General features: G+C 48.1%; 4 protein-coding genes and 2 pseudogenes across 4 annotated transcripts in view; 4 read left to right on the top strand and 2 right to left on the bottom strand.

Moving 5' to 3' along the window:
* The window catches only part of LOC149327603 (uncharacterized), a 1,601-nt gene extending 1,497 nt beyond the window's left edge, over positions 1 to 104 (top strand). The window contains exons 2-3 of the mRNA XM_089564925.1: positions 1 to 26; positions 68 to 104. The exon at positions 1 to 26 is cut by the window's left edge and continues 627 nt beyond it. Coding sequence (XP_089421051.1) covers positions 1 to 26; positions 68 to 104 — 63 coding nt within the window. The remainder of the gene's footprint in view (positions 27 to 67) is intronic.
* A 229-nt stretch (positions 105 to 333) lies between these two features.
* Positions 334 to 888, top strand: LOC149327602 (uncharacterized). Its single transcript, XM_089564924.1, has one exon. The coding sequence runs from the start codon at positions 334 to 336 to the stop codon at positions 886 to 888; it is 555 nt and encodes a 184-aa protein (XP_089421050.1).
* A 1,944-nt stretch (positions 889 to 2,832) lies between these two features.
* LOC149327601 (uncharacterized) lies at positions 2,833 to 6,424 on the bottom strand (annotated as a pseudogene).
* A 13,978-nt stretch (positions 6,425 to 20,402) lies between these two features.
* On the top strand, positions 20,403 to 23,951 carry LOC149327600 (uncharacterized; annotated as a pseudogene).
* A 21,222-nt stretch (positions 23,952 to 45,173) lies between these two features.
* Positions 45,174 to 48,435, top strand: LOC149327599 (uncharacterized). Its single transcript, XM_089564923.1, has 4 exons — positions 45,174 to 46,281; positions 46,968 to 47,028; positions 47,092 to 47,257; positions 48,228 to 48,435. Exons 1-4 carry the CDS (start codon positions 46,198 to 46,200, stop codon positions 48,433 to 48,435), a joined length of 519 nt encoding a protein of 172 aa, XP_089421049.1. The 5' UTR covers positions 45,174 to 46,197.
* Positions 48,436 to 65,296: 16,861 nt separating this feature from the next.
* Positions 65,297 to 66,136, bottom strand: LOC149327598 (uncharacterized; the record flags this gene model as incomplete). The annotated part of the gene is made up of 1 exon (XM_089563985.1): positions 65,297 to 66,136. A coding segment is annotated over one exon (780 nt), but the record flags the coding sequence as incomplete, so codon positions are not given.
* Positions 66,137 to 71,469: the final 5,333 nt, after the last annotated feature.

Here is a 71,469-nt window from a genome sequence, read left to right as displayed (position 1 = left end):
ATTATGTTTTATACTGGGTTACCAGGGTACGAGTGTTTCACAGGTCTTCTGCTTTTCCTGAATCCAGGAGAGAATGGCTGCAACATTTTGCGTGGAGACATTGAGGGAGAGGCAAAATGTTCCAAGGGTCGCAAGCGGAAGCTAACCGTAGAGAACGAACTGTTCTTGGTTCTTGTGCGACTGCGCCTTGGGTTGTTTGAAGCCGACCTGGCTCACAGATTTAATGTATCACAGCCTACAATCTCTAGGATATATACCGCCTGGTTAAACTTTATGTACGACAGGCTATGTCTAATACCTCTGTGGGCACCACGAGCTGTAGTGGATGCCACAATGCCGCCAGAATTTGCTCAAAAGTATGCATCCACTAGAATCATATTGGACGCAACTGAGATTGAGTGCGATGTGCCATCATCTCTGTCCCTCCAGTCCAGCACATATTCAGTGTACAAGTCCAGCAACACTTTTAAAGGACTAATAGGTGTGCAACCTAATGGGCTCGTGTCCTTTTTGTCAGGCTTGTTTACAGGATCTATTTCTGACCGAGAGCGTGTAATCAAGAGTGGGTTTCTTGACCTAGAGTTTCACGACGGTTATTCTGTAATGGCCGATAAAGGTTTCCGCATTGAAGACCTCTTAACTAAGCAAAATGTAAAGCTAAATATTCCGCCATTTCTAAAAGATCAGAAGTTTACAGAAAGTGAAGTCAAGGAAACGCGAGAAATCGCCTTACTCAGAATTCATGTCGAGCGCCGTATACAGAGCATCAAGGCATACCACATATTCGACAGAGCAATACCAGTCACCTTGGCTCCACTTATTAATCAAATATGGACTGTGACAGCTATCCTCACAAACTTTCAGTCACCCCTAATCCAACGCCTTTAGAAGTCCATATATCCTTTAACAATCACTTTTAACAAAGCTTGGTTTCCCTTGATAGTTAGTATTACGAACCATTTTCCCAAAGCCACGCCTAGCATCATCATCAGCCTGACTACACCCACTGCAGGGCAAAGGTATATCCCATGTCTCTCCAATTAACCCTGTCCTTTGCCAGCTGCGGCCACTGTATCCTTGCAGACTTCTTAATCTCATCCGCCCACCTTTCTGCCGTCCCCTGCTACGCTTGGCTTCTCTTGGAATCCACTCCGTTACCCTTAAGGACCAGTTATCTTGCTTTCGCATTACATGCCCTGCCCAAGCCCATTTCTTCCTCTTGATTTCAACTAGGATATCATTAATCCGCCTTTTTTCCCTCATCCACTCCGCCCGTTTCCGATCTCTTAATGTTACACCTATCATTTTTCTTTCCGTAGCTTGCCGCGTTGTCCTTAACTTAAGCTGAACCCTCTTTGTTAGCCTCCACGTTTCTGCCCCATAGGTGAGAACCGGTAAGATACAGCTTCAATTTTTAACACTCATGCAAGTGGCACACCTGACAATATTGCCTGCAGCAAGTTGAATGAAGGCGTCATGCATACTGTAAGGGTGCATGCAACGAGATGATCAGGGGACAACACAGAAAAAACCGGTACCCAGTGATTTTAATGCATTGCTACAGTGTGCCTTTCCTTCATAATGCGAGATCAACTAGACACCCTTGCAGCGTTTTGAACTGATTTCTTTTGTCGTGTGTGGTGGTGGCGCAAGCTAGGTCGCTCGCTATGGATGCATTGTTATGCCAACCTTTGTTCATGCATAGCAAGTTGCCTCTGTGGTATTATGTTTGTGGTTGAGGGAACACTGAGAACGACTTCATCCAAGTTTTGTTGTACGACTCTTTCTGGCTATATTGGTGTTTGTATTGGCAAGAAGCACAAACTTAATGCTGGGAAAGTTGCATTTAAAACTTTTCCAGCTACCCAATACTCATGACATCTATACAGACAGGCTCCATTGTTACCGTTCTGAAGTGTGCAGATGTTAGCCTAGCCTCTGGGATTGGCACTTAAAATCTGATGCTGCATCTCAATTTTTGCTCTTTCTAGCTTAGAAAGACTGTTTTCTGTGAAAGTAGAGTCTTTATTGTATTAAAATGCGGTAATCTGTCAATATAGGCAGCCTTCAATTTCTCCTCAGTGTCCCTTTAAGATTATCGATAATAAAATAGTCATGATTAAGTGCTCTTTGCCTCCCTCATAGTTATGCAACCAGACTATTTCTTTTGTGCAGGTTATCTGTGCATCATAGGAGCCCGATTACAACAAGGGTGCTAACAGCCTACTGCTGCACAAACTGACTGCGTGACGTGAAAATACTGAGTAACCAGGGTGAACGAAGTGAAAACAGGTAGCTGCAGATAACCTCTATATTAAGTCAACATTCTTGCTACTTGATGGTCTTTGTTCCATAATTCCATCTAATACTGACAATAAAATGTTTTGATGCTTCAGCCTGAGCTGCTAAGCCCACTGAATGTGTAACGATGGTAAGGGATGAAATCTGAATGTTCAGAAGTGAATTCTTGTTGATTAGCTGAATGAAGAGCCTTTTGTATTTATGATGTACTATCAGTGTATGCGAAAAGGAATACACCCGAAGCAATTATTCCAGGGGAGGCATCTTTATTTTCAACCCACCGCTGTGGCTCGGAGGTTGCCACGCTTGGCTGCTGATCCAAAACACACAAGTTTGATCCCGGTTTGGCGGCCAAATTTTGATGAAGGTGGAATTCTAGAGGCCCATGTGCTGCGCGATGTCAGTGCACGTTAAAGAACCCCAGGTGGTCGAAATTTCCAGAGCCCTTCACTACGGTGCCCCCCATAGCCTGAATTAGTTTGGGACGTTAAACCCAAATATACCAATGTTTATTTTCAAGGAAGCCCTTTGCGTGCCCCTTCACTTGACGAGAAAAAAAAATCTATAGGGACTGGCGCTTATTTTTCAAGTATGGCAATATGTGCCCAAAAAAGAAATCGTCCAGCTTCGAACGCATTTGAAGCTAGTCTTCTTTGTCAAACTGTATACGCTCTACTGCTATCCAGTTCTCAGAGCACACCACGAAGTCTGCTCACAAACAGCCGGTCACAGCCATCTGACCGAGCACCTGAGCGTAGTACTCATGTCTTCTGTCAAGCTCTGGCTCGCCATTTTCACTAAATCTCAGGCAAAATGGCCTTGCTATAGCTTGCTCCGGCTCGCTGTCCTTTAAAGAATATAAGCATTTGATCTCTAGAACTCCAAATGTTGACTCCTCAGGATCAAAAACAAACCTGTCAGGGCTAGCGCCTAGCCACGGAAATCCAGGATTAACGGCTATGCCACTCTGAAGAAGTGACACGCAGTGTCCATAGATCTGCATAACAGCACTGTAACGGCCAGCAGCAAGGCTTTCATTTCTTAGTCCGTATTGTACTGCACGAATGCGAGAGAGGTCTTTGCTTTCAATGACATTGGCAACACCTACATTGGTCCATTCCTCCCTCCTCTTAATGACACGCCCAAAGCGTGAGGCAGTTAATCGGTTCGCTCGTGCTTCCCGCCACCTTGCACTATGTGTCTGTTGCCTAGAGTTCAGCTCTAACTCTCTTGCTTCTTGTGGTGACAGCTGTAGTTCCTGCAAATACAGCAGAAGAAATGCAAGTACGTGATCACGCACCGTCCAGTGCCAACTCTTCTGTGATTCGACTTTTACAGAAAAACTCTCAGAGCAACAGTGATATCTTAATTTGATGAAGTTTTATGACACTGTAGCTTTGCATTTTTGTGTAGTTTGTGCACATAACATTACTGTTTGTAAAAAAAACAGTACCCACACTGGCACAGAAGTACAGTATCAAAAGTACAGGCATTAAAACTTAAGACAGGCAGTGCTTACCACCAGTATGCTCAGCTCTTCAGCACTTAAGGTGTCGGGCAACCTGCACTGTGCCACTTCATCAAAAAGATAAAAGTCTGTGACAGCAGTGATTCTTCCGGACCCTGCAGAGATGCTGGCTGACAGCCACGTCTTGAAGCCCGAAGGCAGCTTTGCTTGCTGGTAGGAGAGTGGTGAATCAGCAACTGCTGGCCCTCTCTTTGTGTCAACAAATGGCCCCTCGGCAGCCAGCAACACCATGGAAAAATCATGGCTTCCGAGGTCACCAAGAGTTCTGCCTAGTACATGCAAGGAGTCTAGTTGCTTCTGCTCCTCCTCTTTCTTTGCAGGTGTACTAAAGAGCCGCAATGGAGAAGGCACAGGCACGCCATTCTCCCGTGGGCTCCTCCAGTCGATGTCTTGTACATTCATTGCCCTAATTCCTTGTCGTCGAGGCCGCCTCCACTGTTGAGGGAGCTCAGTGCAAGTAAGCTCAGCTGGTGCCTCTTTGAAGCCCTGCTTCTTGAGCAAAATTATTACCCGCAGTGCTGCGAGAATGTGGCTGCACGACTGGCTCGCACCAGCTGGGCACTCGCAGGCTGAATCAGTGATGACACCAGTTGTCTGTTTAAAGGCACGAAGAACCATGTATGGTTTACCAGTCTTCTTCTGGCTTCGGAAACATGTTGCTCGTGCGTAGACAACGTCAAACCTGCCAGGAGAGTAAAATGACGACAATCAACACATTGAATCAGATGAGACACACAAAACAACAGTGGGAGGCAGCGTGATGGAGGTGATGAAGAAAAAAATAGACGATTGAGCGCTGGGGTAAATCGCACGTGCTGCATACTTTCACAAGGAAAGAGGAGAAGCCAGGAAAGACTTTCAACACGGTTAAGTGCACACTACCAACTCATAGTTCATTCTTGACATGAGAAAAAGAAAGCACAAAGGGTACCCAAAGAAGAATATTTTGATTATAAGTGGCAAGTCGAAGCATGACAAGTAGTTAACGAAAAAAACATCCTCTTGTCAATGCTGAGGCTGTCATGTGCAACATAGCAATCTCTACGAATGCACAGGTGGTTAACATATATGAACGGCAGCCTGATATCACTAGTAGACGCTACGCAGGATGGGCCATGTGCATCGCTTTAGTTAACATCAGCATCTCCCACCTGCTAAGTGCCACCGACGGAACACTGACACATGCTCCCTCCTGTCCTGTGTTGTACATGACGGCCTCAGCAGTGATACAAGGATGCCTTTTCCCGTTCACTACATGTACTGCTTTGACGTGCCACTTATTCTAATTAAAATAATCTTCTTCGTTATCCTTTGCACTTTCTTATCCTTCATGTCAAAAATAAGCCATCAGTTGGTAGTATGCACTTGATCGTGTTGAACACCTTTCCTGGCTCCTTTTATTTCCTTGCGGAACTATCCAGCGCCTGCAATTTATCTCAGCTGTAAACAATGTCGAACCCAAACTTTACTTAAGTTCGCGTGACTAAGCCAAATGCAAATTAGGTGTACTGGCATTGTACGGCCACTGTTTACTTATCTCATTAAACTGTGCGTATCTTATTCTTAAGTACTACGGTATATTGACACATGCCTTTGTGAAAGAGGAAGGAAAAGTTGATCACTATTCGTGCGTAAGTATAAGTCAAAGTCGGGTTTGCGTTCCACTCGCGCTCGGCTCAAGCAGCCTTTTCCGATCGGGTGGTCGGCTCAAGCAGGGGCCGGACAAACAGACACAGATCAGCAAAGTCAGCGACTGCGGCTTTTAGCGCTAGCACACTAATAGGTGGCTGAAATGTGTGCAACACCACAGCGCGCGAACAAATGAGGTCGCAAAACCAAGTGTTTGTTCCTGTATTAAACTGCAAGTCAACGTTTTCCTTATCACGTTTTCAAGTCTTGTTTACGTCATGTTTCGATTGTGCAGATAGATAACTGCTCGAAGCCTTGTTTTCTTTAAAAAAAAATGGGCTGACACGAGAGGGCCTAAAAGACATCGTACTGAGGTTCTGACGTCCCTCTGGACATACCGCTTAACAGCAAATTATCAACCGGCACGGCGAGCTCACGCAAGCACCACCAACATAGTATTTACGGACATCGTGCGTTAACCATCGCGGGACTTGCGCTGACTTACATTATAACGCAAATGTACCTGATTCGCTTCAGAACGCACGTAATAAGCGGCGCAGGCGGTACCACGATTACTGCAGTGAAGCAAGGCTTTATATTAGCACAAACTTATCTCGACGACATCTATCACAGCAAGGATAAATCCACAAACCTTGAATCGCAGATGTTGGTAACCAGCGACGACGGAAGTACGTATGCTTCGACAGCAAAGGCATAGGATTTGGTCTGCTGCCGCATCGATGGCGTTGACGACGTGCAGAAACGCGTCAGCGTGTTTTCAGTGACGAGTGGCAAATCGTCTAGATTATTCCGCCACATTTCGTGACCACTGGACGGAAAACGCTGTCCCTGTGCCATAGGGAGACAAAATGTGTGGCTCCGGCCGTCACTCGTACGGGTTTTGCGCTGCGAACGCTCCACAACACACAGTCAGACACAGATACACAGTCGGCGGCCGCAGGACGCTTGCCCAACACAAGATGGCGGCGTGTCCAGTGTTGCCAGATGAGCAACACTTGTTGTTGGGCTCCTGTCCGTCGTGTTCCGCCTTTTTCTTGTCCGTTGTGTTTTGTGCGCTGGTTCCTTCAGAAGTACAGATGAGCAAGTAATTTTGAATATCCCCTATTGAGACCAGGAAACTCCTCCCACCGGCAGCGACCGCCATATTGAATGGTCTCGTGACGTCACTAAGGCATACACGGAGCAAAGTCGTCTGCTATCTTTGATGCAATCAGGGCAGCGAGGTCTCTTGTCCCCTGTACTTTCGCGGGTGACCGCAGTAGCAGCCGTCCCTTATATATGAGTGACTAGTGCCGCAAAAGCGATAACAGAAACGTAGTTTTCCGGTAGAGTCCGGTTCCACTAGGCCAATGCAACGCCGATCGACAGTCGGTGGGCTGGTCGGTGTGCAGACGCCGTCGCTGACGCACCGGTATGTCACGCTGGAACCGACAGCGCCGCCAGCACGACCAACGACCGCGTATCGTAGTAGCGTAAAGAGTGAGCTTCGGTGAACTTTTGCCAGGTTCTTAAATTTCGGTTGACGGCAGACAGCCGGTCCCTTGCCCCGTTTATGATGAGGCCTAGCGAGTCCGCAGGATTCGTGTCTGCGGCGATTGCGGAGAGTGAATTCACAAGTTTTAGCGCATGCAAATAGCCGTCCAGCGTAGCTTTGGCTACAGTGACTTGAAAGTGACGACTGCCTGCATTGCAGGACGCCCGTAGACTAAGGCAGAAGCGCCGATGTGACCCGGTCTGCCCAGTATGTGTGTTGAAGGTCGGCAGCAGGCAGCAGTCGTCGGCGTCGACTGTGAACAACAAATTTGGCTGTTTTCCTTAATGCAAGTGGTGCCAAAAGTATTTTCAGGTAAAGCGATTGAAAATCAAGTATTGGAAACATCGGAGGAGGCAGATGTAATTAGCAAGAAGCACCGTACGTATGCGAAGCGTTTTCCAAGCAGGCGATAGCAGAATTTACTCTTAATACAGTGTTATGGTAGTGCGTAAATGAGTCAAACTACATTTTCTAAGCAAGAGTAGATAATATTTAAGGTATGGAGATCCCAAATTGCGTCATGCCAAGAAAACGATCAGTCCTGCTTGAGCAAAGCTATGTAAACAACCTCAGTGCGGGGCTGCAGCAATCGTAATCGTCGCATTCCCGGGGGGCTGAGCGCACGCAGAGTATATTCTAAAGGATGCACTATTATCTCGAAGCACTCATTTAGGAGGCGGCGACATTTCGTCACATGCAGCGGGGAGGCAGCAGCATTTGACACTGTTCTCTGCTCCTTTTGTGCCGCAAGCTTAGTCTAGTGCCACTTTATGATAACTTGAGTTTAATTATCGAGCCGACGAAAAGCGGGCAAGACCAGCCAGCGACAGATCGCTACGCCGTTTACGACCCACATCGGCGAATGCATTCATGGCATGTGCCACCCTATCGAAAAATCTCATATGAATTCATATGTGTCTCGTATCATTCCATATGTGTTACATACGAGCTATATGTGTCAGATATGTGTCTCGTATGAACTCGTATGCAGCCCATATGAGTTATATGTGTCAGTATATGTGCCTCATATGAACTCGTATGCAGCCCATATGAGTTATATGTGTCAGTATATGTGCCTCATATGAACTCGTATGCAGCCCACATGAGTTATATGTGTCAGTATATGTGCCTCATATGAACACATATAGGCTTCATACGAGTTCATATGTGCCACATATGTGCCTCGTATGGACTCATACGGGCATCATATGAGCCATATGTGTCGACAAATGCGCCTCGTATCAGCACATATGCTTCATACGAGTTCATATATGTGTCAGGTACGAGCTCATACGCGTCACAAATGTCACAGATGAACACATGTGCTGCATATTGTAACGGCATACGACCTTCGCAACCAAGAGCGCGCTGCGGTATACAAATAAAGAAGAGGCGCGGGGCGAGCGCGAGGGGAGAGCGCGCGGCGCTAGCGCGTGAGGTAGAGAATAAAGGAGAATCGCCGCGGCCGGTTATGTCTGGGTCTCCTGTGTCTGAGTCTCTGTGCCTTTCTCTGCGCGGGCCCGCCGTCCCGTAACATTTGGTGGCAGCGGTGGGATCATGCCGCTCACCCGCTCCCAGAATCAAGTCCCCGACGTGCCAGTCGACAGGACTCCGCCACCAGCCGACGGCGCCGACGACGCCGCGGCCGGCATCGCTACACCTGGGCGCTCGGAGGGGCTCGGTTCTCCGCAGCGGCTGGACGCCGGTATTGAGCACCTCCTCGATATTTTTACTCAGCGGATGGACGCATGGGAGGCCCGTCTGACTGTCCAGGCTGGGGAGATGGAGGCGATCCGGCGCGACCTCCGTCGCCTTCTGCCAGTCGAGCCGAACACGGGTCCGGTGCCTCTGGACGTCCCCGCCACTGCTGTACCCAGCTCTGCCGTCGCTGTACCTGCGGTCGTAGCCGCCAACAGCGTGCTCGGCGCGGGCGCATCATTGGATGTCGTGGAGTTGCCCACGTTCGACGGCACCATTTCGTGGGATGCTTACCGCATCCAGCTGGACAGTATTGCGGCGGCGAGCGGCTGGGACGAGCAGATGAAGGCACGGATGCTCGTCGCCAAACTGAGAGGCCGCGCGACTGAGCTGCTGCAGAACGTGCCGCCTGACCAGCTGGGCTCTTATACTGCCCTGGCGGGCCTCCTCGCCGACCACTACAGTGCCTCAGGTCACCCCCGTGTGCAGTACCACCGCCTGCGAGTCCGCCGTCAAGAGCCCGGGGAGACATACCAGGACCTCGCCGCCGCCATTGAACGCCTGGCTCTGCAGTCGTTACCGGGGGCGCCTCAGAACGCCGTGGCCTTGGTCGGCACCGAGGCATTCGTCGACGCCATCCGACTCCCTGAGGTGCAGCGCTTGGTCCGCTCTGGGCGTCCTCAGTCCGTCCGCGCCGCCATGGCGCTCGCCGTCGAGGCGGAATCGACTTTGCTGGCCACGCGGGGGTCGCCACCGTCTTCCGAGCACAGCGTCCCGGTGCAGGCTCCTCGGTTCTCCGTCCCCACAGCGGCCTCTACCCGACGCAGGCGTAATGACACCCGCACGACCTGCTTCCGCTGCGGCCTGAGGGGACACTACGCGAGGGACTGTGGTGGCCCTCCGACGTCGGAAAACGATTCGGTGGAACCGTGCCCCCGGATAAAGTCCGTCCCCGCACTCCTTAGTTCGCCGCGTCCCCTTCTTTCGTCGGCTTCGATGACAACTGAAGCTCCCTACGTGCTCGTTGACGTCGCCCTGCTTGATCGGCACGTAGCGGCCTTGGTCGACACCGGAGCGGCTGTTAATGTGCTCGACAAATCGCTTGTCGTCAACGCGCCCCACCTGCTTCTTCCAGCCGCCAAAACCCGGCTCGTAGCTTTTAACGGCGCCCCGGTGGAGCAAGTCGGACGTGTTACCGTCAACGTGACAGCACTCGGAAAGACCATCTCCACTGAGTTTGTTGTCGCGGACAGCCCTATTTGGCCAGTGGTCCTCGGGTGTGGGTGGTGCCAGCAAGCCGGAGTCGTTCTCAATTTTACCACCACAGAACCACGTGTGAGCCAAACTCTGTGTGGGCCGGGTTGGCTTAGCTGGATTTCCAGTGTCGGTGTCACCCTGTGGCAGTCCCTGGTGTCGGCGACCAAGCGTGCTTCAGGGTCTGTGCGCTACCTCGGAACGAAGTGGCCACGTCGAGTCAAGCCAGTCGACGTCACTACCGTGACTGTGGCGACCGCCGTGACTCTGCCACAGGGTGCGGCAACTTGGGTGCATGCCAAGTCTGACAATCCGATCACAGCGGATGTGATTTTCGAACCTACCCGGTGTTCGGCTCCAGCCCGAGAGATGACCTCCCCTCGAAGCCTTCTGTCGGTGCTCAATGGAGAGGCCCACGTGTTAATGCTTAATATCAGCCGCGCACCGCTCGTGCTGACTCCCGGCACGCAATTGGGTGCAGCGTCAGTCTTGGACTCAGCATCACCGGTTGCGTCTTTGCAGCATGAAAAACCATCTCACCACACTCCAGCGCCGGCGGTCCTATCATGGGACGCATTTAACTTTGGGCCCACCCTGACCTGCGCGGAGCTCGCCTCTCTGAAGGCCTTGCTGCTCGAGCATCGCAGTTGCCTTGCTCTAAGCGCCAGTGAACTCGGGTGCACTTCCTGGGCCCAACACCGGATAAACACCGAAAACCGTGGGCCTATTCATCACCAACCTCGCCGTGTCGCGCCAGCTGAACGGAGAGTCATCCATCAGCACGTATGCGACATGCTTGACCAGGGAATCATCGCCCCTTCTTGTAGACCTTGGTCCTCCCCTGTCGTCCTTGTGCGCAAGAAGGATGGAACACTCCGCTTCTGCGTAGATTACCGCAAGTTGAACGCTATCACTCGTCTCGACGTGTACCCGCTGCCCCGCCTCGACGATGCACTTGACCGCCTGAAGGGGGCCCGTTATTTTTCCACCCTAGATCTGCTCTCGGGCTACTGGCAGGTGCCTGTTCACCCCGATGATGTGGAAAAGACGGCATTCGTGACTCCCGACGGCCTCTACCAATTCAACCGTATGCCGTTCGGTCTCTCAAATGCTCCAGCCACCTTTCAGCGCCTCATGGACCGCGTCTTAGGCCATATGAAGTGGACTATGGCGCTGGTCTACCTGGATGACGTCATTGTCTATGCGGCCACGTTTGATGAACACCAAAGGCGACTCAAACTCGTCCTCGAAGCCCTTACCTCAGCTGGGCTTCGCTTAAAACCAAAGAAATGTTTCTTCGGTTTCGCAGAGGTCACGTACTTGGGTCACGTTGTGAGCCGGCATGGCATCCGTCCCGACCCGGAGAAGCTAAAAGCGCTTACGGCTTACGAAGCTCCCACCACTGCCAAGGAGCTCAAAAGTTTCCTCGGATTTGCTTCATACTTCCGTCGTTTTATACCCAACTTTGCCAAGCGAAGCGCTCCGTTGACCGCCCTACTGAAGAAGAATGCAGCGTGGAGTTGGACACTGGTCCAACAGCTCGCGTTCCTTGACGTCAAGCACGCGCTCCTCGAGCCTCCTACGTTGGCCCATTACAACGAATCGGCCCCCATCGTCCTCCACACGGATGCCAGCCAAGATGGGCTCGGCGCTGTCCTTCTGCAGGAAGACGAGTCTGGTGACCATAAAGTCCTAGGTTATGCCAGCCGCCAGCTTTCCGACGTTGAGCGCCGCCGCCACTCTTCAGAACTCGAGTGCCTCGCCGTTGTCTGGGCCGTCGAGAAGTTCCGTCCCTACTTGTACGGCCGTCACTTTACCATCGTCACGGACAATAGCGCTCTGACTTGGCTGCAGTCTGCCAAACACTTAAATGCCAAGATTGCACGCTGGTCCCTGCAACTTCAAGAGTATGATTTCACCATAGTGCATCGGCGCGGCTCTGCACATCAGGATGCCGATTTCCTTTCTCGCCACCCTTGTTCCGTGACAGCTTTGACGGACCTCAGGACTGCGCAAGCGCAAGATCCCGACGTTGCTGCCGTAGTCCACTCCCTTGGCACCGCCGTCGGCGCAGGTCTCCGCAAACTGCGCCGGGTCTATCAAATGAAGGATAACCTCTTGTGTCATGTGAAGTGGTTCCGTGGTCGACCACCCGTGTGGTTACCAGTTGTGCCGGCAACACTGCGGTCGCAAATCTTGCGCGGCCTACACGACGCTCCCACGGCTGGTCACCTTGGTCGCAGCAAAACCTACGCACGAGTGTCGGAGCGCTTTTGGTGGCCTAATATGTCCAGAGACGTCAAGGAACACGTGGCGTCCTGCCAGACGTGCCAGTTCAGGAAGTCGTCCACACGAGTAACCAAGCCACCCCCGCAGGCGTTTTCGCCGCCGAGTTCACCTTTCGAACTGGTTGGACTGGATCATTTGGGCCCGTTCCCGAAGACACGCGCCGGCAACCGGTATATTCTGGTTGCGGTCGACTACTTCTCCAAGTGGGTCGAAGCACTGCCCGTTCCCGATACGTCGTCCGCTCATGCCGTCTTGTTTGTGGAACAACATCTTGTTCTTCGGCATGGTGTGCCACAACGCCTCATCACGGACCGCGGGAGCTGCTTTATGTCCCAAGAATTTGAGCGTGCCCTCCGCTCCTTCGGCATTGCGCATTCCACTACATCCGTCAATCATCCCCAGTGCAATGGCCTCGTGGAGCGTGTCAACCGCACCCTTACGGATATACTCGCCTCCTACGTCGCTCCGTCCCACACAAACTGGGATCGTTTTGTTTCTACTGCAGCTTTTGCACTCAACACTGCGGCTCAAGAAACAACGCATGTCACGCCGTTCTCAGTCGTCTATGGCAGAACGCCCTCCATCCCTCTCGACGCGCAGTTGGGCCTTCGCCATCCTACTGCGTCACCGACTGACTGCGCCCAACGACTTCGTTCCGCCCGCCTCGACGCTCAGCGCAACCTTCTCACGGCCCATGCGCGTGCGCAAGTGGCCAATGCTGCAGCACCACCACCTCCCTCCTTTCGGTCCGGTGACTTGGTCCTCGTTCGCCGCACCATCCGCGCGACTGGCCGTGCCGCGAAGCTCTTGCCCCGATACCGCGGCCCTTACCGTGTAGTTGCACGGCTCGGCCCCGTTACGTACCGTCTAGAAGACCTCCCCGAGCTTCGACCACGCGGTGTACACCACATTTTTCCGGAACATGTCTCCAACATGAAGCGCTATGTCTCCGGCACCCACCGTGATCCCGACTTGGCTCCCACGTCCTCCCTAGTGCCGCCCTCCCGTACCAGCACCAGGCCTCCCTTCCTGAATGCCGCCCCTTAAGTGGAGCGCTGCTCCGTGAACGCAATCCCAAGTCCCGCGGTGCGAGAAGCCCTCGCAGTTTTCGTACGGCGAGGAGTCGCCTAGAAGAAGCCCCGGGATCTACCGGGACCGTCTCGTGTCAGACGACACTGTCATCACAACGTGACGATGCCTCCTGCGCACCAAGCTGCGCCGGTGCGAAGAACCTCAGCCCGGGCTCATCGGGACGAGTTCGATGCCGCCTGCAAAGCGAAGCACGCGCTAGGGGACACCAGCGGTGTCTTCCCCCTCTTATCTTGGAGACTGGAAGAGACTCTTATCTTCCCCCTCTTCTCCCCCCCCCCCCCCCCCCCCCCGGTGGAAAGCTGTAACGGCATACGACCTTCGCAACCAAGAGCGCGCTGCGGTATACAAATAAAGAAGAGGCGCGGGGCGAGCGCGAGGGGAGAGCGCGCGGCGCTAGCGCGTGAGGTAGAGAATAAAGGAGAATCGCCGCGGCCGGTTATGTCTGGGTCTCCTGTGTCTGAGTCTCTGTGCCTTTCTCTGCGCGGGCCCGCCGTCCCGTAACAATATATAGTAGTTCACGTGCTACGGAAATGTGACTTGTATGCACTATTACATATGTGTGGCATACCTCAACTGACACGCGACACTCGTGCCTACACAAGTGCTCCGATATGCGTCGTATCAGCTTACATCAATCTCGTGCGAAACAGATAGCCGCTGATGACTGCCTCTTATAGAGTGGGCCTTGCTGTTTGAAACACGGGGAAAAGAAGGGATGAACAAGCCATTAACAATTGCTCAACCAACGCACAAAAAAAACTCTTGGCCTGTTTCAAATATTTTTCTCCCTGATTCTCTGCTTGTGCCCTCTCGTTGTAAACAGCGCCTATCGTAACAGTATGACGTTAGGCGTTTCCAATGTGCTTGGACAAACGTTCAGCTGGAAGGCAAATATTGCCTTCTGGGCTTAATTGAGCTGTTGAGCGAATAACGCCAGGTATTTTCATGCAAGAGCTCCGACTGTAGTTAACAATAGGTGCGCAATGAGAGTACTACGATGAATGGTGCAGGCGCTGTGAAAATTAAAATACATACAAACACCAGATCTTTCAGTGCTTATCACAGAGCACATCAAGATTCACAATATCAGTGGAAGTGCAATCGGCTGTAGTTCAGCTCGTTAAACCTTACAAATAAACATTTTGACCTCGCACCTAACCGTCGAATCCTAAAGTAGTGGGAAGCATAGCGTAAGTCTTGTCATCCAAATATAACTCAATAGTTCTCCGTGTCAGCCGTGGTGTAGTGGTTAGTGTAGTGAGCTAGGTCAGTGGTTCGAATCCGGACCCACCCGTAGCTTTTTTTTTTCGCCTCCGAATTTTTTTTTACTTTCTTTAGTTTACTGACTTCAATGGAAGCTATTTTATTAATTGCCTTATAATTCCACCGCAGCCCTTTCCTTTCCCAATAATTGCAAACCAGACACATATGACACATATACATATCCCACATATGACACATATCACACATATCACACATATGACACATATTCCATAATCTCGTATGAACTAGACACATATGACACATATATATGAGATTTTTCGATTTTTCACACATCAGAGCGCTTAACTGCTTCTAAGTGTAAAATAATAAAGCAAGGGTCCACCGATTTATGTTTCCTCAATAATCAGAAAACAGGCGCCACGAGCAAGTCCGCTTTCCCAAGGATCACTAAGCTCGCGTACTAAGCTGAAGGCTTCCGAAAAGAAAACGAGGAAAATACATTTTTTGTTTCGTTGAGCTAAAAAAAAACTTTTCGAGAAATCACCGTCCACGGTGTGCGAGCAAGCACCTCAACGCAGATAACAGCGCGCAGCAGACTACGTGAGGCGGGTATGCCCTTGTGACGTGAATGATCAGAGGTTGCCAGACCAGCATGCAGCTTGCAAAAGAAACGAAAAAAATTCATTTTAAGAATATCTACCGCGCAGAATCAACTGAAACTTCGGGGAATTGTAGTTAAACGTGTTGGGAATTATATCCAATGAGCAAGGCATGCGCGAAAATGGGCTGCCATGGCATCTTTGAAAAACGTAGCGCGAAAAACGCGAGACAAAACAGGTGAAGACAGGACACGAGCGCTGTCATGGCCCCTTTAAGCGATGCCCACTGCCCTGGGAGGTGACCGCTTTAAATTCAGCCGCCTGTGGGGCGCGCCGAACCCAGCTGCTCTTTCATAGCTCCAGTAAGGCTCATGAACAGGGCCGCGGTGGGCAGCTGGCAACTGCGCGAATTCTGACAGTTTTCTCGCATATCTGAGTACAAGTTGCCAGCTTCGGCTTTCGGGGAATCACAGAATTTCGTGGGGAATTTCAAATTTTGTGGTACTCTCTGTTTGGTGAATTGGGATCAGGCGACCTCGATGACGGCATCAGGGAATTTCTTTACGATAAATTTTTTTGTGCGATGACAGCCGAAATTCTTTCATATTAATAAAGATGATTTTCGACGCAGGAGGGCGCCCACTTGCCTCATCTGCCGGTAGTTTTCCCACGACGGACGAATCCCGCTTGGCCACCAAGGACGGGTTCACCGAGGACACCTGACCAGACACCACGGTGCCCTGTCTGGTCGCCACGCCTGAGTCTCCTGGGGAAGCCGAGGGCGAACGAGCCGCAGTGGGCCTCTGCGATGACGCTGACAACAGGCCCAGTTCCGTGGCACTCGGCGTTCGGCCTTTGCTGTGCTTCCGACGATGGCGTCGCTGCTTGCTGTCGCCCTCCGTGGTCGCCGCCGGCGGAAGTCTGGGGAGAAGAGGACGCCTCAGCAGGAGCCCCGCCAGCCGAGTCCACAGCACCAAGGACTGAGCCACGCTTTTGGCTTTTCCGAATCTCCGAGGCGGCCGAGCGCTTCAGCTGTGTGCCGTGCATCTTATTAGCCTCCGGGGTTGACATATGAAGGCGTACTTGGTATTTCGTGCTTTCTTCACACACGGAGCTGAACAGTAGCGTTGCTAACAGAGCGAACGGTTGGCTTCTTCTTCTCCGTCTCGAGCAATCAGCACGCGCATCCTTCGGTTGAATACATATTGTTCTAGAAGGTTTTACAGTGGCGATATGCCCAATCCCTTGATAGGTATGGACCATTTTATATCGAGGAGAAAAACAGCAGACGGAGCGAGTCTTTATGGCAGGCGCTGTAGCAAAAGAAGCAGTCAGCCACTCGGAGCGGTGCTGTCGAATAATTGAGTTCGCAAAAAAAAAATGAAAATAGACGAAGAGGGGGAGTACTTTCTGGTTAGTGATCATTCCAGGTCTCCAGGTCGAAGCCCTGATGAAAAGAGAACTGCAGAAAAGACACAAAGGGCAAACGCAAAATTAAACGACGAAAAAATACCGCTAATAGCAGGAGGCACTAAGAAAGCATTAGAAAAACGCTCCATGAAGCTTTGAGGGAATTCGTCAGAGCTAGCAAAATACTAGCCCCTGTAGTATCTCTTTGGCCTCATCAAAAACTGGGATTATAATCAGAACTATTGATAACTACGAAAATGAAGCAAGTAAAAGTGACAAACCGCAGGAAAGTAAAGAGGAAGCCACGAATCTCTTGAAGTAAGCAAGTTAAGGAGGCCAGCAAAGAACGACGGGTGGCTTCAGGAGAGCACAGGGAGACAAAGAAGGCGTAGTTATCTAAATAGTAAATAGACCAAGAAGAGGAATCTTGTCGGAAAAAGAAACTGGAAGTACAGGTCCTCGTGCAGCGGCAAATAAAGCCGTCCAGTGATCTCTGGATGGCTGAAGTTCAGGACCCAAATAAAGACGAGCCAATAAAACTGGAAGCATATAAGCTGGCTGGTTAAAATGAATCCAAGAAAGCACGAAAGGATTCAACATGGCGAGGGAAAAATGTTTGGAGGGAGACGACGCTGTGAAGTAGATTACATTACTTATAGCTCCGTCATTTAGGAGCGACGATAGGGCGATCGCCCCAAACGAGGGTGCAACAGAGGAAAGCATAATCGAAAGCCACTTATAATGCGGCAGCAAACATTCCTAAACGCACATCCTCGGCAATAGGCAAAATCCCTTCAAGCTGATTCATGAACTTTGTCAAGGAAGCAAGAAAGCGCTGATGAAAGCATTGGAGAGTTCTATAACAAGTCAGCTAATTTCGCACAGCTGGAGGCAAAGTAAAATTAATTCTTTTTATAAAGGGAAAGGAGATAGGACACACATAAAATGCTCGAGACTGATTACGACAACATCTGTTATCTACAGGAAGGCAGTGCAGGCGGTTAAAACAAAGATGCTGCCATCGGTTGAAAGCAAAACGATACTTGGAAAAATTCAACCGGGTTCAGACGGGTAGCCAATGCATAGAAATAGCCGAGGCGAAAAACAGACCTTTGTATCTAGCCTTCCTACATATAAGCGGTACATACGACAACATGAACAGGGGACTCCTGTGGAACACGCTTAAAAGACGAAGGTATCCGTCATGAGATAGTTGAATTCCTACAGGAGATAAACTTGAAATTACATGGAAACAAAAGTACAACTGTCGAGGTACGCAAACAATTAAGGCAAGTTGGTGCTTTATCATAGCTGCTGTTCATTATTTATATCATAAATATAGAAAGAAGGCTACAGGAGAGTAATCTAGGCAATATTCTCTCGTACAGATTAAGCGGAAAGGTCGTAGAGCAGCGGCTGCACTTTTCAATGTGCGCGGACGATATTTTGATGTTAGCCAGCAAGATTTGCAAACCGTAGCAAATCCCTGCAGGGCCGGAGACTCTGTAGTCATGAGTTGTAGCTAAATTAATTCAGTTGTGTTTTGTTGGGTTTTATGGCACATAAGCAACTGAGGCTATCATGCGCCAAACACAAGATTGAAAATCTGCTTATTTGATCTTTTTTTTTCATTCCGTTTCTTATTGAAACATTTGCCTGTTTTAAATACTTAAAACTGCAGGAAAAATCAACTAGATCATTTTCGCCTAAGATGTTGTTGTGTGGGGTATCGTCACGCATAAGCGGCTCAGGGCATCATGCGCCGAGCTCAAGGTCTAACGGTTTACTTCAGTATTTGTTAAAGTGTGCAAAAAATAACAATGGTGTAGAGGGCCAAAAAAGTTAGTTGCAAGACCTAGTGATGACCAATGGAAGAGATTTTAGTAAAGACTAACAGTACAAGCTGTAAAGAAGGTCGGGTAACCTCAGCGACCATCCTCGGCGGAGCAAAGACCTTAAGGCTCCCAAGCAATCAACTAAAACTTCAGCCTTCTTCTCAGGAACGAGAGAGTGGCTCAGCTGTAACACCATATATATGCAGCAAGACACAGGGTCAGAATTTATAGCTTTTCAAGGACAGCTGCTGCCCTTAGAAGGCCAAAAACGCATGTCATATCAAAAAGATCATCTTGACCTAAAATCAAGGCCGAATGAAAAAGAATGTTTTTTGTAAAATGGAGTAAAATATCTTTTTTTATCGGTGACTAGTTTTGTGCATGAGAATAAGATGTGGTTTGCTGTAAGTTCATCTCCACATTTTTCACAAGCAGGCTCGTATTATTTTGTTAGTAGGAAGTGCTGTGCAAGGTGTGTATGCACAATACGGTGATGGCATAAAATGACTTCTATGAAACGTTCCTGGTGACTACAGGCTTTCCGTTCACCTAGCACGGGCTTTACGGAGTGCAGTTTGTTGTTTAGTTTGTTCATACCTGCCCTTTAACCTTCAAATTATCGTGTATTATACAGTAATTTGAAGGCTAATTGACAGCACATTATGGCTAAATGGCAGCTAAATGGCCGAATGACAGCATACAAGTAATTAATTTTATTATGTCTCTATGGGGCATGTCTTCATTTTTCGACTGCTAGTATGTGCAGCAGTAGCGCCTCATTGAAAGCAGTGCCTGCTGCTCTGGTGCCCTGATACCCGCTCGTCTCCGCTTTCAGGATCGGGACACCCATTTTACCATCCCGCGCAGCCGTTTCCCCCCGGGCAGCGACATGTTGGGTCCCACGCGCTGGTCGCGTACTGCGTGCTATGCGTGTGGCGTGCTTTGTATGCGGTTTCGTGGCGGATGTAGTAATACCACTGAACTGCAGATGGGCAGTACACAGCTATATCTCTCGTGGCAATAGCATTCTGGCACTTCTGAGAGTGTTTATGCAGACCAGACCGCAATCGAAAAAGTTTGACGGACTGCTGTGTTCCCCAGCCATGGGCTGCACTGAAAAAGGACAGCGGTTATTTGTTCTTCCTTGATCGTGATAACATAGACTCCATCAGGGTCACCAAATTCCACACGATTATGCTACTTTGGCTGTTTTGAACGTAAGGACTGTTCACATGGCTCCAAGTTTCTCGGGCATGAATGCAGCGTGCAGAATGGCCTGCCAAATATAATACTTTTCCGTAATCGGTACCAACTTTTCCAGCATTCTCTGAGGTGCCTTTGCCTTATTACGGCGCCATATGTGAAAAATTACACATATTAATGGCAACTTCTTTTTCCCACCGGTCCGTTCCCTCACTACTCTGGAGTCAAATGCTGACGGCACGTCTGAAACCAAATGGTCATATTTTCTGAACTGCTTCCCTTAGTGGAAAACCACGTTTGAGTTAAAGCGCGCAGAATGACACAGACTAGTGAACACGTTGCCATCATCACGTTGCCATCATCAAAAGAGGCAAAAGACAAATAATCTCTAGGACACGGATGCCCAGAAATACGCGTGACGAATTTTTCTGATGTACTTATGTAAATGTTTTGCCCACACAACAGACAGGACACAGCAAGAGACACAAACACATTACGCCTGTGTGTGTGTCTCTTGCTGCGTCCTGTCCGTTGCCAGAAAGCCACCCTTCGTTGGCGTCCCGCAGCCACGACTTCTTTGCTTACACACGCACAGAAGATAGGTTTGGCGCCCGGATAGTGGTAGTGAGCTCGCGCAAACAAGTAGAGAGGGGAGGAGTTACATTGTCTTTGTTAAGGTAAAACAGGTAATAAAATGAAGAAAATGATGCAACGAAAGCTTCCCGTGCTCTCTGCTTCTCACGGCGTCTCGCCGCCGCGGCCCCAAAGCTGTTCGCGGTGCTAGCATGAGCTGGAAGTACAAGCAGAGTTGCCGTTGGTGGCTACTTTGCGCCAGATTTGCTACTTTATGACCCCGTCTAGCGATGAAAAGTTCAAATCAGGTCCCTGGCTATTTTCTGGCTACTTTACAGTTGTATTTTGGCGCATTTACTAACGATTTTTTTAGTAATTGCGTATTCAATAGCAAGCAAGCACAAAGAAGAACGATTGTTTCCAAGCTTAGCGCTCCTGATCGCCTCGATGCGCGCGCGTTCTCTCCGCACATGCGCTCTGCGCCGGCGGTGCCAGGGTGGATGGTGCGCAGAGGCGTGGACTCTGGGTGATGGACACATGTTGAAGCAAAGCCCGCGCGGACGGTGTGCGCCATCTGGGGAAAACAACGCTCATCTAAATTACTTTCTCCGCTAGAATCATGCATCAGAAACCGTGCGCCTAGGTGCAGCCGTGTGAACGGCGTGACGCCAGGAGAGTCCCTGAGTCCCTGTTGAAGTCCTTCCGCTCAAACTCAGAACCTCGGGGGGCGGATGCACAGGAGAGGCGGAAGTATGAAGTTATGCCCTATGTTCACAGGGTCTCGCACGGCTTGAAAAGGGTCGGCGGAAAATTCGGCGTTGAGGTCATTTTTTCTGCACCTTGCAAGTTGTCGCGTTTGTGCAATTTGGCAAAAAAAATAACCAAAAGAAGGTTGAGTGTGGCATTAACCACAGGAATAAGTTGGTACAGTGTACATCCAATGTAATTTATCAGATTCCCCTGAGTTGCGGTAGGTTCTACATAGGGCAAACTGGCCGCGGCGTCAACATTAGATTAATAGAGCATGCAAATTCCTTAGATGATTCAAAGGGGCAGCATCTGCCTAAGCATTGTCACACTTGCAAGCATGATGACAAAAATTGTAATCCGCTTTTCGATAGGACTAAGATTATCGGACGCTCGAGGGATAAGAAAGAACGGGAAATAATCGACGCCTTGGAAATCGCGAGATTAGGGCCTGAAAAGTGTGTTAGCGATGCTTCAGTACACCTGTACCGCAAGGAGTTCGAGTTCCTTGATTCCACGAGATAGCGTGGTTTTTGTTTTTGTTTTGGGGGCTGGTGCGCATGCGCTTTGCTGCCGAAGGAAAGAGGAGTTGGTGGAATAAATCAGTTGTCAGTCTGCGTTTGTCCCGTGTGGTTGTCTTTCTCTTGTCCCGTCCTTTTGCGCAGTTATTTTTGGTTCTCATAATGTCATACCAACTAGCCCCTCACCGCACTCTTCTATGCTTTACAGGATGGATTTCGTCAAGTGACAGCGGAAGGATTGCTCACTGCTAGTACTGCGATTGCAACATACTACACCACTAGAGTGATCTGTTGAAGCACGCCAAAACCACAAAACACCGCGAGTTCGCAGTGATGCCAAGTTCGCAACAAAAACTGCCGCAGCTTCTAGCATCATATGGTATGGGCTCGCCGACAGTTGATCGCTTTCGACACTGCTGTGCACGCTTCTGAAATAAATGCTGTCGACGAGCTTGGCGAGATTCTGCATTCCGAATTCGATGATTTTCATCAGCACAGAACAAACTGCACAGCTATTATTACAAATGTTGTTTTCCCGCCCAACTGAATAGCTTCAGAAGTTCCCTAATGATGGATGAATCAACTGATGTATCCACGACAACAGTGAATGGTTGTACGGTTTCTGAATTTAGCAGAAAACAAGATTGCAACCACCCTTCTTGATCTCCTAGAGCTGTCCGATGAAACGGTAGAAACGCCTCACATGTTATCGAAGACGTTGCCAAGCATGGCCTATCGACCAACAACTGTCTCGGGCTCTGCACCGGTGGTGCCAATGCCATGTGCGGCATACACAATTCTCCGTTCAGTCGTCTTAGTAAGGGCAACAAGGACTTGATTCTGGTAAAATGTTTTTGCCATGACTTGGACCTTGTGGCGTCCATGTCGATGGAGGCGATTCCCTCTGCGGTTCAGGAATTAGTGCGAGAAACCTGCAACTATTTTCAACGCAACAGCTGCCGGCAAGATACTTCTAAGAAGCTGTATGCCAGCATGTCAGTAGAAGATGAAAGTGCAAAGCTACCGCCCAAGATTTTGCCGCTTTAGCAAACGAGATGGCTTGCTATTGTGGACTCTATAGAAAGAATTTTGGCGCAGTACCAGTCTCTCGGAGAGTTCTTTGAGAAAGCAGAATATCGCTACTACAACATGCGCATTTTGCTACCGATGTATCGGCACAGAAATAAATTATGCTTACCTCGTGTTTCTTGCCTCAGTTCTCTGTAGCGTAAGGCGGGTGAACAAAATGTTCCAAACAAACACAACTGACCCACTGGCCGTCTTTCAAGAGCTAGAAAGCTTGTATTTGGGAGTTCTTACATGGATTTTGAATCCATCAGTTTTGAACAGGAACACAACGGCAAATCTACTGTCGCTAGACCTGGTGAAAATGAAGTCTATTTTCCTCCAACCACAGGCAGCGGACCTATGTGACGTCTTCAGAGATTTCACCAAGGGGCCATGAGGAAGCGCTGTTTCCAAAATGGCGATGGGGCTCCAGCAGCGACTTCCAAATGCCTGCTCTGCACTTCGCAAATTGCGTGCCATCAATCCAGATGGCATACAAAGCGCTAAGAGCCGCGAATGAATAATGATGTTACCGCCGCATTTTTTCTCATGTTCCTCCATCGAACTGGAGTCGGAAATACGCCAGCCGCAGAGAGTTTGCGGTGCACTTGATCGCGCATCAACTTTGACTTCCTGGCACGCAGCGGCGTCGTACAAGCGCACTTACGGCGAATGCCCTTTTCTACACCTGGCGCAAGGAGGACTGAAAATTTTGACGCTTCCAATTTCTAACGCTGATGCAGAGCGCGTGTTCTCTTTCGTGAACTTGACGAAAACGGAGATCAGTAAAAAATGAACCTGGACTTGCTTGTGGCGATTCTGCGAATCAAATTTGTTCTACGACTTCAAAAAAAAACAGCATAATCGTTCAAAGTTCTTACTGAGTTGTTGAATAGAATGCGCTGAAATTACTCTGGCAAGAACACTGTCTACTCGAGGTAAACTGCGCCGACTGAACTTTAATTTATTTACTTACAAAATGCCTGAGGCTTGAAGGCCAAGCAAGAGAGGCAAAATTCTGTGCTGTCTGTGCTCTGTGTTTTTGTGTTGATTCAGAATGATATTATGAAATGTTCATTAATCAAAGTTGCTTATATTAAAGGCCCTTTTCTACTTAGCTACAAATTTGGCGCCAAGATTAAATGGCATGGCTACATTTGGATACTTTTAGCTTCAGTTCTGGCTCTTTTTGAAATATGCCCAACGGCAACCCTGATTTCAAGTGAAGTGCTCGAGCATTCTACTTGACCAACGTCAAGGAGAAGGCTGCGAGAGTGTAATCGTCTGCTTCCCACGGCGTCGCGGCAGCTGCTTCCAAGTCCAAGAATTTGCGCCAAATTTCTCTGGCGGCACAGCTATGCAAGCTTCGTACATGATGAGCACTGCGCCTCGCCATATGACGGGCGTCGTGTCAGCGGCATCTGAAGAATACATTCTTGACATTTGTTGTATTTTAAGAATAAAGGAAGCATATTAAACAGGATATTCAAGCAAGCAGTTTGTCCGTGAGGAGGTTGCGCGGCAGCTTTCGCTTCTTCCTACTGTTCCTAGTCCTTCTAACCTAACTCCGACACTTCAGCACGTGATTCGGGAGCAAGTGACCGAGGCCCTGCCATCGGTTTCCTCTCCGCCTCCCGTCGCTGCGCCACCTACCTACGCCGAAGCCGTCAGGCGTCCCCGCCCAAACACGTTCGTTTCGTACCAACATCCACTGCAGTCGACACAATTTCGTCCTGCCCGGCCACCACCGCAACGTTTCCGTCCATGCGGCATTCCTGGCCACGTGATGCGTCACTGCCGCCGCCAAGTGTTGGCCCCTGCTGCCGATACCGACCCTCGAGGTTACGCCTACGCCCCTCGCCAGCCTTTTCACCGCACTTCGCCTTCTAGTTAGTTATATGGGGTTTTATGGCGCATAAGCAACTATGGCTATCATGCGCCAAACACAGGGTTAGATGATGATATGTTAAGTGCATAGAGGTTACATTATAATAGGTTTAAAACATTGGCTTTCTTTAGAAACTTACGAACAAGTGAAAACTCGACAAGTGTTTGCTCGCCTAAAGCAATGCGGGATGAAATGAAATGTGTTCATTGTAAAATACCGTAAAAAAATTTTCGAAGTTCTTCGAGATGCGAACAAGAAATTAAAATGTGATTTACCGTGAGCTCCTCACCACACATTTCACACACAGGTTTGGCTTTTTTTGTTAATAAGAAGCTATGTGTGATGTGTGTGTGACCTATGCGTAAACGACATAAAATTACTTCGATAAAACGCTCTTTATGGCGGCTTGATTTCCATTCTTTTAAAATGGGCTTTTCAGTATGCAGCTTGTTGTTTCCTTCATTTTCCCAGGAAGCTTGCCATTTGGCTCTTAGTTTGCTACGTACTAACTTCATGTAATCCCTAGGAGGCAAATTCACATGTTTTATTTCCATGGTTCTGGTTTGTGCAGCACACATGTCGGCTCTCTCATTGTCCCTAATGCCAACGTGACTGGGAACCCAGCAGAATTTATAACATGTTTTTGTGTTGTGACCTTTACTATATTGTGTATGATGCTTCCAATCAGTGGCTCCGTGGTATTTTTGGAGTTCAATGCTGTAAGGACGCTCAGTTAATCTGTATAAATGATGCTTTTTTTTTATGTTTTCATTTGTTATTTTCTGTACCGCAACACAAAAGGCATAACACTCAGCGGTGAAAACTGTAGCACACGAGGGCAGTCGTACTGCATTTTCATTTTTTCCTTGTATTACCGCGCTTCCTACATGAGCATGAGTTTTTGACCCATCAGTATAAAAGGCAGTATAATTTCTGTATTTTTGTTGTAGTGCTAGATATTCTTTTATTATATTTATTTATTTTATTTCAAGATACCCCTAAAGGCCCTCTTCACGAGGGTATTACATAATGGGTGGTAAAAATTTCAACTTAAATACATAGAAGGAACATTAATATGAGTAACAGGGCAAAAAAAGAAGCAAGAAAAGAGCAATAACTGGGAGTCAGCAAGAATAGAAATGTGGCGGAACAACAAGACACAAAAAAAAACAAAAAAAAACAAGAAAAGAAAACACAAAGATAAAAACAACGGAATAAACAGAACGAAAAGCAAAACTCGAACACATTGCGGTGAGCAGAACAGAACTAGAAGAAAACTACACATGGCTTTGATTTTTTTAAAGTTCATGAAATGATGTCGCATTCGTTTCAGTTGCGATTGTGTAAGGCAGCCGGTTCCAATCAATAATGGTTTTGGGTATGAATTATTTAGCATAACTTGAAGTGCGACATGTGATGCGTTTGATTTTGAAAGGATGGTCACGGCGTGGAAACACTGCTGAGGGTAAGTGAAAGAAATCGTCGTGAAGCGAAGGATGATGGTAAATTTTGTGAAAAAGAGTTAAGCGAGCCAGTTTACGACGATGGGAAAGGCTGTCAAGTCCAGCACGAGCTTTTAAAGCCGTGGCGCTAGTAAAACGTGAGTAGTCAGAATAAATGAAACGAGCAGCACGGTTTTGCAGGGATTCTATGTTGTCTTTGATGTAGGCTTGATCTGGGTCCCATATGGCGGAAGCGTACTCAATTTTAGGTACGAATTAATGTAATATTGTAAGCACAACATGCGACCTTCGTCTTCATCTGTACAATATCCATCATCATCGCTCAAAGCACAACATGCGACCTTCGTCTTCATCTGTACATATCCATCATCATCGATCATCATCTTCTTCGAAGGGTTGGTCGCCATACTTGCGGGTGCCATTAAAGCTCGCTCCATCCTGCGCTCTGTCTCCTGTCTCACAAGTGGTGGAGTGTGCTCTCGATCCCTGCGTCCTCTCCGCCGCCAGACTGCAGCTACGTTCCGGTCGCCACCTGCTCGTACCATCCGCACCGATGGATACCGTCAGCGACAACATCACTCGTACTCCCGGTGGGCCCCCCGTTCTTCTTCCTCTCGATTCGAACCGTCTGGAGCCAGCAATGATGAGCCAACCCGGTTCTTCCCAATCATCTGGACACCCCACTTGGACCATCACCACACTCCAGCGCGAGCCTCCCATTTTTGCTGGTCTTCGTGGGGACGATGTCGAGGACTGGCTCGACCAATATAACCAGGTCAGTGCCTATAATCGTTGGGACTCAGCGATGAAACTTGTAAACGTGTCGTTCTACCTCACTGCCGTGGCCAAGACTTGGTTCGTCAACCACAAAGATGCCATCCCGGACTGGGCTCACTTCTCGGCACAGATACGACAAATCTTTGGCACATCTGGTGCAAGCCCCGCTGTCTACAAAAAAAAGCTAGATACGCGCGTTCAGCTACCCGGTGAGTCCTACACATCCTACATTGAAGACGTGCTTGCCCTGTGTCGACGTGTCAACAGCGCTATGTCAGAGAACGATCGGGTACGTCATTTTCTGAAAGGGCTTGGGTCATTTGCCTTCAACACGCTTGCTGCTCAGAATCCAACGTCAGTCCAAGACATCCGAACAACTTGCCATCGTCTTGACGACCTTCAGTCGCTTCGGTTAAAAGACACCTGGGACACCCCACTTTCACCCGACGTGGACTTACGCTCCCTCATTCGGTCCATTATCCGGGAGGAACTGCACGGCTCCACCTTACCGCCAGTTGATTACCACCCGCCTCCAGCCCCGTCGTCCTCGCCTTTGCGTGATCTCATCAAAGACGAGCTCGCTTCGGTCACTCGCCCCTTGGCTGCGGAACCACCTGTACCGCGTTTTGTGCCTACCTATGCCCAGGTTGCTGCCACGCCTCCTGCTGCTGTTTACCCGTCGCATCCACAGCCCGTCCAGCAAACTCCGGTCTCTGTGTCCCCGAGCCCCGCTATGTGTCCTGTTTGGAGTCCGCCTGCACGTCGGCCGGTGTGTCACTACTGCGGAATTCGCGGGCATGTTGCCCGTGTGTGCCGTCGGCGTCAACGCGACGAGCGCGAGTGGTACCCAGACTTTCGCAACGGAGCTACGTACTCGTCACCTGCTTACCGTCCGGCGTTTGCCTCCAGTCCTCCTCGTCGCCCATCGTACGGGGACTTCTCCCAAGACGCTCCGCACTCGTCGTACGCTTACCGCCCACCGTTTGCTGACCATACCAATTATCGTCCCTCCTATCCCTCTACCTCTCCGGACCGCTCCTCGACCGACAGGCGGTCGCGCCGCCGCTCCCCATCGCCTTTCCGCCGCTCGTCGTCGCCTCTACGTCCACCAGCCTCCCAGACAACTGGCCATACGGAAAACTAAATTGTGCAGTTTCCGGAGGTAAAACTGCACCGCACGCCGCCCTCTCAATTCCTCCTGCACAGCCATCGAACATGTTAACCGTTGACATTGAAGGCACTGTAGTAGAAGCATTGATCGATGCGGGCGCCGCCATTTCTGTAATTAGTTCTGATTTATGTTCTCGTCTTCGCAAGGTGCGCACCCCTTACAGTGGTCCTTCTCTCCGTGCTGCCAATGATGAATCAATGCGTCCTTCCGGATTGTGTACGGCACGAGTCACTATCGACGGCATCCTGCACTACATAGTATTTGCTGTGCTTCCCTCCTGTGCTTATCCCCTCATCCTCGGCTGGGACTTCCTCCACTCTGCGCAAGCTGTAATTACCTGCTGTCCCCCTACTCTACAGGCTTCTGAATCCGACCTTTCAGCCGTTTCTGTCCTGCCTTCTCATCATCTGGTTACCACCGCTGATCATGTACTTTACCCCGGCTGCGAAGATGTCCTCTCTGTTGCTTCTGCCCACGTCAACGCTGGGGACGTTTTCGTCACACCAAGCCCCCGTCTTCTCTCAAGGGGCATCTTTCTCGTCGTGTCACTGACCATCATGCCCTGTGCTGGTTGTCCTCGCAGAAAAACTTGTCCGGCCGCCTCGGCCGCTGGATTCTCCGTCTCCAGGAATATGACTTTACCGTCACCTATAAATCGGGCAAGAAACACCAGGACGCCGATGCGCTATCTCGTTGTCCCCTCGCCCAAACCCAACCACCGCATCCGCAACCCGTGTCCTCCGCATCCTCAAACTGCCAAACTACCCCTTCGACGGCTATTTCAACCTTGACCGCCGCACCCATTGACTTCATGCCAGCTCCCAGTCTTGGCGATCTCGCCTCAGCGCAGCGGGCCGACCCTTACTGCCGGACTCTTATCGACCGTCTGAGCGGTGCTACGCGGCCACCGAATGCCCGCCTACGTCGCCAACTTAACTCTTTCAAGCTAGTCGACAACATCCTTCTTTGGCACAATTACAGCCCCTTCGGTGACTCATGGGTACCTGTCGTACCCCGTTCTCTTCGCCGAGAAGTTTTGCAGGCCTTTCATGATGACCCCCCGGCTGGCCACTTAGGCTTTCAGAAAACCTATGACCGCATCAAGCGCCGTTTCTTTTGGCCTGGCCTCTCAACCGCTGTTGGAAAATATATTGCGTCTTGCATCTCTTGCCAACGTCGTAAACGGAGCACGTCTGCCCCTGCGGGCCTTCTACAGCCTCTCCCCTGTCCTTTCTCCCCTTTTGAAGTCGTTGGGATTGACCTCTACGGTCCCTTACCATTAACACCAACGGGCAACCGTTGGATCGTCACTGCCATCGACCACTTAACTAGATACGCTGAAACGGCCCCTGTTCCTTCCGGCTCTGCTTCAGAGATCGCCCACTTCTTCCTGAACGCCATCCTTCTGCGCCATGGAGCTCCTCGTGTCCTTATTAGTGACCGCGGCAAGTCCTTCCTCTCCAGCATCCTTGCCGAAGTTCTTCACGCCTCCAGAACCGTGCACAAAACCACTTCAGCTTATCACCCTCAGACAAATGGGCTCACAGAGCGCTTTCATCGCACGCTGTCCGATATGCTAGCCACCTACATCCAGCCCGACCACACCAACTGGGACACCATGCTTCCCTTCGTTACCTTTGCATACAATAGTGCCGTGCAAAGAACCACCAACTTCTCCCCATTCTTCCTTGTGTATGGACGTCAACCTACCTTCACCCTCGAAGCGTCTTTCTTCTCATCCCCCTCAACCTCTTCCAGACTCTCTCACGAACAGTTTACTTCTCGTCTTACCTACTGCCGTGCCATTGCCCGCCTGAATACCGACGCCTCCCAAGCCTCCCTGAAAAACACCTATGATCTCTCCCACCGTGCCATATTTTTTCACCCTGGTGATGAGGTACTGCTGTGGACTCCAGTGTGTACCCCGGGATTGTGTGAAAAATTTTTGAGCCGTTATATTGGTCCGTATACTGTACTCGAACAAACGTCCCCGGTGAACTATCGCGTTGCCCCTGTTCATCCTGTTAATGATCGTCGTTGCCGAGGTGCCGAGATTGTTCATGTTTCCGCCTCAAACCCTTTGCCCGTCGCCCTACTGTGCTCTAATCTGCGCCCGAGCCGGTCGCTTTCGTACGCGAGGGGAGAAAGTGTAAGCACAACATGCGACCTTCGTCTTCATCTGTACATATCCATCATCATCGCTCAAAGCACAACATGCGACCTTCGTCTTCATCTGTACATATCCATCATCATCGCTCAAAGCACAACATGCGACCTTCGTCTTCATCTGTACATATCCATCATCATCGCTCAAAGCACAACATGCGACCTTCGTCTTCATCTGTACATATCCATCATCATCGCTCAAAGCACAACATGCGACCTTCGTCTTCATCTGTACATATCCATCATCATCGATCATCATCTTCTTCGAAGGGTTGGTCGCCATACTTGCGGGTGCCATTAAAGCTCGCTCCATCCTGCGCTCTGTCTCCTGTCTCACAATATAAGCAAGTTTACGCACGTGCGCCGGAGCATGTCGAAGGTTACGTTTTAAAAGGCCAAGAGAACGGTTAGCAGCTGCTAGAATCAAGTTAATATGATAGTTCCAGGTTAAGTCTGATTGAAGGTGAACTCCTAGATATTTGTAAGTGGAAGTTGTCTCAACTGTGGTGTACAGGTTTTCCTGAGGCGTGTTAGTGTGACGTCACACACTGTGGGGAGAGTGTACCACGGTGGTAGCGCTCCGTGTCTTCGGGCAATATTTTTGATTTCGTTTAGTATGTTCAGAGTTTGACATTTTTCTTCGAAGCGCAAGAGCAACGGCTTAATCGCATCGGGCTTGTTGTTGAAGAGTATTCGGGATGGGCATTTCGTCACAATTGGGTAACAGAGATGTTTGGGCTGAGAAAGGATTTTGAGGATGTATGTACAAGTTAGTGCAGTTCTTCGATCTTCTAAGGAAGTTTTATTAGCTTCCACATACAGACTTGCTATTGGGGAAGTTCTGTAAGCACCGGAAGACAACCTTAAACCAAGATTAAGGACAGGATCCAGTCGTTTTATGTAGGACGGTATTGCTGAGCCATATACTATGGATCCATAGTCTAACTTAGAGCGAACCAGAGAACGATATACATGTAACAGGGAAGCTCTATCAGACCCCCAGCGTTTTCTTGATAGCATTTTCAGCACATTGAGAGCCTGGGAAGCTTATTTCTTTATGCTGTTTGTATGTGGCAAGAAAGTGAGCTTTTTATCGAAAGTTATCCCTAGGAATTTACGCTCTTGTTTGACGCGTAGTGGGGTTTGGTTTAAATATAGTGTGGGGTCGGCCTGTAGGCCTCGTCTCAAAGAGAACAGAACCGCTACTGTTTTCTGAGGGGAAAATCTAAATCCGTTTCTATGTGCCCAGGTAGCCAGTTTATTTATTATTTGTATTTGCCGCTCACAGGTAGGTATGCTGGAAGACGTGCATCCTATTTGGAGGTCGTCTACGTAAACTGAGTACATTATGGATTTTGGGATTACTTTTCCTATGGAGTTCATTTTGATGACAAATAAGGTCGTGCTGAGGATGCACCCTTGGGGTACACCAGTTTCTTGGATAAAAGTCTTGGAGAAGGTTGCGCCTAGGCGGACTCTGAACGTTCGATTGGTCAGGAAGTCGCTCAAACAGCTCAGCATCCTGCCGCGGATACCTAGGTCCGCTAGGTCACGGAGGATACCGAACCTCCACGTGGTATCGTAAGCCTTCTCCAGGTCGAAGAAGACCCCGATACAGTGTTGGTTGTGGATGAACGATTCCCGGACTGTGTTCTCAAAGCGTACAAGGTGATCGGTTGTGGAACATGTCTTTTTAAAACCGCACTGGTGTATATCTAAAAGTTGCTGGGACTGAAGTATGAAGGTTAGTCTGATGTTTAGAATGCTTTCGAATGATTTTGCTATACAGCTAGTGAGTGCTATTGGCCTGTAACTGGTAGGACTAGTTTGTGGTCTCCCAGGTTTTAGGAGGGTACTATGATTGCTTCTTTCCATGCTTGGGGTATTTCTCCACTCATCCATATTTTATTGAAAAATTTTAGGAGAGCCTCGATGGCAGTCTCAGAGAGGTGAGCAAGCATGGCATAATGTATATTGTCTGGGCCTGATGCTGTCATTTTACCGGATGTACTGTGTTTAGTTCCTGCATTGTAATAAGCTGATTGTAGTCTTCATGTATGCATGTTCCAAAGGGCAGTTTTTGTTTTTCTACTATTGTTTTGTGCTTTTGAAATGTGTGTGTGTAGTTGGATGAGCTTGAAACTGTGGGAAAATGCTCGCCCAATATGTTGGCCTGCTCTTCTAATGTTGTTTGAGTACGGGGTGTTGTTAGCATTAGAAATGTAAATGGAGTAAAATTTCCTGTGAATTTCCGCACCTGCTCTCACATTTTCTTTGGTGATATTGAGCTGTTTATGGAGGATATGTACTGTTGCCATGATGCCCTTTCTGCGTTGCGTCTAGTTATCGTGCTTTGGCTCTAGCCCTTTTGAAGATCAGCAAGTTTCCTGCAGTGGGATACCTGCGAAGGTTGCCCCAAGCTTTGTTCTGCTGCTTTTTAGGCAATGAGCATTCATTTGACCACCAAACTTTGTGTTTTTCGTGCAATTTCAGACATTTGTGGGATGGCTTCTATTGCTGCAGATATTAAGCATGTGACAAATTTTTCATTTAGTTCGTCTATAATAAGGGTTTCGGCATATTCTTCTTCTAGTGTGGCCTTCGTTCTGAAAAGTGCCCAATCGGCGAGGTGAATTTTCCATCGCCGTGGCTTCGTAGGGAGGACGAATGTAGCTGATGTTAGTTTTAAAACCGTAGGTAAGTGATCACTTCCCCGGGGGTCATCTAAAACATCCCAAATAAAATCATTAAAAACAAATGGTGATGCAAATGCTAAATCGAGGCAGGTCATTTTTCCAGAGCTGGGGCAGCAGTACGTAGCTTTTCCCGTATTCATTAAACATATGCTATTCGAAAGAATAAAATCCTCTATGAGCTGAGCCCTGGAATCAGTATGCTCACTTCCCCAGAATGAGGAGTGTGCGTTAAAATCCCCTATTATTACATATGGCTCTGGCAACTGTTCCAGAAGTTCTTCTAGGTCTTGCATGGTTATTGTGTTGTGTGGTGGTATGTACACAGAGCATATTGTTATTGTTTTATGGCTAATGATGTTTTCTGCGACCGCTTCTAAGTTCGTCTTTAATGATACCTCTCTTGCAGGGACATCGCTTTGCGTAATGATAGCGACGCCTCCTGAGAGTCGGCTAGCTTGTACTCGGTCTTTCCGGAACATATTATATTTTTTTAAGATGTTTGTGTGTTGTGGCCCAAGGTTCGTTTCTTGCAGGCACACAGCTGTAGGTGCCATTGTTTTGAGCATATCGGTTATGTCTGTGTAGTTTCTGTGTAGACCTCTACAGTTCCATTGTATTAGATACGCCATTGCGATAAGTTGGGGAATGGGGAAAGTTACTTATTCTCAGGAGCAGTGATCCGAGCGCTGCTGCTGCGCGAAACTGCTGGCGCTTACCGTTGATGATGATGATGATGTCATCAGGCTGAATGGCACATACCCACGGCGGGGGATTGGCACTAAGGAAGCGTCGTCGTCTTCCTCTTCCGGTGCTGCGTCGACGGGGGCTCGCGACAAGCAGTCTGCGTCGGATGCTTGCGGCCAGATTTGTAGACTACAGTTATATCGAATTCTTGAAGGTGCAGGCTCCAACGAGCAAGGCGGCCGGGGGGATCTTTCAAATTGGCTAGCCAGAAAAGAGCATGGTGATCGCTCACAACTTTTAATGGTCGTCCGTACAGGTAAGGGCGAAATTTCGACGTGGCCCAAATAATGGCGAGACATTCTTACTCCGTGGTCGAGTACCTGACCTCGGCTTTTGAGAGTGAACGGCTATAGCGTACACGATAACTTTTTCCTGTCTTCCATTTTTCTCAACGAGGACCGCTCCTAAGCCCACACTGCTTGCATCGGTATGATTTCGGTTTCGGCGTTTTCATCAAAGTGCCCGAGCAAAGGAGGGGACTGTAGGCGGCGCTACAGCTCTTTGAAAGCTTCCTCTTGTGGCCTTTCCCATTTAAAAGGCACGTCCACCTTGGTAAGTTGGGTCAAAGGTTCAGCAATACGTGAAAAGTTCTTGACGAATCGCCGGTAATAAGCACACAATCCAAGGAATCTGCGTATAGCTTTCTTGTCATTAGGCTGTGCAAACTGCGATCGCAGCCGTCTTCTGAGGGCCTGGGCGAACTCCATCCTTGCTTACGACGTGACCAAGGAACAGCAGCTCCTCGTAGGCGAAGTGGCACTTCTCTGGTTTCAGTGTTAGGCCTGAAGACTTTATTGTTTCCAGCACTATCCGAAGCCTTCTGAGGTGATCTTCAAAGGCTGAGGAGAAGACAACAACGTCATCTAAGTAGACTAGGCAAAATTGCCACTTCAAGCCTGCTAGCGCCGTATCCATTACTCGCTGGAACGTCGCTGGGGCAGAGCAGAGGCCGAATGGCATCACCTTGAACTCGAAGAGGCCGCCTGGTGTGATGAACGCAGTCTATTCGCGGTCTCTTTCGTCGACTTCAATTTGCCAGTAGCCGCTCTTCAGGTCCATTGGTGAGAAGTACTGAGCGTTGCACAGCCGATCCAATGTGTCATCGATGCGGGGAAGGGGGCAGACATCCTTCTTTGTAATGCTGTTCAGGCGGCGGTAATCGACGCAAAAGCGAAGGGTGCCATCTTTCTTTTTCACTAGGACGACTGCTGCTGCCCAGGGGCTCCTCGATGGCTGGATGACATCGTCACGAAGCATTTCCTCAACTTGCGTGCGGATAGCTTGGCGTTCTACGGCGATACGCGGTAGGGGCTCTGTCGCAGTGGTCGGGCGTGTTCGTCTGTGACGATCCGGTGCTTGGCAAGCCTGCTTCTTCGCACATGCGATGCCGATGCGAAGCAATCGCTGTACCTTTGAAGAAGACTGCGTATTTGGTCTTGTCTGCACCGGGGTAATGCTGGGTTGATGTCAAACGTGGGTTGCTGGTCTTGGTCAGATGGTTCTACGGGTTGGTCGGGGAGGGCAAATATGTCTCTGATGTCTGCCAGCTCGTCGAGAAAAGCAATCGTCGTACACTGTAAGAAATGCCTGTGAAAAGACAGGTATTTTTACGGAAATATTCTGTTGTCATACTGAGAATATCTGTTTTGCGCCCTTAACAGAAACACGTTCACGGAAAAGAAAGTAACTTTCTGTTTTTGGAGCCGCAACACCCCCATTTCACCGACCGGTGGTCACGTGAGCACCGCCGTTACACCAAAAATGTGATCCGAAAAACCTTTGCCACCTTTCATCAATCACGTTACATATTTTAAGCGTCAAAAAGTTTCTACGCTAAATATTAGCGCGCAGAATGTGCAGCAGTCGTATTTGCTGCGTTTCTGCATTCATCCATTGACGGCATGGACGTGATGACCGGTCCCGTGAACTAGGATTATACCGGCGTGCTGTGTCCGGGATTTTCACCAATAAGACTGTCCGCACACAACGTGAGTGGTGCACATTTTTACCGTTATAAATTAAACGTTTTTTTTTCGTCTTTTTGAAGTCTTGTTGCGGGCTTGTACTGCTGTTGAAATGGGCAGTGAAAATAAATCGTCTGAGGACAGTGGAAAATCTTGAGTGGCTTTAATTGAGCAGTGGCTTTAAGTGGCTTTAAGTGAGCAGTGCCGTGGCTTGGGCCACGGCACTGCTCACGAAATGCCTCGCCACTCACCGTTCCTGCTGTTCCAGGTGCTGGTGCTCACCGGCTATCACCTGCCTGTTTCACCGACTTGCCGACCGGTTCCGCAATCTTGCGGCGCTAGCTGGTTTCTGGACGGCTGCGGCTGCTCATCCGATCATCTGTGCGCACCCCTGCCGATTTTGGACACTTTCCACGGTCGGGCCTGGCAACATGCTACATTACCAGCTGACGAGGACACCTACATAAAGCACTCGGATTTCACCGCCCCCTTGGGCCACGGCACTGCTCACGAAATGCCTCGCCACTCACCGTTCCTGCTGTTCCAGGTGCTGGTGCTCACCGGCTATCACCTGCCTGTTTCACCGACTTGCCGACCGGTTCCGCAATCTTGCGGCGCTAGCTGGTTTCTGGACGGCTGCGGCTGCTCATCCGATCATCTGTGCGCACCCCTGCCGATTTTGGACACTTTCCACGGTCGGGCCTGGCAACATGCTACATTATCAGCTGACGAGGACACCTACATAAAGCACTCGGATTTCACCGCCCCCTTGGGCCACGGCACTGCTCACGAAATGCCTCGCCACTCACCGTTCCTGCTGTTCCAGGTTGGTTATTACGAGTGTTCTTGTTACCGTGATGATGATGTCTATCTTGTAGCAGTGTCGTGGCCACCCCATATTCTGAAACGTTTCCGCTCGGCGGCAGTGTACATTTGGCGCATTTTGGTCCTGGGTGGGGACGTTGAAACAAACCCAGGCCCTATGACGAAGGGCCAAGAGGAAAAGCTCGAACTGGTATATGAAACTGTTCAAAGGCTTGAGATGAACCACACGAATATCCTCGAAAGTGTTAACAAGATTCTTACAATTCATATTGGCTTGCAAAATGAAATGAAGACTTTAAACGATCGTGTGCATGAACTTGAACTTAAAATCGAGTCTATTCCAGTTCTTCAAAGTGACTTACTGTCTTTAGCTACCCGTGTGCAGGAACTGGAACTTAAAAAACAGTCAGTGCCTACCACAGTATCTGCCACGAGTTGTACACACGATGTATCCAACATTCAAGTAAAACTTGACGACCTGGAAAATCGTTCCCGCCGGTCTAACATTCTTTTTTATGGTGTTCAGGACACTGATGAGTCTGAAACTTGGGAAGACTCTGAGCGTCTTGTGAACGAATTCTGTTCTAGCAAACTTGGTATCACGTTGTCTTCCTTAGCCCGTGCTCACCGCATAGGCTGTTTTTCTCAGGAAAAAAAGAGACCCATTATTGCAAAGCTGTTCAACGAAAAAGAAGTCGAAACGCTTATGAGTAAGGGCTATAAACTCAAAAATACCGATTTCAGCATTTCGCGAGATTACTCGAAAACGGTTCGTGAGAAACGCAGCCAACTGTGGAAGTATGCCAAATCAGTAAAAAAAGAAGGTGACAAGGTCCGTTTGTCTTTTGATAAACTGCTTATCAATGGTGTCTCGTATTTCTGGGATGATCAAACCAGTAGCGCAGTGCGCGTGTCCCTTGCCTGACGCATCCCTTCCAGTTCTCGTAAAGTGGCTGGCAAACCACCCGGGCGGCCAAACGCGCAGCGTTGCTCCAATTACGATGTCAGTTTTCTGTACACTAACATAAGGAGTGTTCTTTCTAAAAACGTAGCTCTTTATTCTTTAATTGATTCATGTTGCTCCTCGGTCATCGCGCTTACCGAGACTTGGTTAAATGACATGGTTCCTGATGATGTCATTTTCGCCTGTGACTCCGAATTCAACATATTTCGTTGTGACCGCACGGGCGGTAGAGGTGGCGGTGTCCTTCTGGCTGTCAGTAAAGTGCTCACTGCTGTGCCTATCGAGGTCACGTCGTACATAGAATCGGTATGGGTTCGGTTGAGTTGTGGTCCCACGGTCGCCATCATTGGCGTCATTTACCGCCCTCCGGACATGAATTCTTCATTCGCAAGTCAGTTTTCTAATTTACTAAGCGATCTTACTTGTCGTTTTCCGAATTCAAGCTTACTTTTACTTGGTGACTTTAACTTTCCGGCTATTAACTGGTCGTCTTTAACAGCCCCTGCCAATGATCCCGAAGCTCAGGCTTTCCTCCAGTCCTGTCTCGATTTCTCTTTGCAACAACTTATTTCTGAACCTACGCGTCGTTCCGCCACTACAGCCAATATTCTCGATCTTATCTTGACAAGTGATCCTTACCTTTGCTCCAACATTGCGCTCTTAGAAGGCCTTTCCGACCATTCCATAATCACGGGTAACCTGAATTTTGTGCCCCATAGAAAGGTAACTCGTACTAAACAAATAAGGTGCTACAACCGAGCAAACTTCGGCGAAATAAACGCTCAGTTGTCAGTCTTTGCTGATCATTTTCTTCACGATTTTTCGTCACGCTCCGTGGAAACGAACTGGAACCTGTTCAGCGTGAAACTTGCTACTCTCATTGACAGATTCATACCCGTCATCAGTATCCCCTGCACTAACACAGCACCTTGGTTTAATAGGCATCTACGTCGCCTTAATAACAAGAAAAAGCGCCTTTACAGACAAGCCGACAAGAACAGACACTCCGAATCTTGGCAACGGTACAAAGTATGTGATAAGGAATATCAGTCTGAGTTGATATCTGCACGTAGGCACTTCTTCACACACGATCTACCGGCAATGCTAACAAACAATCCACGGAAGTTCTGGCAGATAATAAACCCCGCTAATCATCCTGACATTACTCTTACTAACGCGGAAGGCAGCAGTGTTCCAGTGGCCGAATGCGCCGAACTTTTCAATAACGCATTCACATCCGTTTTTACCCGTGAAGATCTCCCTCTACCTCCTGTTTCTGTCAGCACTTCTAATACATCAATGTCCGAAATATTTATCAGTGAAACCGGTATCTTATCCTTACTAGGGAAGCTTAAAACAACATCAGCATCAGATCACCTTGGCTTTAATAACAAAATACTCAAAAATTCATCTGATGGTATTCATCGCATCTTGTCCGCTATTTTTTCACAATCTCTATCATCAGGCGTGATTCCGCTGGACTGGCGCCTAGCTAAAGTTGTGCCAATTTTCAAGTCTGGCGATCGTTCCTCACCACTAAATTACCGACCCATTTCATTAACTAGCACTGTTTGCAAACTGCTTGAACACGTAATTCACTCGCAGGTAATTAACTATCTTGAAGAACATAACATTATCTTTAAATATCAACATGGGTTCCGTAAAGGCTACTCTTGCGAAACGCAACTTGCCGGATTCATTCAAGACATACATTCATCGATTGATGCTGGCATTCAAGTAGACTCCATATTTCTTGATTTTTCTAAAGCTTTCGACAGAGTACCTCACAACCGGTTATTAATGAAACTAGCACTGCTTAATATTAACCCTCTTGTCATTGCATGGGTTAAAGATTTTCTGTTTTCCAGGTCTCAATTTACAACTGTCAATAACCACAATTCGTCTTTCAGCCAAGTACACTCTGGCGTCCCACAAGGAAGTGTGCTTGGCCCCTTACTTTTCCTAATATTTATCAACGATTTACCGGATTCCATTTCTTCCCATATCAGACTTTTTGCTGATGATTGTGTAATTTATCGCAAAATTTATTCTAACACCGATTGCCAATCCCTTCAATCTGACCTGGATTCAGTAACAGCATGGTGCTCAACCTGGCTTATGCAACTTAATCATTCAAAAACTAAATTGATGTCTTTTACTAACCGAATGTCTCGAATTCAAACAGCATACTCCTTAAATAATAGCTCACTCGAGCTAGTCACCACGTATAAGTACTTAGGACTTCACCTTCATTCAGACTTAGCATGGAACCACCATATTAACCTTATGCTTGCATCTGCTAATCGGTCATTAGGTCTCTTAAAACATAACCTAAAGCATGCTCCTCCTCACCTCCGTGCTCATGCCTATACCACTCTAATTCGACCTAAAATTGAATATGCCTCGTCTATTTGAGACCCTTACCAATCTTACCTAATAAATAACATTGAATCATTGCAGAACCGCGCCGTTCGTTTTATTTACTCCGATTATTCACGTAACACCAGCGTCACAGCCTTAAAGAAACGCGCAGGTCTCCAGGATTTGTCTCCGCCGTAAAATTGCACGACTGTCACTTTTTCATAAACTTTATCATCATCCATCACTTCATAACGACTTTTTTTCTTTGCCTACTTCGATTTTTGACCGCCGCGATCATCCCTTTAAAGTTAGACGTTTCACGTGCAGGACATTTATCTATGCGCATTCATTCTTACCACGCACAATATCTGACTGGAACACTCTGCCTTCACATATCGCAACCACCACTGATCCTAATAAATATTTTAAACTTATATCTTCAATAACTACTGCTTAACTCTTCGCATACATTGTTATTTTATTTGTTCATGGCTTCCTTTTTTGCAGGGTTTGTTACTAAAAAGATTCATTGTATTAGTGTTCTGTTTATATAATTTTAATAATGCGGTAATCTTCGTTCTTTGCCGCGCTGCCATTCTTTTGATTCTTTTGCTTACTTATATGTCATGCAAAGTGTCTTATTTGTGCTTTTGATTGATTCTTTTGCTTACTTATTTCATCCAGTGTGTCTTATTTGTGCTTTTGTTGTTTGTTTTATATTTGTGGGTTTTTTTTATTCTGTTCAATTGCCTGTGCCCCCCCCCCCCCCTATGTAATACCCTCTAGAGGGCCTTTAGGGGTATTCTGTATAAATAAATAAATAAATAAATTACCGCAACAGATCTCAAGACTAGCAATCTCCCCAACTAGTTTTGAGCGCCCTAATGCACTTGCAAAGAATCAAGAGCACGCCTGCGTTTGCGTGGAGAGCGAATGCTACTCTTTCGAAATAGCGTGGCCACCACTGCCGCTTTACCGCCGATGCGTCATTGCTGCTCTACTGTGTCTCACTAAAGGTGCACAGCGCGCGGAAGAGGGAGGATACAAGCGAGAAACACGGAAGAGTGCTATATTTTTACGAGAAAATTAAGTGTGCACAAATTTTGCTTTGTCTGCAGATATGCACACCTAAAAGAACCGAGTGAAAAGCGCGGGAAATTTTAGGCCAGGGAAGTACGCGATTGGTTAGCGGAGGAGTTCGTCACAGAGCGCGGGATTTTGAAATTCGTTTCTCGTGCAAGGAAGGATCACAAGTGTATGTTGTTTCTTTTTATTTTTATTGATGTTAATTCCTGCAGGTGTAAGTAATGCAATAATTGTGCTTTTTTGCAAGATTTAACATTGTGATATTATTTTTCGGCCGAAATAGTGTTGCACGGCTCAACGCAGTCCTAAAAGTTTCTACACGGGCGTTTCAAATGCCGAACTTGCGCTGCCACAGGGAAGTTTTTCAACGGCACTGATGTCATTCGAGTCGACATTCGAGATTTTTGAGCGCCTTCGACACGCTAGCTCAGTCCGGATCCTCCAACGGCAATCGCCACTGCTTCAGCCAGCCCGTGGAAGAGGTCAAGGAAGGAGTATCTTTATGAAAAATGGCCAAATTACACAGATTAAAATGCCAAAAAAACTTAAACAAGGGTGAGGGGTGTGTGGATTCCTAGGTTAGTAGGCGCAAGCCACCGCCCGATACAACCATCCAAACATCCGCCCGCCCACCACCGTGCCGCGCGTCTGCTTGGCCTCTGTGGCTGTTGAATATCTGCTGCTTGCGTTTTTCTGAAGCTTCTTTAGCAAATACTTCGTGTACTCGCTAAATTGGCGCCTCGAGATAACAGTGCAGCATTCACTACGCGAGCGCGAACTTTCCGCAGCAATGCGCCGATCACGACGACTGCGCACCTTTGTACAAACAGCCATTTACAAACAGCTTGCTCGCTTGCTTGAGATAAAACGCAAGCTGCGCTCTACTTATGTTAAATAATCTTATATCTTTGGCATTAGTTGCACCCTTGCTTGTTTACGCAATGCGATAATTCTTTAGGAAGCGCCGATGTGATCGCCCTGGGAAACACACGATAGCCAGCTGTTGTTGACATCGCTAGTACCGGTGTTTCTCGCTTGTTGTCTCTGCTTTCGCCGATGTGGCCAACACTTGATTTTAAATCAATTTATCTTGAAGTATGTTCATTGACCGTTCGCATTAATTTGGACGGCCTAATTTATTGCCCTCGAGTGTCCCCGGCGACTATTGCCGGCCGCCTGAAGTATTGCTCGGTGGTATTTGGGTCACATCGGCTCGCCGCCATTGTTTAAAATTACATAATTTGGCAATCCTGGTGAGTGTTGGTGAGTGTTGAGGTGTGCACATATGAAATGTAATCGCTTGCTTCTCTTCTTTCTAATACTGATAAAGTAGAGACAAGCGCAGCTACTCGGGCCATAACCTCAGCGTGGGTTTTGCTGAGCCGCGGATCTGCTGAGGACAGGTCGGGTGACCGTTCGGTGGCCTGATTTGTTGCTTTCGGAAACGCACTACAATGATGTGAGGTCGCTGGTCGTGCTGGTGTCGTCGGTCTACGGGACTGACCGGTGTGCTAGCGCCGGTCTTCCGACCACCGACGTCCGCGTCGTACGCGCTGAAAACGAGCGAACGAACAGAAGCGGAACTCGACGGCAGCAGCACGGCGAGTAAAACGGCGAGTGAATGCTGAAGCTTTTAAAGCGAAAGCCTTTAATGCCTCAATACTTCGTCGGCAGCCATGTCGGCAGATTTGTCCGCGTTTCGGCGTCACTAAAAAAGTAACTGCGTCGAGGCTGGGAATCGAACCAGGCCCTTTGGCATTTGAAGCGGAGACGGTACCACTCCGCCACGAAGGCTCAGGGTTTGAGCATGAATAAAGGCGCATCTATTGAATGCATGGGTTTCATAAATAAAACAAAAGGAATAATAAAAAAATAAGAAAAGAAACAAAAATAAAAATGAAATGAAAATATGAACGAAAAATAAAAATACAAAAAACAATAAAAATAAAAAGGAACAAAAATAAAGATGGAAAAATAAAATATGAAAAAAAAAACAAACAGTGCGCCAGGAAACGCTCTCTCCTTGCAGCACTTTAGGGAGCCAAAGTGCCCCCTGAATTTCTTGAATGCGTTTCGAAATTCTAGTGAAGCATCGCGGGAGTCTGTCAAGGCCGAATGCCGACTCAAATGTCATTTGTACACGGGTATAAAACTCTGTGGTAGGCAGGACATATGTTAATGAAGTTTTGACAAGCTCCACCAGTGGCTATGTATGTCTTTTCAAAATCTGTCGTGCTTCATTCGGCATCACCTGTGAACTTCCCAACAAATTTGTGGTGAATCAGTCGAGAAGTTCAATAAAAGAACTTAGAGAAAACTTACCGTCTAATATTCTGCAGTAAAGAATTATTTTGAACTAATTTATTTTGAATTATTTTGTCTCAAAGAAAAGCTCAAGGAAAAGGCTGTTGGCAGTGATGAAATAGATAAACTGAAAGATGAAATATTTGAAGGCGATTATGTTTTGGCACTGCATCGAGCACCAGATGGTGTGTTCAGGACAGAACATAGCCGTTCCTCTTTCTTCAAAAAACAGTTTCTGTATGTATCGCCTGTTGAATTATTGGGGAAAAACAAAAAGAACAAGAATGCCACGTTCTATTATGTACCAATACTAAGTACACTTGAAGCCATGCTGGAGAATGAAGAGGTGATTGCACAGTGTGATAGTATGCTGCCTGAGACTTCTGGTGTCCTGAAAGATTTTACTGATGGAAACATGTTCAAATCTATTCTACTTTACAAGGAGCATCCTGAAGCTTATACTCTTTCAAACGCATTTGAGGTCGTGAATCCAACTGGTTCTGCAAAAAAAACACAAACTTCTAGCTGTTTATTTAATTCTTGGTAATCTCTATCCATAGAAGAGATACGCAACTCATTCTCTCAAACTGTGCTTGCTCTGCAATGAAAATGATTTTGCACATTTCGGGCAAGCCAACGTGTTCGCACCCTTGCTCGATGATTTGAAGAAACAGGAAGCTGGCCACTTTACAACTTCCAGAGGAATGCGTTTGTTTGGCACTTTGGTTGCCACCCTTGGAGATAACCTTGGAAGCCACGGAATTGGGGGCTTTGTGGAAAATTTTAGCTCTGCAAGTCACATCTGTAGGTTTTGCGTGGCTGAAAGAGCTGACCATTTTTCTCCTAATGCTCTGTCAGGTGTTTCAGAAATCAGAACACCAGCCAATTACAATAGTGCTATATTATCCCTACAAGCCAGTGGCTCAAGTATAGAGAAAGGAGTGAAAATCAATTCCTTATTCAATCAATTGAAATACTTCCATGTGTGTTCTCCAGGTCTTCCTCCTTGTTTCGCACATGATTTATTCGAGGGCATTGTTTCATTTGACCTCACTTTGTATATTCAGCATATTGTAACAGACCAAGTGGATCCCTCTACAAGACCTAAATCAGCGCATAAGTTGTTTTCATTTTAAACATGGTGATTTGGCTGACCGACCGTGTGAATTAGTTGGTTATATTGATTTTAATGGCGCGAAAGCAACTGAGGCTATGATGCGCCAAACACAAGGTTAGAGCTTTTGTTAGAGGTGAAGCTTTTTAAAAATACTTAGAGTTTGTTTAAAACGTTGGCTTCCTTGAGAAACCTAAAAATACATGAAATGTCAACCAGTGCTCCGACCATGTGAAGTTCGCCTAAAAAAAACGCTAGGAGGCCATGCTGTTCAAAACTGGAACATGTTGCGCTTTCTTCCGTTGTTACTGCTTGGTTCAATTCAGTCAACTGAAAATGAAATCTGGTAACAAGTTCTTTTGCTTTCTGAGATTGTCCAGCTTATTACTGCACATGCCGTCACACTCCCCATGGTTATGAGGCTGCAAGACATTATAGAGAACTACATGGCAGGCAGAGAAAATCTCTTCCCTGAGGCTGCCATGAAACCTAAGCATCAGTACCTGCTTCATTACCCCTTTCTGATTATGCAGTTTGATCCACTGATGTGGACAATGAGATGTGAAACCAAGCACGGCTACTTCCGCAAGTGTGCAAGGAATTGCCAAAATTTCAGGAACCTGACACACACGCTTTCTGAGCGCCATCAGCTTTACCAGGCATATAAGAACACGGGAGAAGGTATTGATGGCTTAGTCAATGCTTCCTCATTCTCGAGTGAGCTTTGCACACCATAAATACAAAAGGATGTACGGGAGGTGGTCGCTGACCAAGGAAATATATTATCAGCATGTCAAGCTACTATGCACGGCCTGCTTTGAAAAAAAGATATGCTTGTCGTTATGAGGCGGGTGGACGGGGCTCCTGTTTTGGGGGAAATCAGCTTATTTTTGCCAACAATGACAACCACTTTTTCTTATTAAGGACTGTCCACACAAGATATGAGCCTGCTATGAAGTTCTACAACATTGTCAGCAGTGACGGTCCTTTCAAATGCATGAAGCTTGAAAGCCTCTTCTACTGGACTCCATTAGTGCAGTACAAACTTGCCCGCAACAAGTACCCTGTTGTGTTGAATCATGCTATATTGGATTTTCCTTGATTTCTTGCTTTTGACAGGTGGAATGGGCTTGCAGCAATATATTTCCAACTGGCTACCGCACCTGGACAATGAAGTGGTACAACATATTGTACAGAAACTGCTCGACTGGGGCGTTCGGTCACTTGAGCAGCTTATGTATGTTGTGTAGGCTGACCTAATCTTCCTGAACGCAGTCACCAGACGCATTCTAATTGAAAATTCCAGACAGCTTCTTCCCCAGCCGAGCAAGTAAATATTCCACAAGGAAGTGAAGCATCTACGAGCTTGTTGTGCCAATCTTTTGATATTCCATGGGATGCATTTTCTCCCGGACTCATAAAAGCTTGTCAAGAGGGCAGGCGCCCACTGAAAAGCGATCTGAATGAAATGGTGAGGATAATAAGTGACAGGGTGCTCACCTGCTACCAGAAGCCCGGGCGCAAAGAGCTGCGAGCCATTGCGAGTGAAACTGTCATCAAATTTCCAAGAACTTTTGAGGACACCCTGAATGGTATTGTCATAGCAACAGGACTGGAAACTCTTCTATGGAATCTGGAGAATTGCATTAATAACAAAAGAAGGCGCAGTTCTCAGAGGACAAAGCGGTGTGTCTCAGAAGATGAAGAGTTGACCACAAAAAAGCCGCAACTGCAAAAGGACTCTTATGGCTGCGTAGCCTGGCAGCCTGACCTTCCTTTGACGGAAACGACTGAAACTCAAAAGAAAAAAAAAAAAGAAGAGCTGCAAGCCGAATTCACGCTGGCTTCACCAAACAGTTCTCGGGTCGCCCAGCTAATGGACGATACATATCCATCACAGAGGAAGATGATCAATGGCAGCAGAAGTGTGCTGATTGTGAAAAGGAAAACTGGCCTTTCCTCTTCAAAGAAACATACTTGTTTTCACATGTCAGTGTATTGCTAGGGTTCAATGCCTCACAAACATTTGATTATCATGTGAAGACTGTTGGGCGACAGGTTTTTAGGTATGCTCACAGTTTAATAAAGAAGCCAACCGTGAGGGCATGCCTAGAGGAGATTGAAAAAGCCAGAACTGAAAAGAAATCAATGACTGTAGAGTATGAAGCCACTCCCCTCCTCCTACTTGCCATCTTCGATGAAGACCGGGAGCTATTCTGCACTGTAGTCGAGGTAAGCATTCTAAGAAATGGATCAAATCCGGAGCTGTCCGCTATGGCATCCCTCATAGCTCAAGTGTTAGTTTGGCGTTTCCAGCCCCACATGCAATACTATATTGCAATATCTATTTTCTACATTACTGTTATTATCTAAAGGTAGCATCATCTAATACGATTAGATAACCCAACATTATCTAAAGCAGGTACAACTAAAAATGTAGCGGTAATGGCCTTACAGACTAGCCTGTCAATGACGTGGTTAATCCCCTGTGACATTTGAGGGGGGTGGCAGGTGCAAGGTTATTCACTACCGGTTAGCCGGATTAACTGAAGTGCTAGGACAGTCCCTTGACAGTACTTGATGGAGGGCTTCTTTTGCTCTTGAAAGGCATTTACACTTTGTTCTTGAGCTGCATTTGACTAAAATAATGCATTGTTTATGTTTTGTGCACAATCCAACACATGGAAATGCCTGTGTGGACTTTTAGGGCTTTAATATGTGGTTGACACTTATTTGTTTACAATCGAAAGCATTTCACCACGCATTGTTGGGAAAATTAAGAGTCTGAGCGCAGAAATGCCTTATTTATACTTATGCTTCGCTACATGCTTATTTGTAACTGGTTTAAAGTTGCAGCTTTCACATGGTGCTACTTTAGTAGACAATTTTTATACGCATTTAACTCTCTCCTACACCAGGAATCTGCCAGTGATGATGACATCGGGGACGTGCCATGTTCTCCTTTCATCATTGCAAAACGTATAATTCTCTGTGGTGCCGCACTCGACCGAGTATTCCTGATTTAAAACTTCTTTTGTGAAGGACGCACTTTCCTTACTGCGAAGAACTTCACTGTATCCATCGACAACCTGCCAGTGATGCACGCAACCAACCCGTGCCAGGCTTTCAAGCTGATGTTTCTGGCACACTTCGCTTTCACTGTTGGGTACCCCAAGGAAACAAGCCTCTGCTTAGAGTTCACACAGCGGTAAGTACTTATCTCACTTGTTAACTGAGTTGTGATAATCCAGAACCAAAACTAGAAAGGTTTTGGTTTAGCACTTCTCGCATACGCAGTGCTGATCATAGTTACAGGTATACACCACTTTATCCTAGCACCTTTTTATGAAAATGCTGACAAAGTGCAAAAGCAATCTTCAAAAAGTAAGAAAAATTTTGCTGAACCCAGAGAACTAATCAGCTATGGAATGAAATTTTGCTGCTGCTGCTGCTGCCGCTTGTTACTGCAGCTGGTAAAATAGCGCTCTAAAGAAATCTGTAGAAAGGAAAGGCAGATAAAACTATTTTTTCTGGAGTTGATCTTCAACCACTTTTTTACAGATTATGGCTGTACTACCTGATTTGCATGGTGCCCAGTTATTAATATGAAAGGTTTGGAGAGGGTGGTACTATATTGCATCTGAGATTTTGTAGCAGTGTATGGCCATTTTGGTGGAAGTTATACACACTGCTTGCTCATAGGGGTCGTAGATATTTAGCCAGGGCAGCACAGGACCTGGGGGAGAGATTTTGCTGAAGAGTGAACATGTGCATGCAGTGCCAGTAACCCTTTTGTCGCCATGTAACCATCCATTGTTTACGGATAGATTTGAACGTGTCACCATGCAGATTTGATGGATTTGATAAGTCATAGATGGTACTTCGCAGAAATTGTCAGCATTCTTTCGCTATTTGTAAGTATGAGGACTTGTGTTCATGTAAGTGTGAGACAAACTTTGTGATGGTTTGATGTTATCTTCACTACAGCTTCTGGAGCTTCTTTGTTCTTGAGCTCTGGCAGCTGACGTGGTTCTGACGTTATTTGGAGGGTATGCTATAGCTACGATTCGGACATTCTGGCTTATATATATAGCTGCTCACTTGGCAGCAGCGACGACCAGCAGCGGACTGCGCCTAAGCCCATCCGTTTTCCTTGCTGCAGATTTCCGCCCACGCAGCTGCGAGTTCGCCCAAGCCCGAAACCGCTTCGTGACTACCACGTGGCCAGTCAAGCCCGGCTATCTCTGGAAGCCTGCTCGTCGGTGGACTTTGCTATCTGCAGCAGCGATCGACTTCTACGTCACGAAAGAAGAGTATAAAACAGCGCTGAGCCCGGATACAGTCCTCACTTGGCAGCAGCGACGACCAGCAGCGGACTGCGCCTAAGCCCATCCGTTTTCCTTGCTGCAGATTGGTAGCAAACGTTATTACTTGTAGCATCTTACTTGCACTTACGTCGTCGCTGCTGCCAATTTTTGGTTTTTTTTTTTGTTTGACCTGTACGAGAGATGTTGAAAGAATTCAAGTCTGAATTTTCCAAATTTAAAGAGGAATTACGACAAGAAATGAAAGCATCCCGTGAAGCATTTGAAAGAGAGATGCGGACCGATGTTCGTGAAATTTGCAACGAACAAAGAAGCATAATCGCCAGCCTTGAAAACTCGCAGGCTGACATTGATGACCTAAAAAAAGGCTAGACGCAGAGATTGCAAAGAATGCTAAGCTGAGAGATGAAAACGGTGAACTTCAGGTAAAATGTGAAACGCTGGAAAAAAAGAACAAGGAGCTTGAGAAACAACTTGTACATCTCGAACAATACTCCAGAACCTGCAACCTTGAGATTAAAGGTGTTGAAAAACACGAGGAAGAAAACGTCACGGACATCATATCTCAGATTGGCAATGCAATTAAGGAACCAATCAGTGAAACTGACATTGAAGCCCGCCATCGTGTGCCTGTACGGAATTCCACTGGAGCTAACATCATTGTCAAATTTAAGTCCAGAGCGAAACGTGACTAGGTTTTGAAGACAGCAAGGAAGCTCAGACTAACTAACGTAGATGCCGGTATAGACAGCAAGGAGTCCATATACATTAACGAGCATCTGTGCCCCACTCTAAAACGTCTTTTGGGCAGGGCCATCAAAACAAGCTTGAATTCCAGTGGAAAGCCGTATGGACATTCAATGGCGGGATATATGCAAATAAAACTGAAAACTCGCCAATGGTGCACATTGCTGATGAGAACGACCTTCAAAAGATATGCTAGGTGTCACCTTGATGTTCCGGTGTCACTTTGTTGAGATGGCTTACCATGACCTTAGTGCCCCTGAATGCATTAAACTCGAAAATGTTAAACATTCATCTGTTCTGCACCTAAATGCGCGCTCGGCTGTCAATTAGCGCTCGTGTCCTGTCTTCACCTTTTCCGTGTCTCGTTTTTCGCGCTACGTTTTTCAATGATGATATTCTGCTGGCTCAGGATTCTAAACGCTGGCACCGAAGCGGCGACGCTGCTCCACCGAGCCGCTGGTGCGGCGGCGCAGCTCAGGGAAATTCTGGAACAGTATTGCAAACAGCAAAGATTTTTCCCGTGGAGTAGTCGACCAGGTAGCGTACGGACTGGAAACCGGCACTACTAAGCACATTTCTGCGCTGGCGTGTCGTTTGTTGCCGTCTTTTACGTGCGCTATCATCTATGATAATTTTAGGCACAGGAATGTGGATTTATTGATTTGACTAAATGGTGTAGTAACTGGATAGGCGAGCTGATTTCAGGTTGTCCCGACGGAGCGCGTGTTTTCGATCACCTCCTTGCGCTGAGCTTGCTCTAGTTCCCATTAAACACATTTCATGCACAGGATTGTAAGCAGGACCGCTACCGATTTCAGTTGCTCTTTCCGCACGCATGTCGTAGGGATCAGGGGGGTGGGGGGGTAAAGGGTTTACCGTAGTGTCTTTCTGCTTTTGCTATCTACCTTAATCATAAGAAAATATGCACGATTTTAATACATTCATTCACACTTAGCCAAACGCCTACGCAACGCTGTCACACGCGGCGAGAGCTACCGAATAATATTTTATTTATTTATTTATTTTATTTATTCGATACTGTCAATCTCATCAGGGATCGTAACAGGGAGGGCATTCAAAGTACAGAGGCACACACAAAAAAATAGCAATGGTAATTAATCAAAGTACATAAAAAATATAACACGAGATTATACATTAGAAGATACGAATAACAAATAAACCAGAGTGAGGAGCATGTGACATGATTTTGGCGGACAATAATACCACAAGTGAAAACACAAACGGAAGGAATAACTTGGTAATGACATATATGAACTCAATAAATACTAAGATATAAGTAGTTGATTTTCCACACGTGTGCTAAAGGAATTCAATGATGGACTACTAACAATGGATGTGTTCAAGGTGTTCCATTCGCGTATAGCACGAGGGAAGTAGGAATATTTGAAAGTGTCAGTACGGAATGAAAACTCGTTTAGAGTGTGTATGTGTTTATTACGTGTTTGTCGCGTTTGTGATTGTGATATGTATCTTGAAGTGGCGACTTTTAATTGATTGTGTACGAGTTGGTACATGGTTTTAAGGCGCGCTAGTTTTGCTCTGTTTTGAAGGGTTAGTAGTCCTGCGTGTTTGATTAGTTCTGTTGGTGAGTCTGTCAACCTGTGTCTATTAAATATACATCTGACCGCCTTCCTCTGCACTGCTTCTATTTGTTTAGTGAGCTTGTTAGTGAAAGGAAACCAAACAACATTAGCATACTCTAGAATTGGTCTGACTTCGGATTTCAGAATTCATGAAAGCTGGATTCGCTGCTAATATCTATTCAAGCTTTGATAATTTGAGCAAAAGTACGTTTTTATGCACCAGGTTCCATAAACCATGACAAATTTTGTTTTCTGTTGGCGCTGCGACTCAGTTAAGCTCAGAGCGGTAATTTGTTGATAAACTGGCGCACCACGCATGCGAAAAGAAAGCCCTGTTTGTGGGTGATAATTTATGTCCGAAGGATTAAGAGTGCATGGGAATTGGACCTGAATGCTGGCCGCATACCTAATACTTGATATAGAACAAAAAGTTTTTTTTTTTTGCAGTGGAGCACCAAGACGGTAGCGATATAAGCACGAGCGCGTTGTAAGCGTCAGCACAATTCACGTGAATATGAAACTAAATGTCATTAAAACGCATCAATGTGCTCCCTTTGATAACGTGAATACTTCTTGCAACACAGCCACGCTGCGGAAGTATGCTCCACAATGTTTTTTTAGCGCCCGAAGCGCGGCTATTTGCAGGCGCGGCCGCAGAGCTGCCGCAACCCCCAAAGAAACGCCCGCACCGCGGCGCACCAGTCGGGGGGAAATGGCCGCGCACAGGAGCGGCTCTGGATTCTGGTCTATAGGCCTAGCGACGACCACGGCAGCCAGGAAGCAGCAGATGGATGGATGGACGGATGGATGGATATGAGCGCCCCCTTGAAACGGGGTGGTGGCAATTGCCACCATGCTCAGCTTTTCTTTTTTTTTTTCAAATGTGTTGTCAATTCGCATTAAGATTCGCCATCTTGTTTACCAACGGATTCCTACACTTCTAAGCTTATGTCACATCTCTGCTTTTCAGGCACCAATCCTCCAATCGCTTTTTGCTAACTTCCACTGCATATTTATTTACATGATATTTATCTTTAATATTTATCATGCAGTTGAAATGTGGAATGATTTGCCAATGAGTGTTGTGAAACAGAGTGATGTGCATGCATTCGAACGATCTCTGGATAACCACCTGCTTGAAAGTACCATTTGATGCTTGACTGAATGATGTACCGTGTCATGCTGATGTATTCAATGCTTGTGAATAGTGCTGTTTTTCTATGAAATTTTTATACCCTCTCTGTAAGGACCCTCACACGAGGGTTGACAGTATTGTTAAATAAATAAATAAATAAATAAAACTCTAGGGCCTCCGAAAGAGTGACTGTGCCTGCATCGACATCCGGATGGATACCATCACATTTGATTATGAGGTGTTCAATTGTTTCCACAGATCTACCACACACTGCACATGTGTCAACATCTTCGTTAAATTTCTTTTTGTAGCTGCGCGTTCTAAGACATCCTGACCTAGCTTCAAAAAGTAGGGCACTGCCTCTTGAGTTATCATAGAAAAATTCTTTCCTGATCTGCCTTTTCCAGTATCGATGTAGTTCTGCACTATGTTTCTTTTCCATTGAATTAATCCAATTTTTAAATTCCGCGTTTTTAACCTGTCGTTTAATGCTCTTTCTTTCTCCGACCTCAGGACCGGCATACAAATTTGTTAGATTTCTAGTTCTAACAGCGCCGAACTGGTCGTCATGACTGTTATACGGAGCAGCGGTGCGTGTTGCACTCACGAACTTCGTTATTGTCTACTTGCGACTGTGGGAGAGCTCTTCACAGCTGTTGGCACAACAGCGAAGAACTTGTTCAGTTTATGTGGTGCCCTCCTAAAAGGGGGAGGAGTTGCTACGTTCTGGGCGAGCCGAGTTATACCCCTGTCAGACGAGCAAGTTTAGTGACACTTTCAACGAGTGACACTCGCCTGTAGTGTCATTCGCATCGTGTCACACGATGAACTTCAATGACACTCGCTGCTGAACGCACTCGGCAAGAAGTGAGTTTGGGGAACTCACTTCACTTTTCCCGAGGGGCGAAGTGTATAGCCTCGGTAGCAGCGTTTCGAAATTAGAATAAAACGTCGGCAATAAAAATGGCGTTTTATTGAACGTAGCTAATTTTTTTGCCCTCTTGTTCATGTAAACTTATTTCCGTTGCCATTAAAAATATATACTGCACATATTCCGACATTCTTGTTTTCAGCTGCTATAAATTTTAGGCAGCCGCAGCTGTATGGCTATGGCGGCTAGCATGGCGACCGTAGCAACCACATGCAACCGTTTCGGTGTGACATTTCTAGGGACCCTTGTGACGGTGCAACACTGCAGTGTTTGCAATCCAAGGAGGTTCTTTGTTAGTGCAGTGTGTGTGTGTGTGTGTGCAACATGGAGTTCTGCGCAGCGGCTGATACCAGAAGAAAGCGGGCGTCTTGGTCCGAATCCGAGACGTACGCCTTGATAAGGCTATGGGAGGATAGCCTGGGCGACCTCCGGCGCACGAAGCGCAATGCAAAAGTTTATGCAGCCATCACGGAAAAGCTGCAAGCAGCCGGCATCGTGAAGGGCACCAAGGAAGTGAAAAAAAAATTGAAAACATGGGCAATAAATATAGGTGAGTTATATGTTTGGGGCGCTCTCGTAAATTGGCATTTGCATCGCTTCCGTGTACGCTTTGTGTGGTTTTGAGCCAGCTTGTCCGCGTGCTCAATGATGCCGTACAATGACGGCCTGTGGGGCAAGTTGGTGCATGACTGAAAAAAATACTGCGGCACAACGGCGACAACGCATGCAACACTCCCACATCTGCTGTCCTTTTCTTGTGTTGTCGTCGTTGCGCCGAAATATTTTCCGTAATGACACCTAGCACGCTGCAAGTGCAAACTAAAGACTATTGTCAGTTATTTTCTGTATTCTGCTATGCTCATATTCACTCTCGGGCATATTCAACATCGATTGCGGCTTTGAATTGATACAGTGTCCAGTGAGAGCTGCAAATACAAGTGCTTCAGGCCTGCTATTTACGCACAACTCATTTAAGGTGAACGTGTGTCAAATTATACACCTGTATACGCCTTTGTAACTTGCTCGCCGCGAGGAACTTTTGGACACTCGGTGCTCATGTTTGTCTCATGCAAATGTTCCTTAATTCCCTTGTTTGCTCATTACGTTGCACCATGCCCATTTCAGACATTAATAGTCATTGAAGGACAGGCCATGCATTACCTTGCGACATTTTCATATTTTTGAAATACTTTATTTACAGTAAAGGCCATGAGGTCAAGCAGTGTTGATCACACCTTATGCATTTGTTTTTGCAGATTTCTCAGTCGTGGGAAGACGACTGGGTCTGGGGGCATCACCTGGCACTACTACTGGGACCTGCACCGGTTCCTGGGCTCCCTACCAGTTAATGATTGCAGCTTGATGGAAGAATCAAGCTGCAATGAGAATGAAACCGCTGAACAGGTGTGCAGTCATGGAGACTGTTTTTGTTTACAGTAAGTGCACAAAATGGTTTATGAGATCGATTTTACTGAATGCAGCACATACTTGAAGCAATAGGGAACAGCATGCAGTACTGAAAAAATCCCATTATGCCGCACTTTGCATTGTCTTAAATTTTTTCAAACTACAGTACCCTGCAACTGCATGTAGAATCATCCCTGCTACTTTAACGCAGAACATATGTATCCTTTCAGATTTTCTCCAGCATGCTGGATGGGAGTGAAAGGGGGTCTAAGGAACCAGACGTGACACAGCCTGAAACTGAAGATGTTGCTGTCACAGAAGTGGTAGCAGATGGTGCCCCTGAGCCCTTCTCAGGGGCATCATCTGCTACCACTGCTATGACAGCAACATCTTCAGTTCCAGGCTGTGTCACGTCTGGTCCCTCAGAGGCGGCGAACTCGCCGAATCCACCTAGGAGGCAGCGGCCAGCTACAACAAAGGGGCTGGCAGCACAAACAGCGATCCTGCAGCAGCTGCTTCAGGAGCAACGGCAGCTACGTTGTGCCACGGAGCAGGAACGAGCGAAAGACAGAATACTCAAGGAACGCCAGCTGGCTCTTCAGGAACGCGCTGCCAGTCGGGAAGACAGGCTGATTGATGTTTTCGAAAAACGTTTGAAAAAATAAATGTATGAAGAATTGGATAAAACATCGCAACGGAAGACGAGACAAGAGAAAGACAAACACCAGCTGTCCTTCTCTTGCCTCGTCTTCGGTTGCGCTGTTTTATCCAATTCTTCAAACATGTACCAAGCAGCCCGTATTTCGCCTCTTCTGAAATGAATGTAGCCAGCTGTAAGGTTTAGTTTAGTTTATGGGGTTTTAACGTCCCAAAGCGACTAAGGCTATGAGAGACGCCGTAGTGAAGGGCTCCGGAAATTTCGACCACCTGGGGTTCTTTAACGTGCACTGACATCGCACAGTACACGGGCCTCTAGAATTTCTCCTCCAAAGAAATTCTAGCCGCCGCGGCCGGGATCGAACCCGCGTCTTTCGGGGCAGCAGCCGAGCACCATAACCGCTGAACCACCGCGGCGGCCCAGCTGTAAGGGGTACAGCATTCGAGTTGTTTATTCCACTGCTGAACTCGCAGCTTCGCGCCTCTATAGCCGGATACAACTCAAGCACGAATTGGCTTTTCCCCGTCATTGGACCCCCTTCCAGCTAATGGCGTTGGCCAATTCTCATGACCTAGCTAGCATGTCAAAGCAGGGAGTGGCAGATGAAAGGGTTTAGTCTTCCCCGTCATTGGACCCCCTTCCAGCTAATGGCGTTGGCCAATTCTCATGACCTAGCTAGCATGTCAAAGCAGGGAGTGGCGCATGAAAGGGTTTAGTCCTTTCCCTCCACGGTCTAAAATAGTACCCTCTATGCATTGTCATGGTAGCAGGGTCACGAAAATCGGCCGATGCCACTGGAAGGGGGTCCTCCTTTGATGGGGAAAAGCCACCTTGTTCCCGAGTTCTATCCGACAATACATTTCTAGATAGAAAACAATACTGCACATCAGTGCAACAATGAATGAAGAGATGAATTTCAGGAGTATTTTTATGGACTGTAGAAAACTGACAAAAAGAACATGAAAAAGTGCCTTTATACAAAGCTGTGCATGGCAGTAGGCACAGCATGCCAGAAGCACGGGAGGCACATGGGTACTACTGCCTAGTAGTGCTACTCTGAAGGGATGCAGTCTCTAATCAGTGGCATGATTATCCACTGAATAATCAGTGGCTATGATTATCCACCTTTTTCCGGAGCCTGATGTAGGAAGGGCTCTCAGCAAGTCCATGCCGACTTGTTGAAACACTTGCGAAGGTAGCTCAATGGGCTTGAGGAATCCGGCTGGCTTCACGGGCGGGACCTTACGGCACTGGCAATCCCGGCAAGTGCGGACGTAGTGTGCAACGTCATGACCCAGACGAGGCCTGTAGTACTTCTCTTGAATTCTGGCTAGTGTTCTAGTAACCCCAAGGTGGCCAGAAGCGGGTTCGTCATGGCAGGCATGAATAATTTCATTGCGTAGGGACACGGGGACGACCAGCAAGTACAGCCTAGTGTTGGCAGCGAATAACGTCGTTTGCGAGCATTTCTTTCACCTGTGTGCTAATAGCCTCACGTTCTTTGGTAGACACTCGATAAGGTGACTGTCGGAGTGGCGGAACATTTTCATCTGTAATAATGCGATGTTTCGCAAGATGCGTCCGCCCGATGCGTGGCAAGGACGTGAAGGCACCATGGTAGCGATTGAGCAGTTCCCGCACTTTGTCTCACTGCTCGAGCGGCAGGGTTAGGTTAATGTCATACTTAACACCAGCAAGTCCATCGGGCTCAGAGTCTCTTTATTTCCTCTGTTGGGGTCGCCACCTATGAACTTAATAGTGGCGCCCTCTAAGCTGAAGCGCAGCTAGGGGGTTTGTAATAAATCACTTTGGTGTTTGGTCCTGGAGCGGAGTGGTCGCCTGGCTCTCTTTTTCTTTCTCACGGCATCCCGGCACGACAGCACGGGAACACCCACGCAACATGGTGTCAGAAGTGACAGCAGCATGAAAAACCAGTTTTAAAAGCAGCTCTCAACGACCGTCAACGGCAAAAAGATGCTCCTGGAAATCGCCCAGCAGGCCCAGTGGCTAGGCCTCACTGTGCAGCCGCCAGACGCGTTCGACTTCTGCAACCCTGCAAGTTGGTCTTCATGGAAGTCTCATGGAAGTTTGCCGCTCCAGGAAGTCGAGGCAGGCCAAACTCAATGCTCTCCAAATGCATGCTCTCGAGGTGCCAGCTAAAGCCAAGTATGTGGATATCACAGTCGACAACTACACAACTCAGTCCAAAGCAGAGTCAGGTGCCGAGGTTTCCGCAGTTCCAAGTGACTACCCCGGAGTCCCGGCTGAGCTCGCCAAGGTAGACGCTATTTTGACAGGGCCGGTGGCCAACCTCTGCGTCTACGGGGCTCATATTTGGCACAGCTATCTTGGCAAGGGAAGACCAGCTCCCAGCGTCTTTACGTCATTGAGGCACTTTCAGTACCTTTACTAGGTCTACCAGCCATCCAAGCTCTTGAAGGTCTGAAATTTTTGGGTACTGTCAACACTCCTCAGCCAACGCTTCATGCACGCTCAGAGATGAGTACACCATTCACTTGAAACAAGATGTGCCGTTCTCACTCAGTGCACCTCGACGGATACCAATCCCGCTGCGTGAAGTTGTTCGCCAAGAACTTGAAAAACTCGAAAGCGACGGCGTCATTCGCCGTATTGATAAACCAAAAAAGAATGGAAAGTATCGTTTGTATGTGGATCAGACTTTGTTTAGTCGAGTCAGATCTGATCAAAATCGAGTCAAAGTGGTTCTCAGGGAAAGACACATTTTTCCTACTGTTGAACAAGTTCTTGGGCTCATCGGTGACGCAGCCGTTTTTTCGAAGCTCGATGCAACCAACGTTTTTAGATCCCTTTCAGTTTGAAAGCTGCGGTGCGCGGATTGTCGCCTTTGCGTTTCCTTCCGTGCGGTGGCGCTCGCCACGCTGTTTGCCCGACCAGCGTGGCCCTTCGCGTCTACGCCATGGTCACCGCCGCCTGATTTGGAGCAGCCAGCAGATATCAGCATGGAAGATATCAGCTGTCCTGTGCCAGTTGTTGGCAGTGACGCTTATCTTACAGTATAAAACAGCTTCAAGCAAGGGTGCTTAAAGCATCCCACCAAAAAGATGCTAGAGTTTACCAACATTGTAAACAAAGCAATCCCGATTTCTTTGAAGGAAGGTCCCGTTTTTGAAAGGGACGTTTTTTGGGAGCTGCTAGACGAGCTTGAATTGTAAAACCTTGTTCGGCTTGGATGTGCAGAGCATATGGCCACTTTTACATGCCAAGTGCTGCATTTTGTCATAGTGACACGCATCCACTTCTGAGCGAGAGACGTGAACCGTCGGCTAGAGAACACAGAAATATTGTCATTGCAAATAAAAAAGCTCGCCTTCAAGTAGCCATTCCCTCCGTGCTTCCGACTTATTGTGTCTGCATTTAATGCTTGTCTGTGTTCAATGAAATTAACATTCTAAAAATGAAAGTGCAGTACGCTGCTCCTGTCTGTGCTATCATTGCAAATAAAAAGCTCTTCTATAGTTATTCCCTCCCTGCATCCAGCTAAGTGTGTCTGCATTTATACTTGTGTTCTCTGAAATTGGAATTCTAAAGAACGTGCAAAATGCTGCTCGCATGTGCGGTGCTTCGTTGATAATATAGCGCGGAATTTCGTGACTGATCTAGAAGCGGAACATCGCTAGTTTTATCCTTTCATTAATGTTTCGTGCATTCTCCCGAAGAAATATTGATAGCTCTACTCCAACATACGCATATCTTCAGCGCTAAACGTCGCAAACGTGATGCGATAAAGCGCAATGCAAACGATTGGTTTTTTGCGAACTGGCATCAGCCTGCTCTTTATCTCACCCTTACTAGCCAGGTGAAACATTTCTTTAACCATGAGGCTGAAGTTTCAACGTGACAGCTCCAAAAGTACAGCAAATTTGAGTTCGACGTGTTCGCTCCCAATGTTATCGCGGATGAGAACAGGCTGTCACAGCAACTGCCAAGCGCGAGCGCTCCGGCGCCTCCGGGCCGACAGCGACAGCAGCGCCGCGTGGTGAGTGGAAGCGGACGGGGGCCGCTTTCTCGGGCGCGGCGCGGGGGAGCTTGCAAACTGAAAGGGATCTAAAAACGTTGGATGCAACTGCAGGCTTCCGCCAAGCCAAGTTGTCAGCATACTCGCAAGAATTGACAACTTTCATCACACCTTTCGGTCGCTATTGTTTTTGCCGACTGCCCTTCGGCATCACTTCCGCCCCGGAGTATTTTCAAAAGCAAATGGCCAGAATCCTTGAAGGTCAGGAGGGTGTTGTCAACATGATTGACGATATTCTTGTTTTTGGACGTACCAAGCAGGAACACGATGCAAGACTTGAACAAGTGTTGACTCGTCTTGCAACTGCAGGCGTCACCTTGAACAAAGACAAGTCTTGTTTTGGGGTCTCCGAGGTCTCCTTCCTAGGTGTCGTCGTCTCAGCACAAGGCATCAAGCCAGACCCAGGCAAGATCGATGCAGTGTATGCAATGCCACCTCCCACAGACGTTGCAGGTATCAGACATTTACTCGGGATGGTAAATCATCTTGCCAGGTTCTTGCCTCATATTTCGGAAATCACTGCTCCGATACGCACCCTTCTCAATAAGAATGCTAGTTGGACTTGGCAGCATGAACAGGAAGCTGCATTAAAAAAAGTCAAGGAACTTCTGACGTCTGAACGCTGCCTGGCCAAGTACCACCCATCGTATGCCACAACAGTCTCTGCCGACGCCAGCTCTTTTGGACTCGGAGCAGTCCTGCTACAAGCACAACCGACTAGTGAGCAGAGGCCAGTAGCCTTTGCCTCAAGGGCAATGACGACTACAGAGCAAAGGTACAGTCAAGCAGAAAAAGAGGCCTTGGTTACAGCGTGGGCCATCCAGAAGTTCGACGAGTTCATCAGGGGCATCACCTTTACCGTAGAAACTGATCACCTTCCTCTCGTGTCATTGTTTGGCAAAATGAAACTTGACGTGCTTCCTCCGAGGGTGCAAAGACTGAGGCTTAAGACAATGCCTTACCAGTTTCAGATCATGTACGTGCCCGGAAAACTGTTGGCTACAGCGGATGCATTGTCTCGCATCCCTCCCAAAGTGCATCCAGTAGACACAGTGGAACTTTTTGCTACTGAAGTCGTGGCTTCTGCTCCAGATGTGCTTCCTCTGAACATGCAGGATATCAGGTATGCCCGAAGTTGTGATGGAGAATGCACCACGCTCATCTCTTTCTGCCAGCACGGCTGGCCAAAGAAGTCGAAGATACCTCTTCACGTCTCAAAGTATGAATCAGTGAAGGATGAACTTTCTGTTTGTGATGGTCTTCTCCTCAAAGGCACTCGCCTCTTGATTCCCGCAGCAATGAGGCCAGCAGTCTTGACGCTTCTGCATGAAGGACATCAGGGCATCGGCCGCACCAAGGCCCTCGCTCGTGAATCTGTGTGGTGGCCTGGCATAACAGCGGAGATAACCTCCCTCGTGACCAGCTGTGAAAGGTCCGCCCTTACTCGAGTGAATTCAGCGGAACCACTCCTTCCTACAAATCTCCCTGGTCGTCCCTGGGAAGTTCTGGGCATGGACCTCTTTCACCACAATTCTCAAACCTTCTTGATGGTAGTGGACTACTACTCCCGGTTCCCAGAGGTGGTGACACTGAAAAGTACAACAGCTCCGGTGGTCATTGAGGCTCTAAAAAGCCTGTTCGCCCGTCATGGGATACCGCAAAAGGTTAAGTCAGACAACGGTCTGCCATTTTCTTCACGTGAATTTACCGTACTCGCCGCATCTTATGGTTTCGACCACATCACCAGTAGCCCCCATTACCCACAGTCTAACGGAGAGGCAGAGCGAATGATCCGGACTGTGAAAGACACCTTCCGTAAGGCAAAAGGTCCTTACTTGGCCCTTCTCAGCTATAGGGATACACCAGGTGTGAGTGGCTTCAGCCCGGCTCAGCTCCTAATGGGAAGGCAACTGAGAACTCGAGTCCCAAAGCTGGATGAAAAGCTTCGTCCACACTGGCCCGAAAGGGAGGAGGTAGCCCTCAGAGATGATTCCTACAAGAAAAGGACTGCAAAGGACTTCAACCGACATCATCGCGTCAGGGATCTGCCATCACTTCAGTCTGGTGAGCACGTCTGGGTTCGACCTGACCAGGTGCGTGCTACAGTTTTGAGCAAGGCACAGCGTCCAAGGTCCTTCGTCGTCGAAACGGAGCGAGGAACGATTCTGCAGTGGAATCGTCGACACCTTGTTCCCTTTGTGCTGAGGGCAGCAGATCCAGCACTTCTCCAACCTCACCCCCTAACTCAAGAGGCAGCAGCACCTGATCCACTGCCTGTTACAGCGGGACCTTCACGTCCTGGTGATGGTGTTGTGTTTTAAGGGGGTTTGTAATAAATCACTTGTGTTTGGTCCTGGAGCGGAGTGGTCGCCTGGCTCTCTTTTTCTTTCTCACGGCCTCCCGGCGCGATAGCACGGGAACGCCCACGCAACATCCTCAACATACACCGTCACACTCTCGCTGGGAATCACTCGATTTCCCCACAACACACTGCTGATCTACAGATAGCTCATGTTGCCGAATGAAATAAGGCATTAGGTCACCATCCGTGACATGTGCCGGTCAACCACTCATCTTATAGCACAGCACTTTCAACAATACCCTGTCAGTTCGAGTGCACTTCTGAATTTCAACAGCAGACAACGGCACTTCATCAACAACTGAAAGAAACGTGCATAATCCGAGACATCGTCGCTTTTCTGTACAGGGACTAACACTCTGTTTACAAGAGACTACAATTCAAGTGACACAGTTTCCCTCAAAGAAAATGGCACCTGTCGCGCCTTGCAAAATACGGGGCTGCTCCCCTCCTTCAAAACCAGCCTGATTGGACTACATTTGGTGAGCCCCAGAGTGGGCTCGAACACTTTTACATATTTCTCAAGTAGCGCCGCAACTTTGTCTATACACACACCATGCACACTTGACTAATCTAGCTTAAGAGCCTCCAGCCAGTCTCGTCCTAACAACGCAGTGTCGCTATTGTTGTGGGTTTTAACAACAATGAGCGGAAGTTGCTTGCACTGACCATTATGTTCGACTGGAACCGTCAACTTCCCTGTGACTGTTAGCGGCGACCCACCGTATGTCCTCAGCTTTATGTGGCAAGGCTCTTTAGGTAGACTGGGCCACAATTTTCTGTATAGCGTTCCTGGCACAATGGAAACAGATGCACCCATGTCTATTTGCTTGTTAACATTCGTCTTGGCTACCTTAAGGCAGATTTCATAATGGCCTGGGCGTTCTGCACAAGAATAGACATTGTACAACAACACTTGGTCACAATCCGCCTCCCCCTCAGCTACCGAATTTGCCGAGTCTCTAGACTTGAACTTGCACATTTTCGCCAAGTGTCCGTAACGCTTGCAGGCATGACAGCGATACCTGCAAAATTTGCAGTTCGATGCTTCGTGCGCTGAGCCACTCCGCAAACAGTCCGGCGATTCAGACGCTCGGTCCCTTGCTAGTCTTGCACCGCATGAAGTTGCACGCTGCTGTGGCCGTTTCCCACCGCCTGGCTTATGACGTACGACGTAGACTGTACCTTGGAGCCCCGTCGGTTGAAATTCCCGACTTTCCTTCCGCGCTAGCTCGATGCTTTTCGCAATGTCGCAAGCATTCGAAAACGTCAACTTGATTCTCTTCAACAACTCTGCTTGCGTTGCACTGTCGCAGAGGCACACTACAAAGCGGTCTCGCAGAGCCTCAACTCCACTGCATATGCTGCTATGGACTCTCCCTCTTGCTGGCACTGCCGATTAAATTTGAATCAATCTGTGATGACCATGGGCTTCGGTGCAAAATGACTTCGCAGCACTTCTACGAGTTCCGCATAAGTCTTGTCCTGTGGCTAACTAGGCTCTAGCAAAGCCTTCAGTGTCTTGTAAGCCTTCTTACCTATCGCCGTTATAAACATCGAGACCTTGAGGTTGTCGCTCACCATTGAGGCCTTCAGGAAATGCTCGAACCTTTCCATGTAGGACCCAAAGTCCTCGTCTCCGTCCTCGACGAACTGCTCGAAAAACTTCCGAGCATTGCCATCCCTGTGCCTCGCCAGAACGCTCTCCACGAACACCAGGATGAGTTTTACGCAGTCCAGCAGGATCCCATGCTCGTTGCCAATTATGTTGTAGCCGCGGTGAGCGAAGCGCAGGCAGAACGACTAAGCAACATGCTTATTCGGCATGCTGGGCTGTACAGATGAAGACTCACACACGAGCGATCTCCTCGCTGCCTTCTTAACAAGAGAGCAACGCTCCCCCTCAGCATTGCATCATCACACACGCACAGTCGATCACGTGACACTACATTCCAGTCGCGCACAATGCGAGCACATGACACTTCAAGTAGCACCTCAAGATGCGGGCTGCGCTTGCTTCCAGAAAAAGCTTGCCAGTGCATCTCGTACTGCTTGACCTTGTGCGTCACTCACTGTGGTGATGTGAGATGGTTGCCCATAGGCAGCATCAAGTGCACACACTTCCTGCTCCCGCTGCTGCTCAATGGTGTCCTTAAACGTTTCACAAACGTTGTGCAGGAGGCAGGCAGCCCGGATTGCTTGCTTGGCATTTCCAAGTTTGCATTCCATTCTTTTGAGGACAAAACGTGAACGAGCTTTCACTCGTCCAAAGGCATTTTCAACAATCCTCCTAGATTTTGACAGGTTGTAATTGAATGCTGCCTCAGGTGTGCCTTTTCCCGCATTCGCATAAGGCTTTAGCAAGTTGGCTGTCAGCGGAAAGGCCTGGTCACACAATATTACCGGTTGCACAGGCGTGTTCTCTATCACCACAACAGGAGAACGGAACTGCTCCCCTTCAACCACCTTGCGGAATCGCGAACGGCCGTACACATGGGCGTCGTGGCACCTGCCTGGACTTCCGACGTTTATGTACCGGAAGCGGTAGCGGGGGTCAACCAGTGCCAGGAGGATGATACTGTGCCTGCGTGGAATTCACAAAAAAATAAGCCGTACTGTGCACACAGACATCTTTTTTGGAACTAAATACAGTAACAATGAAATTCCTTCAGTGTAGCAGAGAACTTCCATATTTTGATGAAATTTCGATAAACTAACTATGTTAGAAACTTGACTGCACAGGTAAGGCTTTCTTCCAGAACTGAAATATCTGGCGTAAGAACCATAGCAGGGATTCACTGTTTTCATGTTGAAACCCAGCTGATTGAAAAGTTATTACAAAAAGAAAAAAAACTTACCATCCCTTGTAGTTGAAGTAGTCGGCAGCGTGTTCCTTTGGTGGCGATACCGCGAAGTGGCAGCCGTCAAGGGCGCCGACGGCGTGCGGGAAGCCGTGGACAGCATAAAACTGTCGCATGTGCTCCGCCATCTCGTCACGACGCACCATGCGTAGCCATTTGGCCTCCAGATTCTCTAGGAGGACCCTGAAAAATTCCCTGTAAATTTCATTTACAGTGGATCGGCCAAGAGCGAATAGGTGCGCGATGGTTCTGTCCTCTGCGGATGAACCCAAACGGTAGAGACCAACGGCGACTCTCTTCTCGACTGAAACTGCAGCCCGCATGTTCGTGTCCTGTCGTGACAACTCACGCCAGCACGACTCGACCAAGTATTTGAAGGTCATCTGCGAGACACGAAAGCATTGCTTGAAGTGGTATTCGCCCAGATTAGGCAATGTCTCTTCAAACCACCTTTCGTTTCTCTCGAAGGCCCATCGTTCTCTCGGCACTGTGGACGAGCAGCCAACGGCGACAGCGGCGATGCAGAATGCGTTCACCTGCAGTTGTTGTTCGAGATCGCTTATATTCTCGCTTGCTCGTCGATGGCTAACTGCAGTATTCGGTCTTCGGAAAGATGCTGCGCTCGAATGCACATGTACGTCGCCACCACTCTTTGCCAATCAGATTGCGTCAGCTGCGCAGAAACGTTATCGCCGTGGGTCGCCATGATGCTTCAAAAAGTGAAGTACTGCTCCTGGCTTGTCTCGTCTTGCGAAGCCTTTTTTGTAATCGCCAATATTGCACAAAGCTTCTTGATAATCATAAAAAATTGCTTGCAGTTTGGAATCTACTGTATATTAACTGTACATTAAAGCTTTGAAGCGCGGAAAGTAATATTTTTTGTGCCTTACTTGAAAAGCCATCGTCACCACCATCAATTCCGAATGACACTTTATTTTTCCGTGTAGCAGCACGCCCCGAAAGTGTCACTCGTTCTGGAGAAGTGCACTTCGTGAAAGTGTCACTAAACTTGCTCGTCTGACAGGGGTATTAGACAACAGACCAACACCACCTAGACAAGTTTAGGCCTCAGCGCTCCCGTCGTGACGTCATGCGTCGAGGCCTGCGGGCGCTGCGGAAGCAGATAAGCGCGCGCAAGAATTGGGGGACCTCACCACTTGGCGTACAATAATGTGTTTTAACAAATTGTTCCCAACAAAACGTGTTAGGGAACACAAGTTCGTTTATTTGCTTTTTAGGGTTTCAGCTTTTCTTTTTTTAGATTTGTTGTCGTCATCAACGGTTCTGTAATTCATCCGGCTGCAAAAGTTTTTGAGAAGGATGTTAGTGCTGAACCAAAGAATGTGTTTAAGCACAAATTCGCACGTGTGTCCATCGTCACAGGCATCAAATTCACACGAGTCGTCATTTGTCAGCAAATCCATTGTCAGCTCCGTGACGAGCTTACGCTGGTCTGGCGCTCTTAAAAACTCCGCGTCCTTTGCAAGCTGCTGAACTACGACGTAATTGTGTGCGACGGCATTCACTGCAAACATTGCCGGGAAAACAAGTCCTCCGCGATCCAGCTGCTTAACAAGATCGTAGTTTTCCTCGTTGGGCGAAACTGTGATGGTCTTGCTCACTGTTAGCGCTGATCTGCATTTTGTGCAGTTTAGCCTCTTCAGAGCTGTATGCACGGCGTATCCTGCAACGTACACAAGAACGGGGATGATGTCTGTTATCTTTGATAAAGCCGCTGCAGTCACAACGACGTTGAACGAAGGGCGCGGCGTGTCCACAGATCCGTGCAGGTGTTCCCACTTCTCAGTTTTTTCGCTTGCACAGATTTCTTGAAGTTTAGGCAGCGTGTTTTGCAGTCGTAGTTTATTTTCGCCTTCATAAATCTGTCTTAACGAAATATGATATTGTGCTCCAGCCAGCTGCCTGTATTTGCCGAATCTTTCCTCTAAACTGTCCGTCTGTACCTTTCCCAGAAGAACGTAAGATAGATTAAGCTCTTCAAAGCAGTATCAGGTGGTGGTGGTGGTGAAAAACTTTAATCAAAGAGAGCTAGAGGGTAAAAAAAACCCTGCTGCATGGTCGGTATCCTTAGTCCGGGACACCGCATGACGAGGCCCCGTCTCGCGCCCGCTTGACCAGAGCCCTTTGGGACTCCAGTGTGGAGCAGTTGAGGAGGGCAGTCTCCCATGTCTCTCGGGTGGGGGTGGGGGAGGGGGGAAGGTGAGGATTCTGAGTACATGCCCACACCATGTGAAAGATATCGCAGATCTCTCCACAGTGCGGGCAGCGCCCATCTGTGTTCGGATCGGAGTGTTTTGCTATTGCAGGACAGAGAAGGGTTCCTGTCTGCAGGCGCCGCAGAGTTCGCTCCTCCGCCTTACTCAACCCTTTCGCAGGTGCCGGGTAGAGACGGTGGCTGTCGCAATAATAAATTAGGATTTCGCGGAACCGCAGAAGCGGTTTATGAGCTTCTGAGCCAGGAGAGCGAGGATGAGGAGCCCGGTGTGTGAGCGCTCGGGCGGCCGCATCAGCGGCCTCATTGCCTCGTAGACCCTGGTGGCCAGGAGCCCAGATCACTTTTGTGCGAATTGGATCGGCGAGAGCGCGTCTTAGAATTTGCGAGGCAAGAGGTGATATTTCGCCTGCAAGATAATGTTCACAGGCCCGGCGAGAGTCTGTGATAACCGTTTTCAGGCTACTTCGATGAGTGCGTGAGTTGCGTGGTGTAAAGCAGTATGCGTCTCTTTGGTCAAACAACCGCTGTCGAGGCGTTTGCTGTGCCACTCATCGAGCCAGTCCAACAGCTTGTACAAGAACTCCAGTTTAGGATCGTCCACAGAGGGGAACACCGGCTCTTGAAAATGGTCGCGGAGTCTCTTCCCTTTGTACGGAGTCTTTACATTCACGATTTTCCACCATTTAACTATGATCTCAATGAAGCTAGCCGTGTGCTCTGGGAAGTTCAGGTTGTGTGTTTTTCCAAGCGCACGAAGTGCGTGAGGTAAGCCATCGCTGAAAATCTGTAGAGCAAGCTTGACGTTTTGCCTTTTAAGATTGGATGGAAACAGCGCCTTCCTTGATAAACTATGATCGTATCTAAGAAGTTGGTCACACTCAAGGTTGTATGCGTTTCTGATGGTGGCGAATGACGCAGTCAACATGCGCCGTGGTTGTGCTGTATCATCCTCGGATTCGGGGGAGTAGAAACACAGCTGGTCATTTTTCTGCTTTAGCCAGTTGTTCCGAATGCATTTTAGTATGTGGACTGGGTCGATCACAAAAAACAACGGTCTCGAGGAGTCACATGGATGGGGATAAACGATTCTGTTTGTTGGCGGAGATGCAAAGTAAGACATTGCCTTTCTGTTTATCGAGTTGTTGTCACTGACTATGCAGGTAACTCTGTAACCTATTTTCTCCAGGCCAGTCACGACATCCATTATTGACTTGTACAGAAACACGGCATCAGCTTTGCGGGCAGGGATAATGTGTGCAACTTTCTTAAATGCACAAGTAAGGCTTTGCACCATGAAAACGAATGCACTATTGGCAACCTCTTCAGAATTGTGCGCAAGTCCACCAATATTGCCACCCTTATAATCAAAATAAGGCTTTATGTGAATTTCGTCAACCATAAGCGTCACATGCCGCTGTCTGTCATCGAGCTCGCAGATCCTTTTCGCCATGTAACTGAGAAAGGCTGCACCGTGATGCTCCCGTTCTGGATTCATTCCATATGATGAGCAAACTGATCTGATGGTCATTGGATGCGGCATTGTGATTGCTCCATAGCTTCGCATGTATTTATAGGCATGGGGTGATATCATGAAGAGAATGCAACAATACACCATGAAATCTATAGAATAGCGCCTTCGCTCCTTCTTTGCAGACAGAAGCTTCAACTGTTCGCTGAGGAATTGGACTGCATGATCATTATCCTCTGACTGCGCTGTAGATATCTGGCCAAGCAGGAAATTGATGGCATCCAAAACCTCTTCATTAGAGTCCCTACAGCTAGAAGAAACGCCGCTGTCCCAAACCTTGATGCTTTCAAGAAAGTCAGCGAAAGCCCTCTTACTTTTCGCCTCAGGAGGAACGAACAGGTGGGACCCTAGCCTTGTGACTGGCGTCTTTAGGAAATGCAACGTGATAGACAAATCAGCCTTCACGCAAACTGAGTTAGTTAGTTAGTTATATGGGGTTTTATGGCACATAAGCAACTAGGGCTATCATGCGCCAAACACAAGGTTAGATGATGTTATGTCAAGTGTACAGAGGTTACATTATAATAGATTTAAAACATTGGCTTTCTTTAGAAACTTACAAACAAGTGAAAATTCGACAAGTGTTTGCTCGTCTAAAAGCAATGCGGGATGAAATGGAATGTGTTCATTGTAAAATACCGTAAAAAAATTTTTTCTAAGTTCTTAGAGATGTGAACAAGAAATTAAAATGTGATTTACTGTGAGCTCCTCACCACACATTTCACACACAGGTTTGTCTTTTTTTGTTAATAAGAAGTTATGGGTGATGTGTGTGTGACCTATGCGTAAACGACATAAAATTACTTCGATAAAACGTTCTTTATGGCGGCATGATTTCCATTCTTTTAAAATGGGCTTTATGGTATGCAGCTTGTTAGGTCCTTCATTTTCCCAAGAAGCTTGCCACTTGGCTCTTAGTCTGCTATGCACTAACTTCATGTAATCCCTAGGAGGCAAATTCACATGTTTTATTTCCATGGTTCTGGTTTGTGCAGCACACATGTCGGCTCTCTCATTGTCCCTAATGCCAATGTGACTGGGAACCCAGCAGAATTTTTGTTGTGTCCCCTTATTGCTTTTGTGTGTGCGCCCCCGCACTCCTCCTAACGACCACTCGCATCCTCCTCCTATCGACCACTTGCCCTTCGTCGCACGCTGTCGCCAGATGCCCCCCCATGGTGCGCCCCCGCATCCTCCTCCTGTTTTGGGAAGCCACTCCCTCCCGTGGACGCTTATCCGCTCCCTCCTTTCTTCGGGCGGCCAGTTCGGCTCCTGCCTCGGTCGACGCTGGTCGCACCCTCATCGGCTTTAAATAAACGAAGTCTTAAAGTACCGTGTGCGTCTTTCGCTGCATTCAACACAGCGACCGGACACGACAGTGGCGACGAGAAAGTGGATTCGACCCGCGCTACGCAACGCTATTGACAAGCCATGGCTACGCGAGGGTTTCCCAATCAGATACCAGAGTTCAACGGCTCATCGTGGTCATCGTGGGTTGGACGCCTTCAGTTCTACTTTGAAGCTAACAACATCACAGACCCAGCCTTGAAGAGGGCCAACCTGCTGACGCTGTGCGGGGAGCAGACCTACGATACTGTCTGCGCCCTTATTCAGCCAAGCACACCAGCGGCAGTGTCTTACGACGACATCGTAAAAGCGCTGCAAAAGCACTACGACCCAAGGCCATCCGAGGTCTACAGCCGGGCTCGCTTCCAACGACGAGATCAACTGGGAGGAGAAACTGTGAGCGCCTACGTAGCCGCGCTCAAGAAGCTCGCTGCCGACTGCAATTTTGGAACGCTGTCGACAACAGCTACCGGGCAGGAGGGAGACGCAGCTTCTTCTGCTAACACCACCATGCTTCCCTTGGACGTGATGTTACGCGACAGATTTGTGTGCGGACTGAGTGACGAGTCACTGCAGCAGCGCCTGTTCGCTGAGAAGGACCTCACATTCAGCAAAGCTTACGACATCGCCGTTCGAGCGGAGAGCGCCGGTCACCAGCAGAGAGGGATTCGCCGGAACACCGAGCCGGTACACCAGACAAGCAACCAGGTGCGCAAGCCTTCTGTTGTTGTAAAATCGGTCAAAAAGGCACAACGCTGCTGGCGGTGTGACGACCAACACAACCCCCAGGGATGTCGATTCCAGTCAGCCACGTGTAATTTTTGCCACAAGCGAGGGCATATCGAAAGAGCATGCATTACGAAACGGAGACTTGCCAAGATAAAGTCACCTTCCCAGCCTAATCACAGCGTCAACGCCTCAGAGAATACGCCGCTATCTGATCTCCATGGAACAACATCAGCAACACCATCTGTGTTGTACGACCTGAACACCATGAATCTCGGCACGCGACCGAAGATTTTTACAGAAGTAAGCGTACATCACCAGCTGATTAAGTTCGAGGTGGACTCCGGCGCAGCCTGTACTCTGATCAGTGAGGACACGTTCCGAACTTCATGGCCATCTGACGCACCCGCCCTGCAACAAGACGACACGCACCTGCGAACGTGGTCAGGACAGAATCTGCCACTATTGGGCTCTGCCAACGTGCAGGTTAACTACAACGGCCAGACCCATACGCTACCTCTGCTTGTTGTGAAGGGCACAGGATCAAGCCTTCTAGGGAGAAACTGGTTTTCTCCACTAGGCGTGATGATATGCGGCATACACCAGACGCCGAGCCAGAACATGGTTGAGCAACTGCAGGAGAAATACAAAAGAGTATTCTCGGAAGAGATTCCAGGAAACGAAGGGCCCCCGGTCACACTGGAGTTGTTGGACAACGCGCAACCCAAATTTCTGAAGGCCAGGCCGGTGCCGTTTGCTCTCCGAGATTCAGTTGAAAAAGAGTTGGACAAACTGGAGCAGCAAGGTGTCATCGAGCCGACGCAGCATTCAGAATGGGCCACACCACTTGTCGTAGTTCGCAAGAAGAACGGAACCATACGCCTCTGCGGAGACTACCGGAGCACCGTCAATCTTGCGACTAAAGCGTCCTCTTACCCGCTACCGACACCTGAAGAAGTATTCAGTGTACTACGTGGCGCAAGAGTCTTCAGCACATTGGACCTCACCCAGGCGTATCAGCAGCTGAAGGTGAGCGAGTCAACTGCTGAATTATTGGCAATTAACACACTGAAAGGCTTGTACAAAGTCAAGCGACTGCCTTTTGGCGTAGCTGCAGCCCCGGCCATATTTCAAAAATTCATGGAGACAGTGCTTCAGGGCATCCCAGGAGTTTGTGTCTACCTTGACGATGTCATCATCAGTGGCACTTCCACTGAAGAGCATGCAGTGCGCCTAGAGCTCGTTCTCGAAAGGCTAGCAAACGCTAATTTGTGCATAAGCAAATCGAAGTGCTGTTTTGCGGTGCCAGAGGTGCAATTTCTGGGACACCGAATTGATGCGGAAGGCATTCACCCTACCGAGGACAAAGTGCGAGCGATCACAGAAGCACGAGCTCCAACAAACAAGCAGGAGCTACAGGCTTTTCTCGGACTCTTGACGTTCTACGACCGGTTCTTGGAACAAAGAGCTACCGTGGCCAACGACTTATACCAACTCCT

This window comes from Amblyomma mixtum, chromosome 10 (assembly GCF_055824585.1).
Source record: "Amblyomma mixtum isolate Tamu chromosome 10, ASM5582458v1, whole genome shotgun sequence".
Classification (NCBI taxonomy): Eukaryota; Metazoa; Arthropoda; class Arachnida; order Ixodida; family Ixodidae; genus Amblyomma; species Amblyomma mixtum.
Note: the sequence above shows the minus strand (reverse complement) of the source record. Positions and strands in the feature narration are given on the sequence as shown.

What these genes read in the sequence shown, in the direction of transcription:
- LOC149327602 (XM_089564924.1), top strand. Translation starts at nt 334, where the DNA reads ATGCCGCCAGAATTTGCTCAAAAGTATGCATCCACTAGAATCATATTG.
- LOC149327599 (XM_089564923.1), top strand. Translation starts at nt 46,198, where the DNA reads ATGACTGTAGAGTATGAAGCCACTCCCCTCCTCCTACTTGCCATCTTC. An exon ending in TATTCTGCACTGTAGTCGAG is followed by an intron (nt 46,282 to 46,967) that starts GTAAGCATTCTA and finishes CTCCTACACCAG; the next exon opens with GAATCTGCCAGTGATGATGA. An exon ending in TCCTTTCATCATTGCAAAAC is followed by an intron (nt 47,029 to 47,091) that starts GTATAATTCTCT and finishes TCTTTTGTGAAG; the next exon opens with GACGCACTTTCCTTACTGCG.